At 48.1% G+C, this 65524-nt stretch overlaps 1 protein-coding gene and 2 pseudogenes across 2 annotated transcripts; 2 read left to right on the top strand and 1 right to left on the bottom strand.

Moving 5' to 3' along the window:
- The first annotated feature begins 2908 nt into the window (after window positions 1-2908).
- On the top strand, window positions 2909-18427 carry LOC146345421 (protein CFDP2 pseudogene; annotated as a pseudogene). Its single transcript, XR_014792497.1, has 5 exons — window positions 2909-3497; window positions 4181-5115; window positions 6379-8043; window positions 17689-17848; window positions 18189-18427. The product of XR_014792497.1 is annotated as a protein CFDP2 pseudogene (transcript).
- A 1793-nt stretch (window positions 18428-20220) lies between these two features.
- Window positions 20221-37005, bottom strand: CIB3 (calcium and integrin binding family member 3). The gene is made up of 6 exons (XM_084859739.1): window positions 36955-37005; window positions 36481-36515; window positions 31535-31646; window positions 21920-22067; window positions 20717-20912; window positions 20221-20242 (listed from the first exon to the last, which is right to left on the bottom strand). The coding sequence occupies exons 1-6, from the start codon at window positions 37003-37005 to the stop codon at window positions 20221-20223; spliced, it is 564 nt and encodes a 187-aa protein (XP_084715865.1).
- Window positions 37006-58016: 21011 nt separating this feature from the next.
- Window positions 58017-63975, top strand: LOC146345423 (protein CFDP2 pseudogene; annotated as a pseudogene).
- Window positions 63976-65524: the final 1549 nt, after the last annotated feature.

Genomic DNA, 65524 nt, shown 5'->3' on the forward strand with positions numbered 1-65524 from the left:
TTCTGAGTTTGCTTTGAGTTTCATGCAAAACTGAAATTTCACCTGCACCTAGCACACAAGCCAGTGGGCCGAACTGCCTGGTCTTTGGGGGAGCGATGCCCTGGAGGGGTGCTGGGAGGGGCCCAGGTGTCACGCATGTGCATGGAAACAGGGAGAAGTTACAGCTCTTGGCTTTGGGAGATTTCCTGGAAAAACCCAAATTTCATCTGTGCCTGGAACACAAGCCAGTGGGCCAAAGTGCTTGGAATTTGGCAAGCGGGATGCCCTCGAGGGGGGCTGGGAGGGGCCCAGGTATCACACACGTCCATGGAAACAGGGAGAAGATACGGCTCTTTGCTTTCTAAGTTTCTTTGGAAAACCTCAGATTTCACCTTCGCCTAGCACAAAACCCACTGGACCAAAGTTTCTAAACATTTGCAGGTGGCCTCCTCTCCAGTAGGGTGGAGAGGTCCCCCAATTTCATGCCTGTATCCTAAACACTGAAAAAGTTAGGACCATTTGTGTTTTCCCATGCATGTCAATGGGAAAACGCCAAAACTGCGCAATCCGGATATCGAAATCTTGCTTTGGATTTGGATCCAAGTCAGATCAGAGGGGGTCTGAATTGGTCTGAGGTGGATTGGGGTTGCTTCAGATGATCCAAAGCAGCATCCGAAGTGGATTAGGGTGTCCATGCACAGCCCTACTTTTAAGAACCTAGCAATGCCCCTGGCTCCAGGAATTTGTCCAAGCCCTTTTTGAAGCCATCCAAATTGGTGGCCATCACTACATCTTGTGGTAGTGAACTCCATAGTTTGACTATGTGCTGTGTGAAGAAGTACTTCCTTTTACCTATCCTGAATCTCCCACCAATCAGTTTCATAGGATGACCCCATTGGGTTCTAGTATTACTTTCTCCACACTGTCCAGTTCTCCAGAACTGTCCAGAGTATTCTAAGTGTGGTTGCACCATAGATTTGTATACGGGCAGGAAGATATTGGCAGTTTTATTCTCAATTCCTTTTCTAATAATGCCTCACAATGAGTTTGCCTTTTTGACAGCAGCCGTACACTGGGTTGACATCTTCATCGAGCTGTCCACCACAGCCCCAAGATCTCTTTCTTGGTTGGTCACTGCTAGCTCAGATCCCATCAGGCTATACTTGGAGTTGGGATTTTTTGTCCCAACATGCATCACTTTACATTTGCTTACATTGAACTGCATTTGCGAATTGGAGACCCATTCTCCTTTGTCTCCCTTTACTCGCCTCTTTTCTAAGCTAAACAGTCCCATATGTTGCAACCTTTGAACTGTGTACAGTTCTGGCCTTCGCAAGTAAAAAAGGATATTGTACAGTTGGGAAAAGGTGCAGGAAAGGGCAGCCAAAATGATCAAGGGGCTGGACCAACTTCCCATAAGGAAAAGTCGCAATGTTTGGGGCTGCTTAGTTTAGAAAAAAGGTGAGTATGGGGAGAAAGTACAGAGGTGTACAAAGTTAGCCATGGTGTGGAGAAAGTGGGTGGAGAGATGTTTTCCTCCTTTTCCCATAATACTGGGACCCAGTGGGCTCATCCTAGGGAGCTGATTGGTGGGAGATTCAGGAAAGATAAAAGGAAGGGCTTAGAATAATAGAATCATAGAATAGTAGGGTTGGAAGGGGCCTACGAGGCCATCGAGTCCAACCCCCTGCTCAGTGCAGGAATCCAAGTCAGAGCATCCCTGACAGATGGCTGTCCAGCCCCGTCTTGAACGCCTCCAGTGTGGGAGAGCCCACCACCTCCCTAGGTGACTGGTTCCATTGTCATATTGCTCTAACAGTCTGGAAGTTTTTCCTGATGTTCAGCCGGAACCTGGCTTCCTGTCACTTGAGCCCATTCTTCCATGTCCTGCACTCTGGGATGATTGAGAAGAGATCCTGGCCTTCTTCTCTGTGACAACCTTTCAAGGACTTGAAGAGTGCTATCATATCTCCCCTCAGTCTTCTCAAGGCTAAACATGCCCAGTTCTTTCAGTCTCTCTTCATAGGGCTTTGTTTCCAGTCCTCTGACCATCTTTGTTGCCCTCCTCTGAACCCTCTCCAGTTTGTCTGCATCCTTCTTAAAGTGTGGTGCCCAGAACTGGACACAGTACTGCAGATGAGGCCTAACCAGTGCTGAGTAGAGGGGAACTAGTACTTCCCCGGATTTGGAAGCGATGCTTCTATGAATGCAGCCCAAAAGAGCATTGGCCTTTTTTGCAGCCACATCACATGGTTGGCTCATATTCAGCTTGTGATGGACAACAATTCCAAGATCCTTCCCGCTTGTAGTGTTGTTGAGCCACGTATCCCCCATCTTGTAGCTGTGCATTTGGTTTCTTTTTCCTTGGTGCAGAACTGGGCATTTATCCCTATTAAATGTCATTCTGTTGTTTTCTGCCCGGCGCTCCAGTCTATCCAGATCACTTTGAATTTTGTTTCTGTCTTCCAAAGTCGTAGCTATCCCGCCCAATTTTGTGTCATCTGCAAATTTGATCAGCATTCCCTGCACCTCCTCCTCCAAGTCATTCATACAAATGTGGAAGAGCGCTGGGCCTAGGACTGAGCCCTGCGGTACCCCGCTCGGGACCTCTCCCCAGTTGGAGAAGGTCCCAGTGATAAGCTTCTTCAAAGGGCACATATTTAGACTATGGAATTCGCTACCATGGGATGTAGCGAAGGTCACCAATTTATTTTGTTTCCCTTATTTGGCAAATTCCAGTTTCTTGCCTCCATCGTTCTCTGACTGTATCATTGCATTCGGAAATTGTGTGCCAATCTATTGCTCGGGCAGAGGTGCAGAACTGGTTTGGGGTGGGGGGACAGATTGCCCCCCACGCCCCACATCGGGGCCAGGTGACATCAGGGAGCGTGGTCCCGCCCCTGGCCTTACGTCAGGCATGTGGCCCCACCCCCGAGCTCCCCCTCCCCTTTTCGTCGTTCCGGAGGCAGGGGCGGTGCTGTGCCTCCTCCCGGCACAGAGGCAGTCCAAGCGGCCCGGCCCGCGGTCTCTGTTCCGACGAAGGGTGGCGGGGGGAGGCGGGGTGGCCCGGCCGCGAGACCGGCCCGTGTGCGGGAGGGCGCTGGCAACGGCGAGCTTCTGGGCGAACGTCCACGCCGGACTCCCCCACTCTTCCTTGTTTTGCTTCACCTCCACCCTGGAGAAAGCGCCCTCGTCCGCGAAGACTTGCCAACTCTGCTTCTCTGCGGCAGCTTTTGGAGAGTATATATATTAGATAATCTCCCCACTGACGCAGCAGGGCCACCTACACTTTCAGTCCTGCGCAGTTGTGTGGAAACCTGGCAGGTAGCCTATTTTAACACTGCAACAGCGGCATCTAGCGTCCAGAAAGATTGCTGCGGAACTATTCCAGGTGTCCCGCAAGACTGTAATGAAAGAAATAGGTAATCTTTTCTGGAGCAGAGAATTAAAACAAGATCTAACGCCTCAGTTTTCACCTGGCACCTGTTTCCTGCTAAAGGAGGAAGCAAGCCCACTCAGTAAGTTACGCGGAAATAATTTCATTGATAGGAGAGCTTTTGCACAGGGCTCAGTAACAGACTGAAAAGCTGTAGTTCTGTTGTTCAGACCTGCAAAGACATCCCTCCCCATCCCAACGGCATGCGAGGGGGAGCAGCAGTAGGCTTTTCCCAAGGCCGTGGCGACAGTGCAGCACACGGTCTCCCCAGCTACCAACCATAGCCCCAGACGCATCGGGAAAAGACCAGCAGCAAGAGTGCTGCATTTATGGTGCCATAGAACAACCCCTCACGACGGCACCTGAACAGTGGAGCCACCCCCAGTGATGCCAGTGCAGTGGAGCCGCGCCCTGGCAGCTGCTCCAAGGCAGGACCAGCCCCTAAGCCTCCATGGCATAGCAGCAGCCATGGCACGTTAATGGCATGGAAACACCCACCCAGTCCAGCCACAGAGCAGGAAAGCTCTCCTTCCCGGCAGCATGAACAGGGACTGGCAGGCACAGGCCTTAACTGCCTCTGAAATGTGATGCTGTTTCTGGGGGAGGAGATGCTTCTTCTACAGCAGGCAGGTCAGCATAATAGATTTGCATCACGGGGCCCCTTTATTCATACAAAGGAATTTTTTAACATAGTAATCTTGGTGTTTGGCTTCTGGATTCTGCCAATGAATTGTAGAACAAAATATTTCCATTTTTGATTTCCAGATTCCATCATGTTTCCTTGAGTTCTTGAGAAATTATGCTCCAGTCGTTTGATTCTTACCTGGCAGGTCAGTTCTAGAAGTTGGTGCTGGGGGACTATTGCTCTGTGCCCTTGTGCAATTATGGCCTGGGGTTCTGCAAGACTCCATTTTCTTTCTCCATGCTGTTCAACATCTACATGAAACTGCTGAGTGAAGTAATCAAAGAGGCTCTTGTTGAGGGTGAAAGTGGAGAGTGCAAAAGCTGGTTTGAAACTCAACATTAAAAAAACTAAGATCATGGCATCTGGCCCCATCACTTCCTGGCACATGGAAGGGGAAGAAATGGAAGCAGTGACAGATTTTATTTTCTTGGGCTCCAAGGTCACCACAGACGGTGACTGTAGCCATGAAATTAAAAGACACTTGCTCCTTGGGAGGAAAGCTATGGCAAACCTAGACAGCATAGTAAGAAGCAGAGACATCAGCTTGCCGACAAAGATTTGTATAATCAAAGCTATGGACTATAAGGAAGGCTGAGCGCCGAAGAATTGATGCTTTCGAACTGTGGTGCTGGAGAAGACTCTTACGAGTCCCCTGGACTGCAAGGAGGTCAAATCACTCCATCCTAAAGGAAATCAACCCTGAGTGCTCATTGGAAGGACAGATACTGAAGTTGAAGCTCAAATATTTTGGCCACCCTATGCAAAGAAAAAATTCCCTGGAAAAGACCCTGATGCCAGGAAAGACTGAAGGCAAAAGGAGAAGGGGACGGCAGAGGATGAGATGGCTAGATAGCATCACCGATGCAATGAATATGAGCTTGAGCACACTCCGGGAGAGAGCGGAGGACAGGAAGGCCTGACATGCTATGGTCCATGGGGTCACGAAGAGTCGGACACGACTTAATGACTGAACAACAATTATCGATATGCTGATGACACCCAGACAGATTAACAGGTGTGCTCACCAGTGCAATGATGTCTGTGTTTTCACCGCACAAGGTTTTGTGAATAGCAACTCTGACCATTAATTATCACTGTCTGTACTTTTCGCATTTCAATTCCCTCTGACCACACTGTTTACAATCCCCCACCCTCACCCCCAACCATGAGTATATAAATCTGCCACCTTGAGGTTAACACTTCATGCACCTGATAAAGTGGACAGTGGCCATGAAAGTTTATTCCACAAGACTCTAAGTTGTTTTTCCAGGCCTTTGCTCTGTTTCAGCATGGCTCTTCTTATGGTCTTAGAAGCCTGTGTTGAACAATTACAAAATGATGGCCAATTGAAATTCATTTTGGGCAACAACACAAAATTTGTACCACACTGATGCTGAGAAAATGAAATTTTAAAAATTGAAAATGGCTGCCAGAACCACTACATTTCAATTAAAACTGAAATGTATGCATCATTTTGTAATCAAAACAACAATGTAAAGATTACAACTCCAAAAATAGCACCTGGTATTATTGTAGAACAACTCTTTACAACTTCAAGTTGTGAAGGTAGGCCTTGTAAGTAGTTTGGTTCAGGCGAGGTGCCTGATGGGATTGAGAGAGAGAGAGAGAGAGAGTGTGTGTGTGTGTGGCCATGAGAAGGTAATTGTAACTTGCTCATAAGCAAGAAATTCCTATCCACCAAAGTAACTCATCCCTAAAAATAAGAAGGCCGCTGTGCTGATAAGGCTGTGCTGAATATGCTCTGACACAGCATAGACTGTGTTCCTCAGTGCAGGAAGCCTGATTCCCAGGCAGTCTCCCATCCAAGTACCAACCAGAGCTGACCCTGCTTCGCTTCCGAGATCAGACAAGATCAGGCACATCCAGCCCTTTGCTCAGATGAGTCATTCAATAAAAAAGAAAGAAAGAAAAGGGTGTGTGTTTGTGTGTGTGGCAGGGAGGGAGGATTTGCTCTTCAAGTACTTGAAAGGTTGTCACAGAGAGGAAGGCCAGGATCTCTTCTTGATCATCCCAGAGTGCAGGACACGAAATCATGGGCTCAAGTGACAGGAAGCCAGATTCCAGCTGAACAGCAGGAAAACTTCCAGACTGTTAGAGCAATATGACAATGGAACCAGTCACCTAGGGAGGTGGTGGGCTCTCCAACCCTACTATTCTATGATTCTATAAACACTAATTGGTTTCTGAGCATGCACAGTGTGTTTTTCTTTGTTCTCCAACTTTCAGTCTGTATAAACACATCCTGTTTTCTTTTTAGGGAAGAGAGATAGTTTCATCTGTCTCTCCCACGGCCGTGATGTGCTGTAATAAATTTCTGACTGTTCAACCTAACCTGCCTTGGATATTTCTGTAAAAATTTGGTGCCATGACTCAGATCCCAAATGCTGAGGAGAATCGAACCAATTTGGACTGCCATTCACTGAACATCCCAGAAGCACACACCAAGGTAAGAGACCTTTTGAAATCTCGAAGTCTGGGACTCAGTGTGAGGCTGTCCATGGAACTATTCTGCCTTGGCTGATGGGATACCACCATTAAAGAGAGTCAGTAATTTAAGCACTTGGTAAGTTTTTGTTCCCCTTCATGGATCACTGCCTTGTTGTGGCGAAGGGGCTTGCGTAACTCAGTGAAGCCATAAGCTACGCCGTGCAGGGCCACCCAAGACGGACAGGTCATGGCAGAGAGTTCTGACAAAATGTGGTCCACTGGAGAAGGAAATGGCAACCCACTCCAGTATTCTTGCCAAGAAAACCCCATGGAATGTATCACAAGGCTAAAAGAGATGACGCCGGAAGATGAGCCCCTCAGGTCGGAAGGTGTCCAATATGCTACTGGGGAAGAGCAGAGGGTATTTCCAAGTAGCGCCAGAAAGAGTGAAGTGGCTGGGCCAAACCCGAAAGGACACTCAGCTGTGGATGTGTCTGGTGGTGAAAAGAAAATCCGATGCTGTAAAGAACAATATTGTTTAGGAACCTGGAATGTCAGATCAATGAATCAAGGTAAGCTGGAGGTGGTCAAACATGAGATGGCAAGATTGAACGTCGACATCTTGGGAATCAGCGAACTAAAATGGACAGGCATGGGCGAATTTAATTCAGGTGACCATCATATCTACTATTGTGGGCAAGAATCCCTTAGAAGAAATGGAGTAGCACTCATAGTCAACAAAAGGGTGGGAAAAGCAGTACTGGGGTACAATCTTAAAAAGGATAGAATGATCTCAGTACGAATCCAAGGCAAACCATTCAACATCACAGTAATTCAAGTCTATGCCCCAACCACTGAGGCCGAAGAAGCTGAGGTTGATCGGTTCTATGAAGACCTACAACACCTTCTAGAATTAACACCAAAAAAAGATGTCCTCTTCATCATAGGGGATTGGAATGCTAAAGTAGGAAGTCAAGAAATCACGGGGATAACAGGCAGGCATGGCCTTGGTGTACAAAATGAAGCAGGACAAAAGCTAATAGAGTTTTGCCAAGAGAACATGCTGATCATAGCAAACACTCTTTTCCAACGGCACAAGAGGCGACTCTACACATGGACATCACCAGATGGTCAATATCGAAATCAGATTGATTATGTCCTTTGCAGCCAAAGATGGAGAAGCTCTATACAGTCAGTAAAAACAAGACCTGGAGCTGACTGTGGCTCAGATCATGAGCTGCTTCTTGCAAAATTTCGGCTTAAATTGAAGAACGTAGGGAAAACCACTAAACCGTTCAGGTATGACCTAAATCATATCCCTGATGAATATACAGTGGAGGTGAGGAATAGATTTCAGGGATTAGACCTGATAGACAGAGTGCCTGAGGAACTATGGACGGAGGTCCGTAACAATGTTCAGGAGGCAGCAACTCAATCCATCCCAAAGAAAAAGAAATGCAAAAAAGCCAAGTGGCTGTCTGATGAGGCTTTACAAGTAGCTGAGGAAAGAAGGGAAGCGAAAAGCAAGAGAGAAAGGGGAAGATATTTCCAATGAATGCAGAGTTCCAGAGAATAGCAAGGAGAGACAAGAAGGCCTTCTTAAATGAACAATGCAAAGAAATCGAGGAAAACAACAGAATGGGAAAGACTAGAGATCTTTTCAAGAAAATCGGAGATATCCAGGGAACGTTTTGTGCAAAGACGGGCATGATAAAGGACAAAGAAGGCAGGGACCTAACAGAAGCAGATGAGATTAAGAAGAGGTGGAAAGAATACACAGAAGAACTATACAGGAAAGATCTTAAAGTCCCTGATAACCATGATAGTGCGGTCACTGAACTTGAGCCGGACATCCCAGAGAGTGAAATCAAGTGGGCCTTAGGAAGCATTAGTAACACCAAAGCTAGCGGAGATGACAGTATTCCAGCTGAGCTATTTAAAATCCTAAAACATGATGCTGTTAAAGTGCTGCATTCAATATGCCAACAAATTTGGAACACTCGACAGTGGCCACAAGACTGGAAAAGGTCAGTTTACATCCCAATTCCAAAGAAGGGCAATGCCAAAGAGTGTTCAAACTACCGTACAATTGCACTTATTTCAAATGCCAGCAAGGTGATGCTCAAAATCCTACAAGCTAGGCTTCAGCAGCATGTGAACCGAGAACTACCAGAAGTACAAGCTGGGTTTCGAAGAGGCAGAGGAACTAGAGATCAAATTGCCAACGTTCGCTGGATCATGGAGAAAGCAAGAGAATTCCAGAAAAACGTCTATTTCTGCTTCATTGACTACGCTAAAGCCTTTGATTGTGTGGATCACAACAAACTGTGGCAAATTCCGGAAGAGATGGGAGTACCAGACCACCTTACCTGTCTCCTGAGAAACCTGTACGAGGGCCAAGAAGCAACAGTAAGAAGCAGACATGGAACAACCGATTGGTTCAAAATTGGGAAATGAGTACAACAAGGCTGTATATTGTTGCCCCGCTTATTTAATTTATATGCAGAGTACATCTTGAGAAACGCTGGGTTGGATGAATCACAGGTCAGAATTAAGATTGCTGGGAGAATTATCAACAACCTCAGATACGCAGACGATACCACCCTAATGGCAGAAAGCGAAGAGGATCTCAAGAGCCTCTTGTTGAGGGTGAAAGTGGAGAGTGCAGAAGCTGGTTTGAAACTCAACATTAAAAAAACTAAGATCATGGCATCTGGCCCCATCACTTCCTGGCATATAGAAGGGGAAGAAATGGAAGCAGTGACAGAGTTTATTTTTTGGGGCTCCAAGATCACCGCAGATGGTAACTGTAGCCATGAAATTAAAAGACGCTTGCTCCTTGGGAGGAAAGCTGTGGCAAACCTAGACAGCATAGTAAGAAGCAGAGACATCACCTTGGCTCAGTCTTCTCCCAAAAGACGGTATATGACCCCCCTGGCAAAGGCGAAGTACAGGCTGAAGGGGTAGGATTGCAGCTTGAGATCGATAAGCATACGTTCAAGGAACACCTAATTACTTTGAATGAGTTCAAATCTCCAGGGCCAGATGAACTGCATCCTAGAGTAATAAAGGAACTGGCGGAAGAACTCTCAGAACCGCTGTCTATTCTCTTTGAGAAATCATGGAGGATGGGGGAAGTGCCAGATGACTGGAGGAGGGCTAACGTTGTCCCTATCTTCAAAAAGGGTAAAAAGGAGGAACCTGGGAACTACAGACCAGTCATTCTGACATCAATCCCTGGGAAAATTCTGGAGCAGATGATAAAGCAATCCATCTGGAAGCACCTTGAAAACAATGCCGTGATTTCAGACAAATCTGATCTCATTTTTTGATCAAGTCACCTCCCTTGTAGACCGTGGGAATGCTGTAGACATCAGATCACTATCTGGTGACGTTGGACTTCTTGGTTCCACAACCCCTCCGCAGGGGTGGAGGACCCATTAAAATGGTCCGCCCCAGGCGTCTTATGGATCCAAATGGATTCCTGAACGCGCTTGGGGATTCTCTGGGGCATGCCAACGGCCACTCGGTGGGTGGCTGGAATGCCGCAATCACTGGGGCATTAGATCGGGTGGCTCCGAAACACCCTCTCCCCCTGAACAGGGCTCGGACTGCACCATGGTTCAATCCGCAGTTACCAGCTCTGAAACAGGAGGTGAGACGGCTAGAGCGCCGGTGGCGGAAGTCTCGCTCCAAAGACGATCAGACACGGGCTAGAGCTGTATCTTCAGCCTATCACGTGGCGGTGAAGGCAGCAAAAAAGGAATATTATGCTGCCTCCATCGCGTCTGCAGAGCGCTGCCCCAGGAGGCTGTTCCAAGTGGTCCGGAGCCTGGTCGGTCCTGTGGCTCCGAAACCACTGGAGCATTCTAAGGCCTCCTGTGAGGCTTTGGCAAGGCACTTTGCAGATAAAATTGATGAGATTAGGTGTGTTACTCTGCACACTGCGGATACAGTTAGTGAGCAAGAGGCGGCCTGTGGCAAACCAGTTTTGTGGGATCAGTTCCAGCTTCTTCCTCCTGATGAAGTGGACAAGGTGCTTTCATCTGTAAGGCCGACCACCTGCTTACTTGATCCTTGCCCATCTTGGCTCATTATGAGCTGCAGAGAGAGACTGGGTGAGGGGATCAAGGCGGTGGTGAACGCCTCCCTTGAGGAGGGAGTGATGCCATCAGCCCTCAAGGAGGCAGTGATAAGACCGCTCTTAAAGAAGCCCTCCTTGGATCCTCAAGTTCTGAACAACTTTCGCCCAGTCTCAAATCTGCCATTTTTGGGCAAGGTGATTGAGCGGGTGGTGGCGGTGCAGTTGAAGGCACACTTGGAAGAAACTGATTATCTAGACCCATTTCAGTCGGGCTTCAGGCCTGGGCATGGGACAGAAACGGCCTTGGTCGCCTTGGTGGATGATATGAGGAGGGCTCTGGATAGGGGTGAATGCTCCATCCTTGTTCTCCTCGACCTCTCAGCAGCTTTTGATACCGTTGACCACGGTATCCTCCTGGACCGCCTGGAGGGGTTGGGCATTGGAGACACTGTATTGCGGTGGTTCCGGTCCTTCCTCTCCGGCAGGTACCAGAGGGTAGCACTGGGAGAGGAGGTTTCGGAGCCATGGCCACTTACTTGTGGGGTGCCACAGGGTTCCATCCTCTCCCCGATGCTATTTAACATCTATGTGAAGCCACTGGGGGCTATCACCAGGAGGTTTGGGGTGCAGTGTCATCAATATGCGGATGAGACGCAGCTCTACCTCTCATTCAAATCTTCACCAAGGTTGGCTGTAGAATCCCTGTCCAAATGTCTGGAGACGGTGAGTGGCTGGATGGGGAGGAATAAGCTGAAGCTGAACCCTGACAAGACCGAGGTACTTTTGGTGGGAGACAAGAGGAGGCTGGGGGACGTTGACCTGGTGTTGAATGGGGTACGGCTACCCTTGAAAGACCAGGTCCGCAGCCTGGGGGTCATTTTGGACTCCCAGCTGTCCATGGAGGCTCAGGTGTCAGCTGTGAGCCAGACAGCGCTGTATCACCTCCATCTGATACGGCGGCTGCGCCCCTTCCTTCCCGACCATCTGCTCCCATCGGTAGTACATGCCCTGGTCTCCTCTCGTTTAGACTACTGTCATGCGCTCTACGTGGGGTTACCCTTGAAGACGGTTCGGAAGCTGCAGCTGGTACAGAACGCGGCGGCTCGCCTGATTAAAGGCAGCCGCCGGCGAGATCACATCACTCCAGTGCTGAAGGAGTTGCACTGGTTACCAGTTGTTTTCCTGGCCAAATTCAAGGTGTTGGTTTTGACCTTTAAAACCTTATATGGTTCCGGCCCAGCCTATCTTAAGGAGCGCCTCCAGCAGCACCGGACAGGCCGCTTAACAAGATCAGCCTCGGATGGCCTTCTCTCTGTCCCATCAGCCAGGACAGCTAGACTGGTGGGGATGAGGGAGAGGGCCTTTTCTGTGGTGGCCCCCACTCTGTGGAACTCCCTCCCTAGGGAACTCCGTCATGCCCCCTCTTTAATGAGCTTCCGTCGTGCATTAAAAACGTGGTTGTTCAGGCAGGCATTTGGGGTGGGTTAGGGTATTTTAAAAAAAATGTTTATGGTAAAATTTTATTGTTTTAAATTGTTTTATGGTGGGTTGTACATCGCCCAGAGTGGCTGGGTGACCAGTCAGATGGGCGATTAATAAATTTAATAAATAAAATAAAATAAATAAATATACCTCGACTTCAGCAAAGCTTTCGACAAAGTGCCCCATGATATCCTTATGAGCAAACTAGCTCCAAGTGGGCTAGATGAAACAGCGATCCGGTGGGTCCCCAGTTGGCTACAGAATCGGACTCCAAGAGTGCTTCTCAATGGGACCTTCTCAAGCTGGGGAGAGGTAACGAGTGGGGTACCGCAGGGCTCAGTCCTGGGCCCAGCACTCTTCCACATTTTTATTAATGACTTGGAGGAGGAGGTGCAGGGAATGCTGATCAGATTTGCAGATGACACCAAATTGGGAGGGATAGCTAATACTTTGGAAGACAGAAACAAAATTCAAAGTGATCTGGATAGACTGGAGCGCTGGGCAGAAAACAACAGAATGACATTTAATAGGGACAAATGCCAAGTTCTGCACCTAGGAAAAAGAAACCAAATGCACAGTTACAAGATGGGGGATACGTGGCTCAACAACACTACAAGTGAGAAAGATCTTGGAATTGTTGTCGATCACAAGCTGAATATGAGCCAACAATGTGATGTGGCTGCAAAAAAGGCAAATGCTCTTTTGGGCTGCATTAATAGAAGCATAGCTTCCAAATCCGGGGAAGTACTAGTTCCCCTCTACTCAGCACTGGTTAGGCCTCATCTGGAGTACTGTGTCCAGTTCTGGGCACCACACTTTAAGAAGGATGCAGACAAACTGGAGACGGTTCGGAGGAGGGCAACAAAGATGATCAGAGGACTGGAAACAAAGCCTTATGAAGGCCTATGAAGCCCTATTATTATTCAATAATAGTCTTCAGACACATGTAGGAAGAAAGCCAGACTATGAAGCACATGGTCTTCAATGTCTATATACTAATGCCCAGAGTATGGGAAACAAACAGAAGGAACTTGAACTCTTAATACAAGAGGGAAATTATGACCTGATAGGTATAACTGAGACTTGGTGGGATGACTCTCATGACTGGAATACAGCAATTGAAGGATATAACTTGTTCAAAAAGAACAGGAGGAACAGAAAGGGAGGTGGGATTGCACTGTATGTGAAAAATACATATCTCTGCACAGAAATACAGGAGGAGGAGCTTGGTAGCCCCATCGAGAGCATCTGGGTTGAAATAAATGGAGCAAAGAATAAAAGCAACCTGGTGGTCGGAGTCTACTACCGGCCACCCAATCAAGGAGAAGACGAGGATGAAACTTTTGAAAAGCAAATAGCCAGTGTTTTAAGGAAGCATGATGTAGTAGTAATGGGGGACTTCAATTTCCCCGATATTTGTTGGGAGACAAATTCTGCAAAACATGGCCCCTCCAGGAAATTCCTGACTTGTGTGGCGGATAACTTCCTCCTACAGAAAGTAGAGGAAGGAACTAGAGGATCGGCTATCCTTGACTTGATCCTAACCAACAGAGATGACTTAGTGGATAAAGTAGCAGTTACAGGAACTCTGGGGGAAAGCGACCATGTTGCACTTGAGTTCTTGGTTCTAAGGGAAGCAAAAGCCGAGTGTAGTCAAACGCGTACCCTGGATTTTAGGAAAGCTGATTTTCATAAACTCAGAACAATGATCAGTAAGGTCCCATGGCAAGCGATGCTAGCGAGAAAAGGAGTCCAAGATGGGTGGGAGCTTTTAAAAAAGGAAATTCTCAAGGCACAATCGCAAGCAATTCCAACAAGAAGAAAAGGTGGAAGACAACAGAAGAAGCCAATGTGGCTTCACAAAAAGCTTAGGGATGACCGGAAAACAAAAAAGGACACATATAAGAAGTGGAAAGAAGGCCAAGTAACAAAGGAAGAGTACAGGCAGGTAGCACAGAATTGCAGGGATGGCGTCAGGAAGGCTAAAGCTGAGAATGAGCTGAGGTTAGCAAGGGATGTTAAAAACAACAAAAAGGCTTTCTTCAGCTACGTGCATAGTAAAAGGCAGAGGAAAGAAATGGTGGTTCAGCTATTAAATAAGGATGGCAAAACGATAACAGATGACAAAGAAAAGGCAGAGGTGCTCAATTCCTACTTTGGCTCAGTCTTCTCCCAAAAGAGGGTCTATGACCCCCCTGGCAAAGGCGAAGTACTGGCTGAAGGGGCAGGATTGCAGCTTGAGATCGACAGGCATATGGTCAAGGAACACCTAATTACTTTGAATGAGTTCAAATCTGCAGGGCCAGATGAACTGCATCCTAGAGTCATAAAGGAACTGGCAGAAGAACTCTCAGAACCGCTGTCTATTCTCTTTGAGAAAACATGGAGGACGGGGGAAGTGCCAGATGACTGGAGGAGGGCTAACGTTGTCCCTATCTTCAAAAAGGGTAAAAAGGAGGAACCTGGGAACTACAGACCAGTCAGTCTGACATCAATCCCTGGGAACATTCTGGAGCAGATGATAAAGCAATCCATCTGGAAGCACCTTGACAACAATGCCGTGATTACTCGAAGCCAACATAGATTTGTCAAAAACAAGTCCTGCCAGACAAATCTGATCTCATTTTTTGATCAAGTAACCTCTCTTGTAGACCGTGGGAATGCTGTAGACATCATATACCTCGACTTCAGCAAAGCTTTCGACAAAGTGCCCCATGTTATCCTGATGAGCAAACTAGCTCAAAGTGGGCTAGATGAAACAACGATCCGGTGGATCCACAGTTGGCTACAGAATCGGACTCAAAGAGTGCTTCTCAATGGGAACTTCTCAAACTGGGGAGAGGTCACAAGTGGGGTACCGCAGGGCTCAGTCCTGGGCCCAGTGCTCTTCAACATTTTTATGAATGACTTGGAGGATGAGGTGCAGGGAATGCTGATCAAATTTGCAGATGACACAAAATTGGGAGGGATAGCTAATACTTTGGAAGATAGAAACAAAATTCAAAGTGATCTGGATAGACTGGAGCGCTGGGCAGAAAACAACAGAATGACATTGAATAGGGATAAATGCCAAGTTTTGCACCTAGGAAAAAGAAACCAAATGCACAGTTACAAGATGGGGGATACGTGGCTCAACCACACTACAAGCGAGAAGGATCTTGGAATTGTTGTCCATCACAAGCTGAATATGAGCCAACAATGTGATGCGGCTGCAAAAAAGGCAAATGCTATTTTGGGCTGCATTCATAGAAGCATCGCTTCCAAATCCCGGGAAGTCCTAGTTCCCCTCTACTCAGCACTGGTTAGGCCTCATCTGGAGTACTGTGTCCAGTTCTAGGCACCACACTAAGAAGGATGCAGACAAGCTGGAGAGGGTTCAGAGGAGGGCAACAAAGATGATCAGGGGACTGGAAACAAAGCCCTATGAAGAGAGACTGAAAGAACTGGGCATGTTTAGCCTTGAGAAGAGAAGACTGAGGGGAGATATGATAGCGCTCTTCAAGTACTTGAACGGTTGTCACAGAGAAGGCCAGGATCTCTTCTTGATCATCCCAGAGTGCAGGACACGGAATAATGGGCTCAAGTGACAGGAAGCCAGATTCAGGTTGAACATCAGGAAAAACTTCCTGACTGTTAGAGCAATACGACAGTGGAAACAATTCCCTAGGGAGGTGGTGGGCTCTCCGACACTGGAGGCGTTCAAGACAAGGCTGGACAGCCATCTGTCAGGTCTGCTCTGACTTGGATTCCTGCATTGAGCAGGGGGTTTGACTCGATGGCCTTGTAGGCCCCTTCCAACCCTACTATTCTATGATTCTATGACAAAGATTCATATAATCAAAGCTATGGTTTTCCCAGTAGCAACGTATGGCTGTGAGAACTGGAGTATAAGGAAGGCTGAGCGCCGAATAATTGATGCTTTCGAACTGTGGTGCTGGAGAAGACTCTTACGAGTCCCCTGGACTGCAAGGAGGTCAAATCAATCAATCCTAAAGGAAATCAACCCTGAGTGCTCATTGGAAGGACAGATACTGAAGCTGAAGCTCAAATATTTTGGCCACCTAATGCGGAGAGAAAACTCCCTGGAAAAGACCCTGATGCTGGGAAAGATTGAAGGCAAAAGGAGAAGGGGACGGCAGAGGATGAGATGGCTAGATAGCATCACTGATGCAATGAATATGAATTTGAGCACACTCCGAGAAAGAGCGGAGGACAGGAAGGCCTGGCATGCTATGGTCCATGGGGTCATGAAGAGTTGGACACGACTTAACGACTGAACAACAACAACAACAAAATGGAAAATGGAAGAACTGGAGGTATATTATGGGTGCACAAAAGATGCACACAAACAAGTGTAAACTGCACCAAGGGAAAATCTTGGGCAGTGCAATCCTAGTGCCTGATGAGGAGAGTGCTGACACTGGAGCCTCTGAGATATCCAAACTCTGCCGAAAGAAGCCTGGCAGGTCAGAAGGGAGGAAGGAGCAGGGATTTTGTTTTCTGTCTTCCATTGTTGTGAGCAGCGGGAGGAAAATTAGTGATGACGGTTCCAGAGCTGACGTAAATCCCCCACCCCCAGGTTGGGGTTGCACGTAGGGCTGGGAGGGACCTCTTCCGGCATGCCCAGGGACAGCCCAGCGATTCACCCCCTTTTCCTGCTCTCTGACTTCAGAGCTGTGATTCAAGAGAGCAGTGGCTAAGGATGTTTCTGCAGGGACTAGGAAGGGGTCCTGGGCTCAGATCTCCCCTTCCAAGGTTGGACATCTCTCTACGGCCTTGAAGGGGTGGTGGTGGTCTAATCTATTCTATGGTCCCTCAAGCAGCCTCAGTACTTGGGAACTCTCCCTGACTATTTTCTTGGTTCACAGCTTTTCATAAAAATAAGTTAAGTTCTGTTCATCTCCGCTGGCTGTTTTAGTGTTCCACTGGCTTCTTGTTGCTTCCTGTATTTTTCTAAAAGTTAAGTGTATTTTGTTTCATTAGCATGTAAAGGGCTTAATTTATATTACTGTTTTTGTGACCCACCTCAACAATATTTTTATTAAAATGTAGGGTGACATATTTTAAAATAATAACTAGCATAGAAGTCACCTTTTCTGCAAATACTGTACACTGTGGGTTGACATCTTCATTGGTTATTCATCAGACCCCATCAATGTATATGTGAAATTAGAATGTTTTGCCCTGATGGTCATCACTTTGCACTTGGGGCCAAACTGATCTTGACACCATTCATGCAATTAGCAACTATCTGAATGGTTTTTAAAGTGTAAATAGTAGCTGCAGGGGCCCGATTCAGACTGTGACCGGGGAGGCGGGCGGGAGACGCTGGACTTGAACTGTTTGGCCCCTGCTGCAGTTCTGATCTGTAACAGGCCCCAACCCCTGCTCTTTGTACTGGATGGAAGCCTTCATCACTACACAATCCAAGGAGGATTTCTTTAGGAGTGATCTCACAACCACCTAAGGCAGCTGGGACCACTCCCACTCTAGCCAGGTGGCTTGTGAGCTGCAGGTTCACCTTGGCATTGCTTGCCTTGCGTGACAACTTTTGTGGTATGTGGACTGGTGTAGTCTCCACCTCTGCACAGCACCTACAGGAAGGGCTGCTGGCAGGCTGGACACACCTGGACGTACTGCCTTTGCCCCTGCCATGTTCACTTTTGCCTGCCAATGGCCAACACCTTGGGCTATTGCTTTGGCATTAAACTCTTGCTTGGCTTTGACTGGTCTGGTTAGTGGCTTCTTTGGGGGAGTTGCTTGTGGTGATCAGCCCCATCCTTCACATCTCCAGGCAAAACCTGAAGCTTCTTCTTGTTTGATGCTGACCTTGTACTCCTACCCCCCACCTCTGTTGGAGAACTCTGGATCATGGAGCCCAATTCAGGAATCATTGAGGCCAATTCAGTGCCTTCGGTATGGTGTAGATTCCACAGTGGCATCATCTTGCACTGAGCCCACAGTTTCTAATTGCAATCTACACCTGTCCTTATTTATATGAAAGCAGTTATTTAACCCAATCGACCAATGCTAACATGGCTTTGAAAGCTGTCTTCCATGCATGAAACTTCCAGTGAAGCCTCAACAGGCCCCTGAGCAGGGAGGGCAAGCCAGACTCCAGGGGTGGGGCAAGATCTCTGTCCCCACAGGCATCACCCAACTCAGACACAACACCAGGAGCAGTGTCAAGGTGAGGCTGAGCATGGCTGAGGGGGCAGCAACAGAGAAAGGGGGTGCTGAAGTGACTGCTCATTCACCCTTGGAACAGCTGGAAGGGAGTGGGGGTCTCCATGGTTTATCTCCCCTCTTCTGACCATGGACAGTTTTTTTTATTATTTCTAATGGGAAAGCAGTGCCTTAATCTGTTTGGCAGTTTGGTGCTTGAGTTCAACATGCTTCAAGGGTCAGTAGGTTTTGGATTGTGCAGGATTGTGCAGCTTGCAAAGAAGTCAGGGCTTGCTTAACTGGAAGAGCAGTGAAGATGCAGCTGCCTGCATGTGCATCAGCCTCTTTCTGGAAGGGAATAGTTAGGATCTAGACTTAGAATTAAGGAACCCCAAAAGGTCATTCTGTCCAGATACTTCTGGAAGATGGCTGTTGCTCAGGAAGTATTATAGACAAACATGTTAAACAGATGAGGGGGTGTCTCTAATTGGTCTTGCTTCTGTTGGTGAAGAGTGTGGGATGCTTCAAAGAGCACCCTCAGCCTGAGAAGATGTTCTGATGAACCTGGGCAGTTGCCTCACAACAGGCTGCCAGTTTTGAGACTTAGAGCATTTCTACATGAGGTTTTTATTGCATGCTCTTGACTACTCACTCACGGAGGTTTGTGGTTCCTTTACACGACCTCCAGGACATCTCTCATGCTTTCTGCCCTTTATCCCACTTTTAAAAAGATGAGATAACTTGATAAGGAACACTAATTCAATGTATCAGCAGTAATGATGGAGTTGTGCCAAAAACACAGCATCATCTAGTGGCTGTAAAATGAAACATATAGAACTTGCCCAGAAAGGCAGCCCCCTGCCCCGCTGCCTGTGTCAGGAGACGATCTTAATCCCGCAAAGAATCCAGAAGCAGAAGCCTCAGTAAGTTGTAGGATAAATAGCCTAGTGTGGTGTAGCCCTTAAGTACTTTCCCAGCTGCACTGGCTGCCAGTCCCTGTCCAGGTCCAATTCCAAGTGTTGGTATTAACATTCAAAGCCCTAAATGGCTTGGGGCCAGGTTACATGAAGGATTGTCTCCTCACGTAGGTACCTGCCAGACCCTAAGACCATCTTCAGGGGTCCTTCTCCAGGAGCCCCTGCCAAAGAAAGTGGGGCAGTTGGCTACCAAGAAGAGGACCTTTTCTGCTGTGGCACCCAGGTTGTGGAATAAGCTTCCCAGAGAGACTCGCCTGGCACCTACATTGTACTCTTTCAGGTGCCAGGTGAAGATCTTCCCCCCCGCCCTGAATTTTAGCATTTTAGTCTTTTAACTTTGCTGTTGTAAATCTGTTACTGTATTTTAAATCTCTGTATTGCTGCTAGGTTTTATTCTGGTTGTATTTTTATACTGTAGTTTTCAGCTTTTTGATTTTATACTGTTTTAATCTGTACTTTGTTGTTTTAATTTTTGTGAACTGCCCAGAGAGCTTCGGCTATTGGGTGGTATAGAAATGTAATAAATAAATAAGTAGGCAAAAGGAGTTTTTAAAATGTATGTCCAGTGCTTAGAATTCTCTGAACCACCCAATAGCTACAATTAAAGGCTTTCCTCCTGTCTATTCTTCAGATAAGAGTTCTTTATCTTCAACAAAAAATAAATACAAATGAAGATGCATTGTTGTATCAAGTTAGAAAAAATATATTGTTCTACCAAGTTTATTCCCATGTCTAATCATTTTACAACAAGACCCAAAATATGTTTTGCTTGCCCCCATCCCCTTCAGAGCCTGGGAGAGCATTTATTTCTCCTTTGCAATGAATGATGCCTCCAGCTGCGTGGAATTCGGGGTGGGGCTCCAGGCAGCATCTGCTCCGGCTTCAATCCCAGCACGGGAAGGAGTAGGGTTAGGCATGATATGCAGGGACTTCCATCTCCTGGACGGTCTGTGGGGTTTTTGGGTCAGATTCTAATATGAAAAGTGCTGTTAAAAAATTGCAATAATACTTAAGCATTTGTGGCCCATGGTCAGAAAAGCATTCGGTAATAAGTACAAGGAGGCTGTCAAAGACAAAACATCAGGCTGAAGCTAAATTCTAGGCCTCAGTCTCATGATTGTTCAGAGAGACTCCCAACTTGTTTTAGCTCAGGAAAAATGCTGCTGCTTTTGCTGATAGAACAAGACAGTAGTCATTGCAGGCTGTGTGATTAGGGCTGTATCTGTGCGTCCTGAGAAGAGAAGGAGGCACAGGTTGTGCTCAGTGGAATAGCTAAGGCTGTTTCAGGGGCCCACAGCAACTATTTTTCATGAGCTGTCTGCTTCCCTGGCCCATGTGGGGTGAGACGGGGCTAGTCTCATGGGCACCCTCGGAGTGTTCTCATCTTGTGTGATTTTCCTGGCACTGTCTGACTTGTGATAAAGGCCTCCACAAGACTAGTACAGGACGGGTTCTATTACCTGAGGAAGTCGGGTGCTCGCACGATCATGTGCTGGAAATCTTCAAAGGACAGCTTGCCATCATTGTCCAAGTCAGCCTCGTCAATCACCTTGTTACACACCAGACACACTTCCTCTGGAGTCAGTTCTTTGCGGGTCAGTTTGTTGACAGTCTTCTCCAAATCAGATTTGCAGATATAGTCATCGTTGTTAAAGTCTGCTGAAAGGAGCACTTGGAACTCTCAGAGTTGGCAGAGGGGAGAGCATCCCCCCATCGGCTCTAAGCTTCTCGCTCTGTGAGTCCAGTGCAAGCTTGCCCAGCATGTCTCCCTTTGGCCTGCATGGGCATCCAAACCCATAGATGGGGCTGGCCCAAGACATCTGGCTGCCTGAGGCAAAGGCTGTGATGCTCCCCTGCCCACATTCCATGTGCAGAGGTCCACTGGTCTGGCAACTGAGTCTTAGTTCAGCACTGGTGATGGGTCAGCACCCCGATGCACCTGAGGGCAGCAGGATAGCGTTGGAGGTGCCAGGCAGCCTTGCAACACCTCCCCACCCATAGCATCTGCTGCCTGGGGCACTGGCCTCACTCTGCCTAGTGGCAGTGCTGATCCCTGGAAGCATCCCTGGGGGGAGTACTGCTTATGGAAATGCCAGCATTGCTTTAAAGCATATACGTGCACGCGCACATATGCATATGCATGTGCACGCGCACACACACAGAGCCCCTCTGCAAATGTGTGGATGCTTGGCTCAAAAAAGAAAAACTTCAACGGAGCATTCAGTTTTCAGTGAGGCTCCCGTTGACTACAAGCTGGTTCCAGGGTCCCCTTTGTGCTTTAATCGCTCAGGACAGGAAGAAATCCAGGAGGTGCAGCTTTTCCTATCACTTGACCTTGCTGCCTGGAAAAACTGTACCTACTGAATATTCTACTGTCTTGCAGCTGTTTCATGGAGCCTCTGTCATGCTTTCCTGAGAGCTGCCTTCCCTTCCCATTGCTGGGTGATCACCAGCAGCACAGGTGAATTGCAGGCCTCACTGGTTCCAGCTCAGTAATGCACTCTGCCTTGCTGCGGACAGAGTCCTCGGAGGCCCCATAAAGAAAGGTTGTCTGGTACTATCAGCCTGAGAAGACTGTGGGAGCAGCACGCAGCACTTCCCTGCACAAAGGACCCCCCCCCCTCCAGCCACAGCCAGCTCCAGGGCTCCCGAGGACCACTCACCATAGATTTTGAAGGCGTAGTAAGCCTTCAGGTCACGAGGTGCCATTTCACTCATCACTGAGAACATATCCAAGAAGTCGTCTAAAGCCATGTTGCCTTCGCCATCCTCAGAGAAGACCTCAGCTATCCGTTGTCGGAAGGGGTTGTCCTGGGAGAGGAGACAGGGTGGAAAGTGCAATAGAGCGGATTCTTTTCAGACCAGTTCCTTACTCCCCCTTTGGCCCTATAGCCATCCTCCTCCTGGACGACCAAAGAGAACACTCTTCCTCTTAGGCAGCTGGACCCCTTCCCCTCACTGTTTCCCCCAGGAACTGACATGTGTTTTTTTCTTGGTGGTGGCAGTGGTGGTTGCTGCAAAAGATCCAGTGCGGCCTGCCTGTGGCAGCCTCCCTTGGCACGGGTGGCAGCAGCAGAACTGTCGACACCTGCCGTGGTCACCTTTCTCTGGAGCTGAGAGGCTTTTCTCAGCTTTTAAAAATGTGCAAGCGCAAGTACTGGTGGCGTCTACCTGCACTGAGCTCATCTTCCAACCTGTGGCGGCAGCAGGACGAGAAATATTGGCAGTCCCCAAGATCCGTTTTGGTGCTCGCATGATGCCCCCAGCCCCAGCAGGGTCATCTCCAACCTGGTGGACAAAAGATGCCAGCCCCTTGTGTGGTGCCACCACCAGAGGCGTTGTTGTTGTTGTTCAGTCGTTCAGTCGTGTCCGACTCTTCGTGACCCCATGGACCATAGCACGCCAGGCCTTCCTGTCCTGCGCTGTCTCCCGGAGCGTGCTCAAGTTCATATTCATTGCATCCGTGATGCTATCTAGCCATCTCATCCTCTGCCGTCCCCTTCTCCTTTTGCCTTCAGTCTTTCCCAGCATCAGGGTCTTTTCCAGGGAGTTTTCTCTTCGCATTAGGTGGCCAAAATATTGGAGCTTCAGCTTCATTATCTGTCCTTCCAATGAGCACTCAGGGTTGATTTCCTTTAGGATGGACTGATTTGACCTCCTTGCAGTCCAGGGGACTCGTAAGAGTCTTCTCTAGCACCACAGTTCGAAAGCATCAATTCTTCGGCGCTCAGCCTTCCTTATAGTCCAGCTCTCACAGCCATACATTACTACTGGGAAAACCATAGCTTTGATTAGACGGACCTTTGTCGGCAAGGTGATGTCTCTGCTTCTTACTATGCTGTCTAGGTTTGCCATAGCTTTCCTCCCAAGGAGCAAGCGTCTTTTAATTTCATGGCTACAGTCACCGTCTGCGGTGATCTTGGAGCCCAAGAAAGTAACATCTGTCACTGCTTCCATTTCTTCCCCTTCTATATGCCAGGAAGTGATAGGGCCAGATGCCATGATCTTAGTTTTTTTAATGTTGAGTTTCAAACCAGCTTTTGCACTCTCCTCTTTCACCCTCAACAAGAGGCTCTTGAGATCCTCTTTGCTTTCTGCCATTAGGGTGGTATCGTCTGCATATCGGAGGTTGTTGATAATTCTCCCGGCAATCTTAATTCCGACCTGTGATTCATCCAACCCGGCATTTCTCATGATGTACTCTGCATATAAGTTAAATAAGCAGGGTGACAATATGCAGCCTTGTCGTACTCCTTTCCCGATTTTGAACCAATCGGTTGTTCCATGTCTGGTTCTTACTGTTGCTTCTTGACCCTCGTACAGGTTTCTCAGGAGACGGGTAAGGTGGTCTGGTATTCCCATCACTTTCAGAATTTGCCACAGTTTGTTGTGATCCACACAATCAAAGGCTTTAGGCGTTACAAGAGGTTAAAAGAGGCCCGTGGCGTGGCAGAGGCTGCCTGCACTTGGGGCTGTGCTGCTGCCACAGGTGCCATGGAGAAGCTTAAGGAAAGGGCCCGGGCCCCCGAATGGAAACCGTCTGGGGTGAGGAGGAGCCAAGAGAGGCAGCTGGTTTCTCAGCTGAGCCGACAGAGCATCTGAGTGTTGTGGTCTCGTCTTCCCTCCCTCAGCTGCAGCCAAATGACAGGAAAAAAGGGAAACCAATACTCTTTACTGTTCCATTAGATTTCACATCTTTTAATTGCAGCTGGCACATCTGAACATCCTTCTTGTTTGCTTGCTGAAATTTTGTACAACTCCAGTAACAAACTTCTCAAATAGATTGTGTTCATTTTCAGTCACTTCTTGTGCATTCAGTAGTTATAACCCTTCAGCTTATTAGTTTATTGCCATGATCAGGCAGGAGGCATAACACTTTCAGAATAATAAAGTCTATTCAGTGATGAGAAAGTGTTGCACAAAATGCTAGTTTCGCCCCCTGGAGGCTGGTCCAATTTGCCCCAAAGAGGAGAGTCAACTGCAGGCTGGGTCCAACTCAATTTTATTGTTTGCAAACCGTTCGACAAAGGAGCTCACGCTCAAAAGCAGAGTCGACCCCTGGCAACCCCCGCGCTACAGTTTTATCACTTAGCCTGCATTCCTCAGCCAGCGTGTTACTTTTGATGGGTTGCCAGCGGTTTGCTTAGCAACCTTATCTTTGGGTTACTGTCTGCTCATTCCAGGCATGCGCAGCTCTTACAGTACTACGTGCTGCTTAAGACACGTACAATGGCTTTTAGGTTACATTTTCGATGGTGTTATAGGCCCCTTCCAACCCTACTATTCTATGATTCTATAAATACTAATTGGTTTCTGAGCATGCATAGTGTGTTTTTCTTTGTTCTCCAACTTTCAGTCTGTATAAATGCATCCTGTTTTCTTTTTAGGGGAGAGAGACAGTTTCGTCTGTCTCTCCCACGGCCGTGATGTGCTTTAATAAATTTCTGACTGTTCAACCTAACCTGCCTTGGATATTTCCATAACTATTTGGTGCCACGACTCAGATCCCAAATGCTGAGGAGAATCGAACCAATTTGGACTGCCATTCACTGAACATCCCAGAAGCACACACCAAGGTAAGAGATCTTTTGAAATCTCGAAGTCTGGGACTCAGTGTGAGGCTGTCCATGGAACGATTCTGCCTTGGCTAACAGGATACCACCATTAAAGAGAGTCAGTAATTTAAGCACTTGGTAAGTTTTTGTTTGTTGGGTGGGGTGGGGTTACAGAGGTCCATGGGATATGGCATCAGGTGAATGGGAGTTGCCTTGTATGAATTGAGGAAAAGAGTAGAACAAGAGTTGCCTGGTATGAATTGAGGTAAAAAGGAACAGGGCAAATTATAGTCACCGGAGCGTTGTGTGAGCGAGTTTTCCTTCTTCCCTCCATGGTATGAGCTGGCCGACAAGGCACGGACCTCCTGAATAAATCATTCCTGAATGAACAGAGATTGCAGTGAGTGACCCGAACTTTCCTTCACTCCCTGCCATGGTATGAGCTCCTTTGACCACAAGTGACTAATTGTGCCTCCAATTCAGTGAGAATCGGTCTCTGTACCTTGGAATTTGGCAGTGCCTTTCATTTCTCGCAACCTGTGGAGACCTCCTGATTGTTTTCCTGTGTGCTCCTGTATGAATTAAGGACGGGGTCGGATTCTTCCAAAGAAATTCCATAGCCCCCAAAGGGATGCCTTCAGTGTACATGTACAGGAAGTACAGACTTAAGACTTGCAAGTTTTGGACAAATAGAACTTGACCCTTCCAATTTCCCTTGATTGGGACCTTTGATTTGGACAGAATTGTGCATTTAAAGGGAGTCTTGGAATCTCGGAATCCAAGGTGGCACAGGGTCAATAGGAATGCATTCTTTGATTGGTATGTTGAGACATCAAAGAAGTCAGCCAAGTCCCGGGGAGCAGAGTCTTAAGGACTCCCAAGACAAACTGAAAGGCCAAGCGCACATTAGAATAATGTTCTACCATTGCTGCCACTTTATTTATTTTATTTATTTATTTCATTTCTATACCGTCAAATAGCCGAAGCTCTCTGGGCGGTTCCGAAGCTCTCTGGGCGGTTTTTGGTAACCCACTGAGCATTAGAAAAATCAGTGTCTCCACTGGCCTGGCCAGCCGATGGCAACACTTCACACCTCCGAGCTGCTTCATAGAATCATAGAATAGTAGGGTTGGAAAGGGCCTACAAGGCCATTGAGTCCAACCCCCTGCTCAATGCAGGAATCCAGGTCAGAGAATCCCTGACAGATGGCTGTCCAGCCTCGTCTTGAATGCCTCCAGTGTGGGAGAGCCCACCACCTCCCTAGGGAATTGGTTCCATTGTCATATTGCTCTAACAGTCAGGAAGGTTTTCCTGATGTTCAGCCGGAATCTGGCTTCCTGTCACTTGAGCCCATTATTCCGTGTCCTGCACTCTGGGATGATCAAGAAGAGATGCTGGCCTTCCTCTCTGTGACAACCTTTCAAGTACTTGAAGAGCACTATCCTATCTCCCCTCAGTCTTTTCTTCTCAAGGCTAAACATGACCAGTTCTTTCAGTCTCTCTTCATAGGGCTTTGTTTCCAGTCCCCTGATCATCTTGGCTGCCTTCCTCTGAACCCTCTCCAGTTTGTCTGCATCCTTCTTAAAATGTGGTGCCCAGAACTGGACACAGTACTGCAGATGAGGCCTAACCAGTGCTGAGTAGAGGGGAACTAGTACTTCCCGGGATTTGGAAGCTGTGCTTCTATGAATGCAGCCTAAAAGAGCATTGGCCTTTTTTGCAGCCACATCACATTGTTGGCTCATATTCAGCTTGTGATCGACAACAATTCGATCACAAGCTGGATACATGGTTCAACAACACTACAAGCGAGAAGGATCTTGGAATTTTTTGAGTAATCACGGCATTGTTTTCAAGGTGCTTCCAGATGGATTGCTTTATCATCTGCTCCAGAATTTTCCCTGGGATTGATGTCAGACTGACTGGTCTGTAGTTCCCAGGCTCCTCCTTTTTACCCTTTTTGAAGATAGGGACAACATTAGCCCTCCTCCAGTCATCTGGCACTTCCCCCGTCCTCCATGATTTCTCAAAGAGAATAGACAGCAGTTCTGAGAGTTCTTCTGCCAGTTCCTTTATGACTCTAGGATGCAGTTCATCTGGCCCTGCAGATTTGAACTCATTCCAAGTAATTAGGTGTTCCTTGACCATATACCTATTGATCTCAAGCTGCAATCCTGCCCCTTCAGCCTGCATTTCGCCTTTGCCAGAGGGGACATAGACCCTCTTTTGGGAGAAGACTGAGCCAAAGTAGGAATTGAGCACCTCTGCCTTTTCTTTGTCATCTGTTATCATTTTGCTATCCTTATTTAATAGCTGAACAACCATTTCTTTCCTCTGCCGTTTACTATGCATGTAGCTGAAGAAAGCCTTTTTGTTGGTTTTAGCATCCCTCGCTAACCTCAGCTCATTCTCAGCTTTACCTTCCTGACGCCATCCCTGCAATTCTGTGCTATCTGCCTGTACTCTTCCTTTGTTACTTGGCCTTCTTTCCACTTCCTATATGTGTCCTTTTTTGTTTTCCGGTCATCCCTAAGCTTTTTGTGAAGCCACATTGGCTTCTTCTGTTGTCTTCCACCTTTTCTTCTTGTTGGAATTGCTTGTGATTGTGCCTAGAGAATTTCCTTTTTTAAAAGCTCCCACCCATCTTGGACTCCTTTTCTCGCTAGCATGGCTTGCCATGGGACCTTACTGATCATTGTTCTGAGTTTATGAAAATCAGCTTTCCTAAAATCCAGGGTACGCGTTTGACTACACTCGGCTTTTGCTTCCCTTAGAACCAAGAACTCAAGTGCAACATGGTCGCTTTCCCCCAGAGTTCCTGTAACTGCTACTTTATCCACTAAGTCATCTCTGTTGGTTAGGATCAAGTCAAGGATAGCCAATCCTCTAGTTCCTTCCTCTACTTACTGTAGGAGGAAGTTATCCGCCACACAAGTCAGGAATTTCCTGGAGGGGCCCTGTTTTGCAGAATTTGTCTCCCAACAAATACTGGGGAAATTGAAGTCCCCCATTACTACTACATCATGCTTCCTTAAAACATTGGCTAGTGGCTGTTCAAAAGTTTCATCCTCGTCTTCTCCTTGATTGGGTGGCCGGTAGTAGACTCCGACCACCAGGTTGCTTTTATTTTTTGCTCCATTTATTTTGATCCAGATGCTCTCGATGGGGCTACCAAGCTCCTCCTCCTGTATTTCTGTGCAGAGATATGTATTTTTCACATACAGTGCAATCCCACCTCCCTTTCTGTTCCTCCTGTTCTTTTTGAACAAGTTATATCCTTCAGTTGCTGTATTCCAGTCATGAGAGTCATCCCACCAAGTCTCAGTTATACCTATCAGGTCATAATTTACCTCTTGTATTAAGAGTTCAAGTTCGTTCTGTTTGTTTCCCATACTCTGGGCATTAGTATGTAGACATCGAAGACCATGTGCTTCATAGTCTGGCTTTCTTCCTACATGTGTCTGAAGACTATTATTGGGCGCTATCAGAGCTGTTCTCTCCATTACAGTTCATGCACCTATGTCCATTGTTACCCCCAACATTACATCTCCCTTCCCCGTAGGATTCAGTTTAAAGCCCTCCTGATGAAGTTCTTCATGCTGTGGCCAAACATATTCTTCCCAGCCTTTGTGAGGTGCAACCCATCCCTAGCCAACAGCCCATCTTCCCGGAAGTATAGCCCGTGGTCCCAGAATCCAAATCTCTCTCGTCGGCACCACCTTCGTAGCCAGTCATTCACCCGGAGTATTTTCCGTTCCCTTTCTATCCCTCTTCTAACTACTGGAAGGATGGATGAGAAAACTATCTGGGCCCCAAAGTTCTTGAGTTTCCTTCCCAGAGCTTCAAAGTCTGACGTGATCTCTTCGTAGCTCCGCTTGGCGGTATCATTTGTTCCCACATGGATGAGAAGAAAGGGATCCCTGTCAGTGGGCTTTATGAGTGCAGGCAACCTTTCAGTCACGTCTCTAATTCGTTCTCCCGGGAGACAACATACCTGGCAAGTCCACGGGACTTCGTGACATACTTGGGTCTCGATCCCATGCAGCAAGGAGTCTCCCACTACTACCACTCTTCTCTTCTTGTTGTTGTAGGCCTGGGTTTCATCGCCTCTGTTTGACTGACCTTCAGCCTCTTGCTCATTCTCATGCAGGTTCCCCTGTGATTCTTCCTCTGCAGGCTGTCCTCCAGTCTCATCCGCAAGTACGTGGAATCGGTTCCACAGCTCCACTGCTTCCACTGGTGCAGAGTGGCGTCTAGTTCTTCTTCTCCTAACTGTCACCCTTTTCCAAGGAGTATCTTCTACTCCATATTTCTTCACCTCAGCATTTCCCACTGCCTCATCTTGCTGTTGCTCTTCAAGCTTCTGGTCTTCCCTTTGCTGCTGTAGTTCCCCCATTCTGTCCAAGAACTCTTCGTGTTCTCTTATTCCCCGGAGGGTCGACAGTCGCCGCTCCAGTCCATTTACTTTTTCTTCCAGCAGCGTGATCAACTTGCACTTGTTGCAGGTGTAGGCCATGTTGTTCTCAGGCAAGAAAACAAACATTGCACACACCTTGCAGGTCACCACCACTGGAGAGTCTTGTCCTTCCATAGCCTCTTTTCCTTTTTTGTGTCTAGCTTTGTGATTGTTCTAGACTAGCCTGTGCCTGTTCCTCTACTCAGTAGAAGTTAAAAGCAGAGTCCCACTGGTGTGGAAGTGTGTGTTTCAAGACAAATAAATGGAAAAACGTTAGTTAAAAAATAAAATAAAATAAAAATGGAAAAAAATGTTAGGGGCCTCCCCCTTGACCTCCCCTGCCGAACTCCCCTGGCCAACTCCTGTTTGCTCCCCCTGTTCACTCGCTCTGGTCGCTCGCTCTCTGGAAGCTTGCTTGCTTCTGTAGTCCCTGGACCAGCTGGAGGAGCTTGCTCTGCTCTGCTCTGTTCAGCTGGGAGGCGGGAAACAGGATGACAACATAGCATCTGACAAGTTGATCTCTGGAGGGATGTTCAACTGATTTGGGTGTGTACACATAGGGAATTCTTTGCTCCCCTTTCTCCAGTGGTTAAGAGAACCACCCTGATGGAATATTTTCCATCTTGGCTGGTAAACTCTTATAAGGTATCATTTCCCCCTGTGAAGGTTTGAGGCCTACAGAGGCAAGGGAAGGTAAAAAGATCAGGGCTAGAGGCCTGGGTTTTTCTGTTGGGAGGGGGTATCCCTGAAAGGAGTAGTTTAATTTCCCTGTTCAGTTTCATTTTCATTTCCCCAGTTAAGTTCCATTTCTTCAGGTTTGAAGCAGTACTTTCGGTTCTGTGGGAGGAGGGTATATAAAGAGAGCCAGTAAGAGCAGAATCAGGGGAGGGAGCAGGAAGAAGCAGCCTGGAGAAGTCTAAATGCAGATAGGGTAAAGGAACTTGCATTTTGCAACTTTTGTTTCTCTTAATGCCTTTTGTATCACTCAGCTATATCGTGTAAATACCTTTAGTTGTAATTTGCTTGCTTTAATTTACCAGTAAACTGTTGTGGTTAAACCCTATGTCTAGAGTTTCAGTCACCCCACGTCTACAACCTAAACCCTACATTATTGGGACAGGGATGTTTAAAAGAAGTGGGGCTCTTAAGGAGGCAAGAGATCCTTAAGGAGTTGCTCAGGGGGTCCAGGTCAAAAGAGAAACCCTGACACCCCCGCTTCCCATAGAGGAAACTCTGGAATTAATTCCAGTTGTGGCTAACAAGAAGCATGGCTCGGTATTGGCTGTGCAATGCCTGGGCACAGAGCCAGCCAGAGAGGGCCAGCAGGCCATCAAGTCCAACTCCCCCTGCAAGGCAGGGCCAGCAACCCTCTTTCTACCCCCACTGCCTATGAGCAAACCCACGCAAGCCAAAGGCAGCAGGTCGGTGCCTGCAGAGCAGCTGTCGAGCCCCATGCAGAGACGGGGTGCCCTCTGTCCTGGAGAAGGCGATCAGCTCTGATCCCTGGGCTCAGCAAAGAGGTTTCTGTTGGCTTCCATGAACTGTGGCAACTCCATCGCACTCTCCCCCGTGGAAGAGGCTTCTGGAATGGGCTTCTGTGTTCAAGATGCTAGGTGGCTGGTTGGATCCAAATTTAGTCATACTTAGACAGCATCTCTACACCAGCCTAGAGCCCCACATTTAAAATGGGGTGTTCTGCTTCCGTTTTAACTGCAGGATCACAATGGACTCCCTTGACATGTGCTTCCTCCCCCACTCCTTTCCCCTCCTTCTCCCTCTTGTCTGAGTCTTCCATGTGTATTATTGGTCTAGCTCCTCTTCTTGCAGCTTTTCCTTTTTCATGGAGGGAACTCAAGTGGAACACAAGCGGGGTGATTTGATAGCTCATTATCAGATCAGAGATAATAGATTGATTTAAAAATGGAATAAAGGTCGTTTGTGCAGGAGATGCCCTGGAGGTTAAAAACATCATTTAAAAGGCCCAACAAACTTCCATGAACAATCTCAATAGCAAGATAAAAGCTCAGTGTGAAGGAGCCCACAGTAGACCCACTGAAATCAATGGGGCATACGTTAGCCTTGACTAACCTAAGTTCGATTTATTAGAAGTATAATAAATACTTATAATTTATAAGTGTATAACTTGTAACTAAGTCTGGGTCCAACCCATATGATTTCCTGGCCATGGGCCATTAGTATACGAAGCACCAGGGGATTGGGAGGATGTGGCCGGGGCTTGTCCCCCGGTGGGGCTTGCTGGCCAGTACCTTTAGCTCCGGCATGCTGCCAATGAGTTCATAGGGGAGCTTCACGCTGGGTCTGTTGGTGTAATCGAGCGGGACCAGCTGAGGGGCCAGGTCACGGTACCTGTCAAACAATCTGCAAGCAAGGAAAGGAAAGGTGTCTTTCTCACCTGTCTGATTCAGGACCAGGGGTGGCCTGGGCTCATCACTGGGCTGGCAACAGTCAGACATCAGTGAGTAACACACAGGATGTGACATGAGACGGGGATGTTTTCTGGATTTCAGATATCAAGAAAGCTGGGGCCCCCAGCACAGCCTCAGCAGGGGAGGGACCCTTGGATGCCTGGCTGTGCAGAGGCCATCCTTGGCTGCTCTTTTGTTAACCTAACTCCGCTTGCCAGCCAAATGTAATTTTCTTTGGCAGCAAGGAGGGCTCAGCACTCTACTGTGCAGAGGAAGCAGGTGGGAGCGAAGGAGGGTGTCTTCCCACTCCCCAAAGGCTGAAGGGGAAAATTAGAAGCAAGTCAATGCTTCTATCATCTCAAAGATGTTAGACAGGCTCAGGATGCAGCAAGGGGAAAAGATGGTTGGATGGCTACCTGAGGCTGCCTTTACATTAAAGAAAACCGCCACAGTCCTCCTGTTCTGGAGCCTTTCCGCATTTATCGTGGGCTCCCAGACAGCGACCACATGGTTGCTGAGAGGGGAAGCTTTTAATTTTCAAGGTTCCATAGAACTCAATGAAACAGCACCATCTAGTGGCTATTTTAATCGTGTTATATTCAGCATTTTAAAAAATGGTTCATTAGTTCCGGGTCTATTTGAGACGGAATAACCAGAAAATACCTCTGGATGTGCCCTGGAAGTTAACAACATCATGAAAAGGACCCACAAACTTCCATGAGTGAGCAATCTCAATAGCAGGATAAAAGCTCAGTGTGAAGCAGCCCTGAAGGACTCCTGAAAGGCCACCACTCTGTGTGTGTGCACAGATGTGTGTTTGTGTCTGCAGATAGGGGGTTGCTGGCTTTGCTTTGGGTTGGTTGTGGTTTTGAGCTTTCTTTGATTTTTTTGCTAGTTCTGTGAACTATAAAAAAAAATATCCTTCCATATATCCTCTCACCCATTCACAACAGTGTTCCCTGGAATCCTATGAACATTTACTTGGGAATAAGTCCCAGATACCTTAGGAATACCTAAATATGAGTAAATATGCATAACACCAGGCTGCTCAAGTCTCTTCTTGCTCTGCCCACTTTAAAGGGTATTTAATAATTTATGTTTCCCTTTTAAAGTTGTTGGGTTGGATCCAGATTTAGTCATGCTTAGAGTAGACCCACTGAAATCACTGGGACAAGTTAGTGATAAAATTAAGTCCTATTGCTTTCAATAGATCTACTCTAAGCATGCCTATATCTGTATCCAACCCTTTGTTTAAATTTGCTGCTTATTTCTACTTTATTATGCTCAGGTTTGTTTGTTTTTTACTAAGTTGTTGTATTATTCTTGGGATAGGTCCAGATTTAATCATACTTAGGGTAGACCCACTGAAATTAACAGGATGTCCAACTTAAGTCCCATTGATTTGAACAGATCTGCTCTAATTATGACTGAATCTGGATCCAAAGCCTTATTGTGTAGCCAGCCAATTTGAGACACATGTAGAAAGTTGGGCCACACATCCTCGACGAGCTAACTAAGAAATAAGGGCAGCAGCACTGAGAACTTTGCAAAAGTGGAGGCAGTGAGGGTGTGTGTGTGTCTTTTTTGCCTTTCTTTGCCCCTTGTTACTGCAATGGGTCTGAGGAGTCTTTGACGTCCACAGCTGTCATCAGGGGAAGTGGGAGAGAACAATGAGGCAGAAGTTTCAAAAGGGTTCCCTATCAATAATAGATGCCTTATTCATTATACAATTATGGTCTTGGCTTCCATTCCTCACATGAAAACATACCCATACTTAGGTTTCATGAACTACAGCCTTTTGCTCCATTTGTTTTTCTTGCTATACAGCACACAACATATTACAGAGGAAGGGCACATTTCTCCTGGCCTGGACCCTTCTCAATCCCATCTTGTCCCAAGATCTCAGCCCACAAGTCTTGTGTCATAGCTCTCTCTGGTGGGTGTTCACTTATTCATTTATGCATTAATTTATATCCCACCTTTCCTTCAAGGAGCTCAAAGCAGTGTACAGTGTTCTCACACACCCCGCATCCCCAGCAATCATTTTATCCTCACAATAACACTATGTGGTTAGGCCTTTTCTGTGGTGGCTCTCTGATTGCAATGCTCTTTCCAGTGAGGCCCACCTGGTGCCAACATTCTCATCTTTTCTGCACCAGGTTAAGACTTTCCTTGCTTTTTTTTTTTTAATTAAAGAGGAAGGAGACTAAGAAATCCAATAAATAACGATAACAATAGTCTTAGATGAGCTGACTTCATAGCTGAGTGGGGTTTTGAACCCAGGTCATAGAATAGTAGGGCTGGAAGGGGCCTACAAGACCATGACGTCCAACCCCCTGCTCAATGCAGGTCTCCCAAGGTCTTAGGCCAAACCTCTAGCCACTGTACTTATTTATTTATTTATTTATTTATTATTTCATTTATATCCCACTTTTCTTCCATCGTGGAACTCAACGTGCCTACATGTAGTTCCGATGTGGTCTCCCCTCCAAGCACGGGCCAGACCCAGACCTGCTTAGTTTTAGCAACGTAGCTGTCTCATACGCCTTCAGACCATGCCTGGGACCACATTATCTCTTAATTTCTGCAGAGCCATAACTTCCTCAGCTGGGGGATGGGATGGGTCAGGGGAGCTATAAGACACAACAATAAAATGGTTGTAAATATTTTGGTTTCATTTCTTTTTTTTCCTTGGAAAACTCAAGATTCAGAAAAGAAATAATTTGCTAAGATGGAAAATATGAATTATAAGTTGGAAGATCTGTAGTCCCTCATCAAGTCACTCACATCAGCCTGCCATGGGGCTCACCTTCTCCTTTATGGAAGGAGTCTAGGGTGCTTCCAGATGGGCAGCTCCTAGTGCTACCAATCAGATAGTGTGCAACAATTCCATCTCTTACGCCTTAACAGTGTGTGTGTGTGTGGAAAGAAAAGAGAGGGAAGAACCTGCATGGGAGGGTTACAAGTGGAAAACGTCATCTGGACCACTAGTAAAATTCCATGAGCAAGGACTACATGATAGAAACCTCATCTGGAACCACACTTTAAAAAACCACACTTAAAAAAAACTTGAGCAGAGGCAGGAGTCACCCTCCAACCATGCACCCTCCCCTCCATGCAAGGAAGGGAACAAGCACAATTGGCGGGCAATTCTTACCCTTGCACCTGTCAAATCTGCTTGGTCTCCTTCCGTACAATCCAGCTCAGGATCTCTTGAGTGCAACATGCCCTGCAGCCCATCCTCAATGCCTTCCTCATCCTGATCACACCCCCAACAACGGAAAACTTGGGGTACCGCAGGGCTCAGTCCTGGGCCCAGTGCTCCGCAACATTTGTATTAATGACTTGGAGGCGGAGGTGCAGGGAATGCTGATCAGATTTGCAGATGACACAAAATTGGGCGGGATAGCTAATACTTTGGAAGACAGAAACAAAATTCAAAGTGATCTGGATAGACTGGAGCGCTGGGCAGAAAACAACAGAATGACATTTAATAGGGATAAATGCCAAGTTCTGCACCTAGGAAAAAGAAACCCAATGCACAGTTACAAGATGGGGGATACGTGGCTCAACCACACTACAAGCGAGAAGGATCTTGGAATTGTTGTCAATCAAAAGCTGAATATGAGCGAACAAGGTGATGTGGCTGCAAAAAAGGCCAATGCTATTTTGGGCTGCATTCATAGAAGTATAGCTTCCAAATCCCGGGAAGTCCTAGTTCCCCTCTACTCAGCACTGGTTGGGCCTCATCTGGAGTACTGTGTCCAGTTTTGGGCACCGCACTTTAAGAAGGATGCAGACAAACTGGAGAGGGTTCAGAGGAGGGCAACAAAGATGATCAGGGGACTGGAAACAAAGCCCTATGAGGAGAGACTGAAAGAAATGGGCATGTTTAGCCTTGAGAAGAGAAGACTGAGGGGAGATATGATAATGCTCTTCAAGTACTTGAAAGGTTGTCACAGAGAGGAAGGCTAGGATCTCTTCTCGATCATCCCAGAGTGCAGGACACGGAAGAACGGGCTCAAGTTACAGGAAGCCAGATTCCAGCTGAACATCAGGAAAAACTTCCTGACTGTAAGAGCAATACGACAATGAAACCAATTCCCTAGGGAGGTGGTGGGCTCTCCCACACTGGAGGCGTTCAAGACGAGGCTGGACAGCCATCTGTCAGGGATTCTCTGACTTGGATTCCTGCATTGAGCAGGGGGTTGGACTCGATAGCCTTGTAGGCCCCCTTCCAACCCTACTTCTATTCTATTCTATTCTATTCTATTCTATTCTATTCTATTCTATTCTATTCTATTCTATTCTATTCCATTCCATTCCATTCCATTCCATTCTAAAACAAACGCACACAGCTGGCAGACACAGCAGTTTCTCCCACTACTGGCGATTTTCATGGGGAGGTCATGGCACTCCTGTTCCATGGGATGGAAAAAATACCTCTTTTTTTGCGTTTGCGGAAAATACAGGATAGGCTGGGGAAAATGGCAGGAGACGCCCTGGAGGTTAATGGCATCATCTAGAGAGCCTGCAAACTTCTGTGACAGAGCCATCTCAATAGCAGGATAAAAACTCCGTGTGAAGAGAGCCCAAGTTAAAGAGCACATATGGCTAAACACATTTGATCCAATATGTGTTCGGCATCTCTAAAAAGCCAGAGCACCAAGCTCCATTTCCCTCAGCATGGAAAAGGGTAGAAGCTGTGCTTCTTCCATCCCTAATCTTTTAAAAACTCATATTCCTGATATAAGCATTTGGATCTTACATGTTTGTAGTTTTCTCACCTCAGAATTTCTTTCCTTGTGAAAAATGTTGTATCCTGAAAGGCAAAAGAAATACAAAATCCAGCACTGGAGAGGATGTAAATGGAGAAGACCCCCCACCCTGGCGTAATTTCTGATTCTCTAATGGGAACTGTTGGTTCCTTGCCCCACCCCCCAGTGCTGTAGATGCCCCCCAACTGCCGAGGCAAACTGTCCCACTGCTGGACTTACCAGAAAGGGACACAATAAGCTCCTTGAATCTACAAAAAGGCAGCAGGTCATTGCTCTGACTCGGCCATGGTCACTGCACCGTCATCGTCTCCCCCAGGGCTGCTTTCACACATGGCATTTGCAGTCTCTCCCCATTTCACACCCTCATGGGCTCCTTTGCACACTTGAGCTAAGAAGTAGCAGCTGTCTTCCACAGTCTGCCCTGCATTAGCATTGTCCAGTTGTCTGCACAAATAATGCAGGTGATGAAATCTCTTTTCCTACCTGATATGCATCCAGCTGTTCCGGAGTGAAGATGGTCTGCTTGTTACCCATTTCTGAGCCCCAGGACTTGTCCCATGCCTCCTGCCCCAGGCTTGCCTTAGGGAGGCTGAATATCGAGATTATGAACAGCAACAACAACGGGACTCTCTGAGGCTGGAGGGGATCAGGTGTCGCTTGCTCCGCTCTGTGGATCCCGCCTGGATCATAATAGGGGCATTTCATCAAATCTTTGGTCCAGCGGTGGCGGTATGAGGCGCTTGTCCAGCACCACTCCCCTGCCCCTGGAGCACCCAGGCAGCTTCAGATTACGCCCAAGGCCAACACCAGTCTCGCTTGCAGGGCGACCAAAGGAGTGGGTGGGTGGAACTGTACACAGAGGAGCTGGACCACTGCTCAGGGGTGTTGTCTGCCTGCATCCCACTGTTAGGAGTCCCTGCTCTCCCTTCAACATCCCCCCAAGTGGACTCAAGCAGAACTTGTTCTGAACGGCCCACAAGCTCGCCCGCCCTCCCTCCCTCCCTCCCTCCCTCCCTCCCTCCCTCCCTCCCTCCCTCCCTCCCTCCCACACACACCCAGTGCACACTTTCCAGTGCCTTCACAGCTCAGCAGTCGCACAACTTGTTCCTTGAAATGGGAAGGTGATTTTTCTCTCTGTGTGTCCTGGACCTTGTAGATTTAAAAGTCTCTGAACACGTGAACAAACTCACATTGCAAGATGACCAGGGCCAAGGCTGGCCTCTTGTCATGCCTTGGCCAGCCTTTCTTCCACACACTCAGACTTTTTCAAGCAGTAGGGTGAGTGACACACAGAAACATGGCAAGGGCACAAGGGCGAGGGGCCTCATGAAGGTACAGTGGAGGGCCCAGAAAGAGAGTTCCTTGTGGGTGGCGTGATTCTGGGCAGGGATGTTAGAGAATTCCGCCACAGATCCCAGGGAGGCCAAATTCCAGTGAATTTGCCCCCCTGAAATCTGTGGTGGAATGGAGCAACCCGCCCCACCACCCCACGAAAGCCCCGTGAAACGGAGCCTACCTGGCTGCAGCTGCGGCGGCCACTGCCGGGCTGTGGCCGCAAATGGCGGCCACTATGCCAGCCGCTATTTGCATCCCTGGCAAGCCATGATAGGCTACATAAGTATCTATGTAGCCTATCACGGCTCAGGGCAGGGACGCAAATGGCGTAGCCGCCGCCATTTGCGTCTGTGTCTTTAGCTGTGATAGACTATGTATATATTTACGTAGCCTATCACAGCAAAAGACAGGGGCGCAAATGGCGTAGCGGCCATTTGCACCTGTCTTTTGCCATGATAGGCTATGTAAATATATACATAGCCTATCACGGCAATAGGATGGAACACAAATGGCTGCTGCTGTAGCTGCTGCCATTTGCGTCCGTGTTTTTAGCTGTGATAGGCTACGCATATATTTATGCCATTTGCATCCCTGTGCAGCCCAGCAGCCGGATGTCTGGCTGCGGGCGGCCCCGGCTGGCAGCTCTGCGAAGTCGCCGCGGAGCGGAGCCAGCCGGGGAGGATTCCGGGGGGAGGGACAGAGCACCTCCCCCCCCCCGCGGATTGCCTGGTGCGGAGCCAGTTAAGTTTCATACATCCCTAATTCTGGGGGAAGGGAAGCCAAGACCAAGTGTGGATGACAATCCTTCCTTTTCCAGGCTAAAGTGACCCAGCTCTTCCAGTTGTTCCTCATAGGATTTGGTTTCCAGACCCCTCACGATCCTGGTCACTTTTCTCTGGATATGCTCCAATTTGTCAATGCCCTTCTTAAAATGGGCCTCCCAGAACAGGACACAGTACTCCAAATGCAGCCTAACACAGAATAGAGTGGAACTATTACTTCCTGTGATTTGGACACTCTGCTTCTCTTAGAATCATAGAATCATAGAATAGTAGGGTTGGAAGGGGCCTACAAGGCCATCGAGTCCAACCCCCTGCTCAATGCAGGAATCCAAGTCAGAGCATCCCTGACAAATGGCTGTCCAGCCTCGTCTTGAAGGCCTCCAGTGTGGGAGAGCCCACCACCTCCCCAGGTAATTGGTTCCATTGCCGTATTGCTCTGACACTCAGGAAGTTTTTCCTGATGTTCAGTCGGAATCTGGCTTCCTGTAACTTGAGCCCATTATTCCGTGTCCTGCACTCTGGGATGATCAAGAAGAGATCCTGGCCTTCTTCTCTGTGACAACCTTTCAAGTACTTGAAGAGTGCTATCATATCTCCCCTCAGTCTTCTCTTCTCAAGGCTAAACATGCCCAGTTCTTTCAGTCTCTCTTCATAGGGCTTTGTTTCCAGTCCCCTGATCATCTTTGTTGCCCTCCTTTGAACCCTCTCCAGCTTGTCTGCATCCTTCTTAAAGTGTGGTGCCCAGAACTGGACACAGTACTCCAGATGAGGCCTAACCAGTGCTGAGTAGAGGGGAACTAGTACTTCCCGGGATTTGGAAGCGATGCTTCTATGAATGCAGCCCAAAATAGCATTTGCCTTTTTTGCAGCCACATCACATTGTTGGCTCATATTCAGCTTGTGATCGACGACAATTCCAAGATCCTTCTTGCTCGTAGTGTGGTTGAGCCACGTATCCCCCATCTTGTAACTGTGCATTTGGTTTCTTTTTCCTAGGTGCAGAACTTGGCATTTGTCCCTATTAAATGCCATTCTGTTGTTTTCTGCCCAGCACTCCAGTCTATCCAGATCACTTTGAATTTTGTTTCTGTCTTCCAAAGTATTAGCTATCCCTCCCAATTTTGTGTCATCTGCAAATTTGATCAGCATTCCCTGCACCTCCTCCTCCAAGTCATTAATAAAAATGTTGAAGAGCACTGGGCCCAGGACTGAGCCCTGCGGTACCCCACTCGTTACCTCTCCCCAGCTTGAGAAGGTCCCATTGATAAGCACTCTTTGAGTCCGATTCTGTAGCCAACTGTGGATCCACTGGATCGTTGTTTCATCTAGCCCACTTCGAACTAGTTTGCTCATCAGGATATCATGGGGCACTTTGTCGAAAGCTTTGCTGAAGTCGAGGTATATGATGTCTACAGCATTCCCACGGTCTACAAGGGAGGTGACTTGATCAAAAAATGAGATCAGATTTGTCTGGCAGGACTTGTTTTTGACAAATCCATGTTGGCTTCGAGTAATCACGGCATTGTTGTCAAGGTGCTTCCAGATGGATTGCTTTATGATCTGCTCCAGAATTTTCCCAGGGATTGATGTCAGACTGACTGGTCTGTAGTTCCCAGGTTCCTCCCTTTTTACCCTTTTTGAAGATAGGGACAACGTTAGCCCTCCTCCAGTCATCTGGCACTTCCCCGGTCCTCCATGATTTCTCAAAGAGAATAGACAGCGGTTCTGAGAGTTCTTCTGCCAGTTCCTTTATGACTCTAGGATGCAGTTCATCTGGCCCTGGAGATTTGAACTCATTCAAAGTAATGAGGTGTTCCTTGACCATATGCCTGTCGATCTCAAGCTGCAATCCTGCCCCTTCAGCCTGTACTTCGCCTTTGCCAGGGGGGTCATAGACCCTCTTTTGGGAGAAGACTGAGCCAAAGTAGGAATTGAGCACCTCTGCCTTTTCTTTGTCCTCTGTTATCATTTTGCCATCCTTATTTAATAGCTGAACAACCATTTCTTTCCTCTCCCTTTTACTATGCACGTAGCTGAAGAAAGCCTTTTTGTTGTTTTTAGCATCCCTCGCTAACCTCACCTCGTTCTCCGGTTTAGCCTTCCTGACGCCATCCCTGCAATTCTGTGCTACCTGCCTGTACTCTTCCTTTGTTACTTGGCCTTCTTTCCACTTCCTGTATGTGTCCTTTTTTGTTTTCAGGTCATCCCTAAGCTTTTTGTGAAGCCACATTGGCTTCTTCTGTTGTCTTCCACCTTTTCTTCTTGTTGGAATTGTTTGTGATTGTGCCTTGAGAATTTCCTTTTTTAAAAGTTCCCACCCATCTTGGACTCCTTTTCTCGCTAGCATTGCTTGCCATGGGACCTTACTGATCATTGTTCTGAGTTTATGAAAATCAGCTTTCCTAAAATCCAGGGTACGCGTTTGAGTACACTCGGCTTTTGCTTCCCTTAGAACCAAGAACTCAAGTGCAACATGGTCGCTTTCCCCCAGAGTTCCTGTAACTGCTACTTTATCCACTAAGTCATCTCTGTTGGTTAGGATCAAGTCAAGGATAGCCGATCCTCTAGTTCCTTCCTCTACTTTCTGTAGGAGGAAGTTATCCACCACACAAGTCAGGAATTTCCTGGAGGGGCCATGTTTTGCAGAATTTGTCTCCCAACAAATATCGGGGAAATTGAAGTCCCCCATTACTACTACATCATGCTTCCTTAAAACATTGGCTATTTGCTTTTCAAAAGTTTCATCCTTGGCTTCTCCTTGATTGGGTGGCCGGTAGTAGACTCCGACCACCAGGTTCCTTTTATTCTTTGCTCCATTTATTTTGATCCAGATGCTCTCGATGGGGCTACCAAGCTCCTCCTCCTGTATTTCTGTGCAGAGATATGTATTTTTCACATACAGTGCAACCCCGCCTCCCTTTCTGTTCCTCCTGTTCTTTTTGAACAAGTTATATCCTTCAACTGCTGTATTCCAGTCATGAGAGTCATCCCACCAAGTCTCAGTTATACCTATCAAGTCATAATTTCCCTCCTGTATTAAGAGTTCAAGTTCGTTCTGTTTGTTTCCCATACTCTGGGCATTAGTATATAGACATCGAAGACCATGTGCTTCATAGTCTGGCTTTCTTCCTACCTGTGTCTGAAGACTATTATTGGGCGCTATCAGCGCTGTTCTCTCCATTGCAGTGCATGCGCCTACGTCCATTGTTACCCCCAACATTACATCTCTCTTCCCCGTAGGATTCAGTTTAAAGCCCTCCTGATGAAGTTCTTCATGCTGTGGCCAAACACATTCTTCCCAGCCTTTGTGAGGTGCAACCCATCCCTAGCCAACAGCCCATCTTCCAGGAAGTATAGCCCGTGGTCCCAGAATCCAAATCTCTCTCGTCGGCACCACCTTTGTAGCCAGTCATTCACCCGGAGTATTTTTCGTTCCCTTTCTATCCCTCTTCTAACTACTGGAAGGATGGATGAGAAAACTATCTGGGCCCCAAAGTTCTTGAGTTTCCTTCCCAAAGCTTCAAAGTCTGACGTGATCTCTTCGTAGCTCCGCTTGGCGGTATCATTTGTTCCCACATGGATGAGAAGAAAGGGATACCTGTCAGTGGGCTTTATGAGTGCAGGCAACCTTTCAGTCACGTCTCTAATCTGTCCTCCCGGGAGACAACATACCTGGCGAGTCCACGGGTCTTCGCGACATACTTGGGTCTCGATCCCACGCAGCAAGGAGTCTCCCACTACTACCACTCTTCTCTTCTTCTTCTTGTAGGCCTGGGTTTCATCGCCTCTGTTTGACTGACCTTCAGCCTCTTGCTCACTCTCATGCAGGTTCCCCTGTGATTCTTCCTCTGCAGGCTGTCCTCCAGTCTCATCTGCAAGTACCTGGAATCGGTTCCACAGCTCCACCGCTTCCACTGGTGCAGAGTGGCGTCTAGTTCTTCTTCTCCTAACTGTCACCGTTTTCCAAGGAGTATCCTCTACTCCATTTTTCTTCTCCTCAGCATTTCCCACTTCTGCCTCATCTTGCTGTTGCTCTTCAAGCTTCTGGTCTTCCCTTTGCTGCTGTAGTTCCCCCATTCTGTCCAAGAACTCTTCGTGTTCTCTTATTCCCCGGAGGGTTGACAGTCGCCGCTCCAGTCCACTTACTTTTTCCTCCAGCAGCGTGATCAACTTGCACTTGTTGCAGGTGTAGGCCATGTTGTTCTCAGGCAAGAAAACAAACATGGCACACACCTTGCAGGTCACCACCACTGGAGAGTCTTGTCCTTCCATAGCCCCTTTTCCCTTTTTGTGTCTAGCTTTGTGATTGTTCTAGACTAGCCTGTGCCTGCTCCTCTACTCAGTAGAGGTTAAAAGCAGAGTCCCACTGGTGTGGAAGTGTGTGTTACAAGACAAATAAATGGGAAAAAGTTAGTTAAAAAAAAATGTTAGGGGCCTCCCCCTTGACCTCCCCTGCCGAACTCCCCTGGCCAACTCCTGTTTGCTCCCCCTGTTCGCTCGCTCTCTGGGAGCTTGCTTGCTTCTGTAGTCCCTGGACCAGCTGGAGCAGCTTGCTCTGCTCTGCTCTGCTCAGCTGGGAGGCGGGAAACAGACTGAAGCTTCCCGCCCAGTCAGCTGCTGGGAGTACTCAGGCCACACACCCCCAATTCAGTTGGAGCTCTCAGAAGCTCCTGGTGAGCTCACAGCCAGTCAGAAGGATAAAGGGCAGCGCCCTGGGCTTCCTGCAACCCACTTACCTCTTAGCCTCTGTCTCCTTTGTCTCCTTTGTCTCTTCAATCACTGCAACTCCCCTGGCCAACTCCTGTTTGCTCCCCCTGTTCGCTCGCTCTGTTCGCTCGCTCTCTGGGAGCTTGCCTGCTTCTGTAGTCCCTGGACCAGCTGGAGCAGCTTGCTCTGCTCTGCTCTGCTCAGCTGGGAGGCGGGAAACAGACTGAATCTTCATGCAGCCTAAGATTGCATTCGCTGGGGTGTTTCCACCAGTGATTTACTCTGAGTCGGCTGTGTGTTGAGGTCGTTAGGGACAGATGACGTTGTGGTCATCCAGCAGCCACCTCAGAGCTTGTCAGGGAAAACCTGGATTTCCTGAGACTGCTTACTGATTCTTTTCCTTAAGTTGGGTTCTCCCTGGTGTAGTTGTTATATGCCCCAACCCCGGCATTTAGCTCGGGTATGCTAGCCCTGCCCAGGGGTGTGCCTTTCACTGTGACCCCAGTCAAGGGGTGTTTCCTCCCGTTGTGCTGAATGAGGCTTGCCCTCTGAATGCCCACAGAAATGACAGAGAACCCCCTCAACTGACATGGTACAGCAAGATCTTGGGGCTCCTATTCTCCTTTGTTTGGTTTATTGCCTTAGGAAGACACTACTTCAACCCTTCTTTATAGAGATCCCATGGGTTAAAATGGGGTCTGGTTTCCGTCTTTGTGTTGACTGCTGTCTTTCCCACAACAAACCCATTAGTGTCTCCTCAGAAGTAACTCCCATTGTTGTCCATGAGATCCTGCAAGTTAAAATGGGGGCTGGTTTCTGTCTTTGTGTTCTTCCCTCGCTTTCCCAGCACAAACATATGCATGTCTATTCAGAAGTAATTCCCACTGCGCTCAATGATGCTTGCTCCTGAAATGTGTGGCCAACCAGGATTTCCTGGGAAACCTTGTGAAAGGCTTTATTGAAATCAAGACATACCAGGCCCACAGCATTCACATGTTATACCGAACTAGTAACTCTATCAAAAAAGGTCTGGCATGACTTATAGAATAGTAGGGTTGGAATCACAGAATCATGACAATTCTATTATTCCTGATAGAAAGATGGTAGACATGGTGGGAAAAAGCAGGAGTTTCCCGCCTCCCAGCTGAGCAGAGCAGAGCAGAGCAGAGCAAGCTGCTCCAGCTGGTCCAGGGACTACAGAAGCAGGCAAGCTCCCAGAGAGCGAGTGAACAGAGCAAGTGGACAGGGGGAGCAGACAGGAGTTGGCCAGGGGAGGTCAAGGGGGAGGTCAAGGGGGAGGCCCCTAACATTATTTTTTTTAACAAACTTTTTCCCATTTATTTGTCTTGTAACACACACTTTCACACCAGTGGGACTCTGCTTTTAACCTCTACTGAGTAGAGGAACAGGCACAGGCTAGTCTAGAACAATCACAAAGCTAGACACAAAAAGGGAAAAGAGGCTATGGAAGGACAAGACTCTCCAGTGGTGGTGACCTGCAAGGTGTGTGCAATGTTTGTTTTCTTGCCTGAGAACAACATGGCCTACACCTGCAACAAGTGCAAGTTGATCACGCTGCTGGAAGAAAAAGTAAGTGGACTGGAGCGGCGACTGTCGACCCTCCAGGGAATAAGAGAACACGAAAAGTTCTTGGACAGAATGGGGGAACTACAGCAGCAAAGGGAAGACCAGAAGCTTGAAGAGCAACAGCAAGATGAGGCAGTGGGAAATGCTGAGGTGAAGAAAATGGAGTAGAGGACACTCCTTGGAAAAGGGTGACAGTTAGGAGGAGAAGAACTAGACGCCACTCTGCACCAGTGGAAGCAGTGGAGCTGTGGAACTGATTCCACGTACTTGCGGATGACACTGGAGGACAGCCTGCAGAGGAAGAATCACAGGGGAACCTGCATGAGAGTGAGCAAGAGGCTAAAGGTCAGTCAAACAGAGGCGATGAAACCCAGGCCTACAAGAAGAAGAAGAAGAGTGGTAGTAGTGGGAGACTCCTTGCTGCGTGGGATCGAGACCCAAGTATGTCGCGAAGACCCGTGGACTCGCCAGGTATGTTGTCTCCCGGGAGGACGAATTAGAGACGTGACTGAACGGTTGCCTGCACTCATAAAGCCCACTGACAGGGATCCCTTTCTTCTCATCCATGTGGGAACAAATGATACCGCCAAGCGGAGCTACGAAGAGATCACGTCAGACTTCGAAGCTTTGGGAAGGAAATTCAAGAACTTTGGGGCCCAGATAGTTTTCTCATCCATCCTTCCAGTAGTTAGAAGAGGGATAGAAAGGGAATGAAAAATACTCGGGGTGAATGACTGGCTACGAAGGTGGCGCCGATGAGAGAGATTTGGATTCTGGGACCACGGGCTATACTTCCTGGAAGATGGGCTGTTGGCTAGGGATGGGTTGCACCTCACAAAGGATGGGAAGAATGTGTTTGGCCACAGCATGAAGAACTTCATCAGGAGGGCTTTAAACTGAATCCTACGGGGAAGGGAGATGTAATGTTGGGGGTAACAATGGACGTAGGCGCATGCACTGCAACGGAGAGAACAGCTCTGATAGCGCCCAATAGTAGTCTTCAGACACATGTAGGAAGAAAGCCAGACTATGAAGCACATGGTCTTCAATGTCTATATATTAATGCCCAGAGTATGGGAAACAAACAGGACGAACTTGAACTCTTAATACAAGAGGGAAATTATGACCTGATAGGTATAACTGAGACTTGGTGGGATGACTCTCATGACTGGAATACAGCAATTGAAGGATATAACTTGTTCAAAAAGAACAGGAGGAACAGAAAGGGAGGTGGGGTTGCACTGTATGTGAAAAATACATATCTCTGCACAGAAATACAGGAGGAGGAGCTTGGTAGCCCCATCGAGAGCATCTGGGTTGAAATAAATGGAGCAAAGAATAAAAGCAACCTGGTGGTCGGAGTCTACTACCGGCCACCCAATCAAGGAGAAGACAAGGATGAAACTTTTGAAAAGCAAATAGCCAGTGTTTTAAGGAAGCATGATGTAGTAGTAATGGGGGACTTCAATTTCCTGGATATTTGTTGGGAGACAAATTCTGCAAAACATGGCCCCTCCAGGAAATTCCTGACTTGTGTGGTGGATAACTTCCTCCTACAGAAAGTAGAGGAAGGAACTAGAGGATCGGCTATCCTTGACTTGATCCTAACCAACAGAGATGACTTAGTGGATAAAGTAGCAGTTACAGGAACTCTGGGGGAAAGCGACCATGTTGCACTTGAGTTCTTGGTTCTAAAGGAAGCAAAAGCCGAGTGTAGTCAAACGCGTACCCTGGATTTTAGGAAAGCTGATTTTCATAAACTCAGAACAATGATGTCAGGTCCCATGGCAAGCGACGCTAACGAGAAAAGGAGTCCAAGGTGGGTGGGAGCTTTTAAAAAAGGAAATTTTCAATCCATCTGGAAGCACCTTGACAACAATGCCCTGATTACTTGAAGCCAACATGGATTTGTCAAAAACAAGTCCTGCCAGACAAATCTGATCTCATTTTTTGATCAAGTCACCTCCCTTGTAGACCGTGGGAATGCTGTAGACATCATATACCTCGACTTCAGCAAAGCTTTTGACAAAGTGCCCCATGATATCCTGATGAGCAAACTAGCTCAAAGTGGGCTAGATGAAACAATAATCCGGTGGATCCACAGTTGGCTACAGAATCGGACTCAAAGAGTGCTTCTCAATGGGAACTTCTCAAACTGGGGAGAGGTCACAAGTGGGGTACCGCAGGGCTCAGTCCTGGGCCCAGTGCTCTTCAACATTTTTATGAATGACTTGGAGGAGGAGGTGCAGGGAATGCTGAACAAATTTGCAGATGACACCAAATTGGGCGGGATAGCTAATACTTTGGAAGACAGAAACAAAATTCAAAGTGATCTGGATAGACTGGAGCCTTGGGCAGAAAACAACAGAATGACATTTCATAGGGATAAATGCCAAGTTCTGCACCTAGGAAAAAGAAACCAAATGCACAGTTACAAGATGGGGGATACGTGGCTCAACCACACTACAAGCGAGAAGGATCTTGGAATTGTTGTCGATCAAAAGCTGAATATGAGCCAACAATGTGATGCGGCTGCAAAAAAGGCAAATGCTATTTTGGGCTGCATTCATAGAAGCATAGCTTCCAGATCCCAGGAAGTGCTAGTTCCTCTCTATTCAGCACTGGTTAGGCCTCATCTGGAGTACTGTGTCCAGTTCTGGGCACCACACTTTAAGAAGGATGCAGACAAACTGGAGAGGGTTCAGAGGAGGGCAACAAAGCTGATCAGGGGACTGGAAACAAAGCCCTATGAAGAGAGACTGAAAGAACTGGGCATGTTTAGCCTTGAGAAGAGAAGACTGAGGGGAGATATGATAGCACTCTTCAAGTACTTGAAAGGTTGTCACAGAGAAGAAGGCCAGGATCTCTTCTTGATCATCCCAGAGTGCAGGACACGGAATAATGGGCTCAAGTTACAGGAAGCCAGGTTCCGGCTGAACATCAGGAAAAACTTCCTGACTGTAAGAGCAATACGACAATGGAACCAGTTCCCTAGGGAGGTGGTGGGCTCTCCCACACTGGAGGCGTTCAAGGCGAGGCTGGAGAGCCATCTGTCAGGGATGCTCTGACTTGGATTCCTGCATTGAGCAGGGGGTTGGACTCGATGGCCTTGTAGGCCCCTTCCAACCCTACTATTCTATGATTCTTTGAATAGCGTCGCTAAGAAGCTAGTACAAGGCAGAGATGGGGGCTGAGCCCCAGATGTCAAATCACTTATTTGCCCCCACAAAGCACAACAAAATAACCATTTCACAGCAGGCAAACTGGTGATGCTCAGAGAAACACATACAGACAGGCAGACACCCCTGCCCCCCACCCAAACTGGGAGAACACACATCCTGTGTGCCGAAACCAACCAACCACTCTTTCTCACATCTTCATATGGGGAAAATATTGTTTTTAAAAGTGATTTGCTTTCTTGTAAACTTTACAAGCCATAATTCCTAATTAAAATGCATATATTGGAGTTTATTTTTGTCATTATTAGCCATCAAACTTTCCCTCCAGAAACCTGTTTTATAGGGACCTTCACAACTCTCCTGCCTCCCCAACGTGTGTGTGTCGTTGCCCCACTGAGCCGCCCTCTGACCCGCAAAACAAAAGGTAGCAGCAAAACGTGAGTCCTTGGCCCTTTTCTAACTCAGGTGTTATTTCGTGCGAAAACTGGATTTAATTGTTAGCTTTCCAACAGTTAAAAGCGTCCTGCGTCTGCATTACATTGACAGGGCAATCCTATACAGCTGTCCTTGGATGCCAGATCCATTGAGTTTCTTATGCCCAGGTAACTGGGCACAGGATCACAGCCTGCGTGTTGGATTAGTGCTGGGAAGGGCTCCGCGGGACATCTCCACCAGACCGGCCTTGGCCGCAACCCGCGAGGCTTCGTTTGGGGTATTTCTGGCCGCCGAGCCGCCGACAGAAACCGCCTCCTGGGGCAGCCGGGTGGGGCAATGGCTTCCAGGACGGCACTGTGGAACACCGCAATCGCGTTAGTCGTGGCACGAAGTAGGAGCGGGAGGCCCAGGCTGCGGAGGGGGGACGCGCCTCTCTTCTTCTGCCCTGGGCTGGGGCGGCCGCGGTGTGGCTGCCCGCTGGCCCGGCGAGGGCCTGCCGCCCGAGGTGAGGCGCGCAGCAGCAGCCCCCGCCCGGCGCTGTCGCCTCGCGAGGGATGTTCTGACTTGGATTCCTGCACTGAACAGGGGGTTGGACTCGATGACCTTGTAGGCCCCTTGCAGCCCTACTATTGTATGATTCTATGAAGGTAGGTGGGATATAAATGTAGAATTTAAATACATATGTTGCTAGAGGCATGAGGTAAAGACTGGGTTCGGACAGCATGATAACCCACTATGAATTAAAGAAGCCACGATGGCTTACTTAACCCATTGTGGGTTATCATCCCACCTGTCGGGAATTTTTTAACCCACGATGCCTTATTTGGCTGAAATTACTTACTCTCCTAACCCACAATCTGCATTAGGGATTGTTTAACCCATCGTGGGGTATCATGTCATCTGATGGTCATGGTGGATTATTTTGGTCACCTACAGAGTTGGGACGCAGAGCACTTGAGATAGCTGCCACTCTGCTCCTGGCAGGTGTCCTCCATTTGTTGCACCTGGGATTTTCCCTCCTCTGGGGTAATTGCGCAGGGCTTTGATGGTGCAAGAGGTGCCTCCTGACTAGGAGAGGCTGCGTATGAAGTGTGGTCCCAATCCTGCAAACTTCCAAGGATTTGTTTGTGCAACTCCCTTTTTGCGAGAGTTTTTTTATAGTTTGTGCAACTCTACCGAGAGTCCTTGGTCTTCACCAGACCCCCTCTCCGGGAGACCAAGGTTGCTGAGTGCATGTACTGGAGGTTGGGCCCAAAGGGCAGTCTGGGGATTCTGCTCGTGTACCGTCCACCCCGCTGCACAACTGACTCCCTGGCCGAGGTGCTTGAGGTGGTCTCTGATGTGCGTGTACAGTCCCCTAACTTACTGGTGTTGGGGGACTTCAACGTACATTCGGAAGCCATCCTCACAGGAGCACCTCGGGACTATGGCCTCCTGGGAGCTGCACCATATTCTAACTGGGCCCACCCATGTAGCCGGTCATGCACTAGACCTTGTGTTTGTTTCTGGAGAAGTGGGGAGTGATCTGGAAGTTGGGGGTATATCCACCACCCCCTTGTCATGGTCAGATCACTGTCTGGTGACGTTGGACTTCTCGGTTCCACAACCCCTCCGCAGGGGTGGAGGACCCATTAAAATGGTCCGCCCCAGGCGTCTTATGGATCCAAATGGATTCCTGAACGCGCTTGGGGATTCTCTGGGGCACGCCAACGGCCACTCGGTCGAGACCCTGGTGGGTGGCTGGAATGCCACAATCACTGGGGCATTAGATCGGGTGGCTCCGAAATGCCCTCTCCCCCTGAACAGGGCTTGGACTGCACCATGGTTCAATCCGCGGTTACGAGCTATGAAACAGGAGGTGAGACGGCTAGAGCGCCGGTGGCGGAAGTCTCGCTCCAAAGACGATCAGACACGGGCTAGAGCTGTATCTTCAGCCTATCACGTGGCGGTGAAGGCAGCAAGAAAGGAATATTATGCTGCCTCCATCGCGTCTGCAGAGTGCTGTCCCAGGAGGCTGTTCCAAGTGGTCCAGAGCCTGGTCGGTCCTGTGGCTCCGGAACCACTGGAGCATTCGAAGGCCTCCTGTTAGGCCTTGGCAAGGCACTTTGCAGGTAAAATTGATCAGATTAGGTGTGTTACTCTGCACACTGTGGATACAGTTAGTGAGCAAGAGGCGGCCTGTGGCAAACCGGTTTTGTGGGATCGGTTCCAGCTTCTTCCTCCTGATGAAGTGGACAAGGTGCTTTCATCGGTACAGCCGACCACCTGCTTACTTAATCCTTGCCCATCTTGGCTCATTATGAGCTACAGAGAGAGACTGGGTGAGGGGATCAAGGCGGTGGTGAACGCCTCCCTTAAGGAGGGAGTGATGCCATCAGCCCTCAAGGAGGCAGTGATAAGACCGCTCTTAAAGAAGCCCTCCTTGGATCCCCAAGTTCTGAACAACTTTCGCCCAGTCTCAAATCTGCCATTTTTGGGCAAGGTGATTGAGCGGGTGGTGGCGGTGCAGTTGAAGGCACACTTGGAAGAAACTGATTATCTAGACCCATTTCAATCGGGCTTCAGGCCTGGGCATGGGACAGAAACGGCCTTGGTCGCCTTGGTAGATGATATGAGGAGGGCTCTGGATAGGGGTGAATGCTCCTTCCTTGTTCTCCTCGACCTCTCAGCGGCTTTCGATACCGTTGACCATGGTATCCTCCTGGACCGCCTGGGGGGGTTGGGCATTGGGGACACCGTATTGCGGTGGTTCCGGTCCTTCCTCTCCGGCAGGTACCAGAGGGTAGCACTGGGAGAGGAGGTTTCGGACCCATGGCCACTTACTTGTGGGGTGCCACAGGGTTCCATCCTCTCCCCGATGCTATTTAACATCTATGTGAAGCCGCTGGGGGTTATCATCAGGAGGTCTGGGGTGCAGTGTCATCAATATGTGGATGACACGCAGCTCTACCTCTCATTTAAATCTTCACCAAGGTTGGCCGTAGAATCCCTGTCCAAATGTTTGGAGACGGTGAGTGGCTGGATGGGGAGGAATAGGCTGAAGCTGAACCCTGACAAGACCGAGGTACTTTTGGTGGGAGACAAGAGGAGGCTGGGGGATGTTGACCTGGTGTTGAATGGGGTACGGCTACCCTTGAAAGACCAGGTCCGCAGCCTGGGGGTCATTTTGGAGGCTCAGGTGTCAGCTGTGAGCCGGACAGCGCTGTATCACCTCCATCTGATACGGCGGCTGCGCCCCTTCCTTCCCGACCATCTGCTCCCATCGGTAGTACATGCCCTGGTCTCCTCTCGTTTAGACTACTGTCATGCGCTCTGCGTGGGGTTATTCTTGAAGACGGTTCGGAAACTGCAGCTGGTACAGAACGCGGCGGCTCGCCTGATTAAAGGCAGCCGCCGGCGAGATCACATCACTCCAGTGCTGAAGGAGTTGCACTGGTTACCAGTTGTTTTCCGGGCCAAATTCAAGGTGTTGGTTTTGACCTTTAAAACCCTATATGGTTCCGGCCCAGCCTATCTTAAGGAGCACCTCCAGCAGCACCAGACAGGCCGCTTAACAAGATCAGCCTCGGATGGCCTTCTCTCTGTCCCATCAGCCAGGACAGCTAGACTGGTGGGGACGAGGGAGAGGGCCTTCTCTGTGGTGGCCCCCACTCTGTGGAACTCCCTCCCTAGGGAACTCCATCATGCCCCCTCTTTAATGAGCTTCTGTCATGCATTAAAAACATGGTTGTTCAGGCAAGCATTTGGGGTGGGTTAGGGTATTTTAGAAAAGGTTTTTATTGTAGAATTTTATTGTTTTAAACTGTTTTTATTGTATGTTGTACATCACCCAGAGTGGCTGGGTGACCAGCCAGATGGGCGATTAATAAATTTAATAATAAATAAATAAATAAATAAATAATTTTTTGGTGCACACCAGGGTTTCGCTCCTTGTAGCCCCTGCTGTGATGTGATGAATGAGCATTGAGTTTCTGGGGTATCTCTTACAAGCAAATGAACAAGGCACATAATATTATAATCCTACATGGGGAAAGAAGCAAGCTAGCCTAGTCCAAAATTATGCAGTCATAATCAAATTAGTCTTTGTTCAGTCGTTCAGTCGTGTCCGACTCTTCGTGACCCCATGGACCATAGCAGCATGTCACCTTAATCTTTCCCTGTGTGTGTAAGTCGGATAGTGGAAAGTTAAATTGTTTGGGAATGTGAACTGTGGCATGGAGCGGGTATTGAAATGTGGTTTCCGTGGACATTATAGAGCTTATTACAACGGTCCCATCCAGTAATGTGGGGCTGGTGAGTCTGGTTGGTTTGGCTCACTCAGAAGATGCTATTCCAGCCTATTTGTTTGGAATGTGGAATGTGGCCCTGGACGGCTGCTGAAATATGGTTTCTGTGGAGGTTTTGAAGCTTATATCAATCCCATCTAGTCCAGTGTGACTGGTGAATTTGGTTGATTTGGCTCACTTGGAAGTTGCTGTTCCAGCCTGTTTTGCACAATATGGGCTATGGCTCAGAACAGCTTGTGAAATGTGGTTTCTGTAGAAGTGTTGGAGCTTATTAAATCTGCCCCATCTATTACTGTGTGACTGGTGAGTTTGGTTGATTTGGATCACTCAGAAGTTGCCAGTCTGGCCTCCAGAATATAGACTATGGCCCAGAACAGCTATTGAAACATGGTTTCTGTGTATTTTAAGTATTGGTACAAATCCATGTATCAATCTTCATACTTGTATCCTTGGCAATCAGATTTTCAAATAAGTTTTGTATAATATAAAGCCTTGGAGAAAATCCATTGGACATTTATGCTTGCCACATTGAGTAATTTTGTTTTTCTGGTAGAATTTTTGAAATGGGTTAAAATTTTATATTCAGCCCCAAGGGCGAAAGTTATGACTAATGGTTTGGTTTCTGGCTTTTTTCCTGCTTGGGCGAGGCACTAGACAAGGATGTCCACTTTCCCCAGTGATATTTGATTTATGTTTAGAACTCCTGGCATGTGCGATTAGACAGAGTAGTAATTGTGCATGCTGGTTTAGAATTTAAAATTATTCTTTGTGCTAATGACCTTTTATGGTTTCTTTCAAAACTCCAGTCATCTATTCCACCTTTGATGAAATTAATACTTTCGGTGATCTTACATGGGAATACATATTCCCAGAGATATATCCCAATTGATTAAACTAAATTTGAACAAGTTGATTAATAGAGTCGGACACGACTGAACGACTGAACAACAACAACAACGAGATATAGATAGAATGGGCATAGTGAAAGTTGAGTCTGTGGGGTAAAGTTAACACACTAAAGATTAATATTATACTCAGATTGTTTATGTTATACATGGGATTCCCCTTATGCCAGGCAAATATTTCCAAAAACTCAATGCTTTGTTTAGTGAATTTTTCAGGGTTCCTTTCCATCAAAAATATCTCTGAAATGGATGCAACTTCCAATTAAAGAAGAGGTGTTTGGCTTTCCGGACCTTGCTTTATACCATTGGGCCTATTTGTTGACCTGTACTAAATTTTGGTCTTTTCCAGTCTGATTAGATTTTCCACCCTGGTCAGTTCTGGAATCCTTCTGTTTGGACCCTCTTTCAAAATTGATGGCATTAGCTTCTCGGCATATTATAGACAAACCCCCTCTCACAATTCTGGCTTTTAGAGAGGTGTGGCGTATAATATCATTACAATTAGAGTTTGATCTATTTTCTCACACTCAATTGACTTTATGGGCAAATCCAGATTTAAAAATTGGAAAGAAAATATTTTTGTGGTGGACATGGACAGATAATTTGATTTTTTCAGTCGGGCTTCAGGCCTGGGCATGGGACAGAAATGGCCTTGGTCGCCTTGGTGGATGATATGAGGAGGGCTCTGGATAGGGGTGAATGCTCCTTCCTTGTTCTCCTCGACGTCTCAGCGACTTTTGATACCGTTGACCACGGTATCCTCCTGGACCGCCTGGAGGGGTTGGGCATTGGAGACACTGTATTGCGGTGGTTCCAGTCCTTCCTCTCCGGCAGGTACCAGAGGGTAGCACTGGGAGAGGAGGTTTCGGACCCATGGCCACTTACTTGTGGGGTGCCACAGGGTTCCATCCTCTCCCCAATGCTATTTAACATCTATGTGAAGCCACTGGGGGCTATCATCAGGAGGTTTGGGGTGCAGTGTCATCAATATGCAGATGACACGCAGCTCTACCTCTCATTCAAATCTTCACCAAGGTTGGCTGTAGAATCCCTGTCCAAATGTCTGGAGACGGTGAGTGGCTGGATGGGGAGGAATAAGCTGAAGCTGAACCCTGACAAGACCGAGGTACTTTTGGTGGGAGACAAGAGGAGGCTGGGGGATGTTGACCTGGTGTTGAATGGGGTACGGATACCCTTGAAAGACCAGGTCCGCAGCCTGGGGGTCATTTTGGAGGCTCAGGTGTCAGCTGTGAGCCGGACAGCGCTGTATCAACTCCATCTGATACGGTGGCTGCGCCCCTTTCTTCCCGACCATCTGCTCCCATTGGTAGTACATGCCCTGGTCTCCTCTCGTTTAGACTACTGTAATGTGCTCTACGTGGGGTTACCCTTGAAGACGGTTCGGAAACTGCAGCTGGTACAGAACGCGGCGGCTCGCCTGATTAAAGGCAGCCGCCGGCGAGATCACATCACTCCAGTGCTGAAGGAGTTGCACTGGTTACCAGTTGTTTTCCGGGCCAAATTCAAGGTGTTGGTTTTGACCTTTAAAACCCTATATGGTTCCGGCCCAGCCTATCTTAAGGAGCGCCTCCAGCAACACCAGACAGGCCGCTTAACAAGATCAGCCTCAGATGGCCTTCTCTCTGTCCCATCAGCCAGGACAGCTAGACTGGTGGGGACGAGGGAGAGGGCCTTCTCTGTGGTGGCCCCCACTCTGTGGAACTCTCTCCCTAGGGAACTCCGTCATGCCCCCTCTTTAATGAGCTTCCATCGTGCATTAAAAACGTGGTTGTTCAGGCAGGCATTTGGGGTGGGTTAGGGTATTTTTTTTAAAACAATGTTTATGGTAAAATTTTATTGTTTTAAATTGTTTTATGGTGGGTTGTACATCGCCCAGAGTGGCTGGGTGACCAGTCAGATGGGTGATTAATAAATGTAATAAAATAAATAAATAAATAAATAAATAAATAAATTTTATCCTGGATCAATTATTGTGTCCAGAAAATGAGTTCCTGTCATTTTCTGATTTGTGCACTAAATACAATTTACCTGCTACAGCTGAATGGCAATACTTGCAACTGCAACACTTAGAATCATAGAATAGTAGGGTTGGAAGGGGCCTATACGACGTTCGAGTCCAACCCCCTGCTCAATGCAGGAATCTAAGTCAGAGCATCCCTGACAGATGGCTGTCCAGCTTCATCTTGAATGCTTCCAGTGCGGGAGAGCCCACTGCCTCTCTAGGTAATTGGCTCCATTGTCGTATTGCTCTAATAGTCAGGAAGTTTCATAGTTTTATAGAATCATAGAATAGTAGGGTTGGAAGGGGCCTACAAGGCCATCGAGTCCAACCCCCTAGCCATGTGGGTAGCTTTATCAAACCTCTGTGCATCCAAAATGTTATAAAGCGATATGGGGCAGCAAAAGTATGTATTCCCGACTGCATCATAGAGATTACAGCGTATGTTTGTTGTTTATTCATTCAGTCACTTCCAACTCTTCGTGACTTCATGGACCAGCCCACACCAGAGCTTCCTGTCGGCCGTCACCACCCCCAGCTCCCCCAAGGTCGTGTCCATCACCTCCAGAATATCATCCATCCATCTTGCCCTTGGTTGGCCCCTCTTCCTTTCGCCTTCCACTTTCCTTAGCATCAGCATCTTCTCCAGGGTATCCTGTCTTCTCATTAAATGGCCAAAGTACTTCAGTTTTGCCTTTAATATCATTCCCTCAAGTGAGCGGTCTAGCTGTATTTCCTGGAGTATGGTTTGATCTCCTTGCAGTCCAAGGCACTCTCAGAATTTTCCTCCAACACCACAGTTCAAACGCATCTATCTTCCTTCACTCAGCCTTCCTTATGGTCCAGCTCTCGCATCCATAGGTTACTATGGAGAATACCATTGCTTTCACTATGCGGACCTTTGTTGTCAGTGTGAAGTCTCTGCTCTTAACTATTTAATCAAGGTTTGTCATTGCTCTTCTCCCAAGAAGTAAACGTCTTCTGATTTCCTGGCTGCAGTCAGCGTCTGCAGTAATCTTTGTGCCTACAAAGACAAAGTTTGTCACTGCCTCCACATTTTCTCCCTCTCTTTGCCAGTGATCAATCAAGCTGGTTGCCATAATCTTGGTCTTTTTGAGGTTTAACTGCAACCCAGCTTTTGCACTTTCTTCTTTCACCGACATAAGGTTCCTCAGCTCCTCCTCGCTTTCAGCCATCAAAGTGGTATCATCTGCATATCGGAGATTGTTAATGTTTCTTCCAGTGATTTTAACTCCATCCTTGGATTCATCAAGCCCAGCACGTCGCATGATGTGTTCTGCGTACAGGTTGTATAGGTAGGGTGAGAGTATACAGCCCTGCCGTACTTCTTTCCCAATCATAAACCAGTCCGTTGTTCCGTGGTCTGTTATTACTGTTGCTACTTGGTCGTTATACAGATTCCTTATGAGGCAGACAAGATGATTTGGTATCCCCATACCACCAAGAATTTGCCACAATTTGTGATGATCCACACAGTCAAAGGCTTTAGAATAGTCAATAAAACAGAAATAGATGTGTTTCTGAAACTCCTGGCTTTCTCCATTATCCAGCGGATATTGGCAATTTGGTCTCTAGTTCCTCTGCCTTTTCTAAACCCAGCTTGCACATCTGGCAATTCTCGTTCTATGAATTGCTGGAACCCTTGCAAGATCTTGAGCATTACCTTACCGGCATGTGAAATAAGTGCCACTGTCCGACAGTTTGAACATTCTTTAGTGTTTCCCTTTTTTGCTATAGGGATATGTTGATTTTTTCCAATCTGTTGGCCATTCTTGTGTTTTCCAAATTTGCTGGCAAATGGTATGCATCACCTTGACAGCATAATCTTGCAAGATTTTAAACAGTTCAGCTGGGATCCCGTCGTCTCCTGCTGCCTTGTTATTAGCAATGCTTCTTAAGGCCCATTCAACCTCACTCTTCAGGATGTCTGACTCTAACTCACCGACCACACCATCAAATCTCTCCTCAATATTATTATCCACCTATACAGATCTTCCATATATTCTAGCCACCTTTTCTTGCTCTCTTCTGCTTCTGTTAGGTCCTTGCCATCTTTGTTTTTGATCATACCCATTTTTGCCTCCTCTTCATGGATCACTGTCTTGCTGTGGCGAAGGGGCTTGCGTAACTCCATGAAGCCATAAGCTACGCCGTGCAGGGCCACCCAAGACGGACAGGTCATGGCAGAGAGTTCTGACAAAATATGGTCCCCTGGAGAAGGAAATGGCAACCCACTCCAGTATCCTTGCCAAGAAAACCCCATGGAACGTATCACAAGGCTAAAAGATATGACGCCGGAAGATGAGCCCCTCAGGTCGGAAGGTGTCCAATATACTACTGGGGAAGAGCAGAGGGTATTTCCAAGTAGCGCCAGAAAGAGTGAAGCGGCTGGGCCAAAGCTGAAAGGACATTCAGCTGTGGATGTGTCTGGTGGTGAAAAGAAAATCCGATGCTGTCAAGAACAATATTGTTTAGGAACCTGGAATGTCAGATCAATGAATCAAGGTAAGCTAGAGGTGGTCAAACATGAGATGGCAAGATTGAACATCAACATCCTGGGAATCAGCGAACTAAAATGGACAGGCATGGGTGAATTTAATTCAGGTGACCATCATATCTACTACTGTGGGCAAGAATCCCTTAGAAGAAATGGAGTAGCACTCATAGTCAACAAAAGGGTGGGAAAAGCAGTACTGGGGTACAATCTCAAAAATGATAGAATGATCTCAGTACGAATCCAAGGCAAACCATTCACCATCACAGTAATTCAAGTCTATGCCCCAACCACTGAGGCCCAAGAAGCTGAGGTTGATCGGTTCTATGAAGACCTACAACACCTTCTAGAACTAACACCAAACAAAGATGTCCTCTTCATCATAGGGGATTGGAATGCAAAAGTAGGAAGTCAAGAAATCACCGGGATAACAGGCAGGCATGGCCTTGGTGCACAAAATGAAGCAGGACAAAAGCTAATAGAGTTTTGCCAAGAGAACACGCTGATCATAGCAAACACTCTTTTCCAACAGCACAAGAGGCGACTCTACACATGGACATCACCAGATGGTCAATATCGAAATCAGATTGATTATGTCCTTTGCAGTCAAAGATGGAGAAGCTCCATACAGTCAGTCAAAACAAGACCTGGAGCTGACTGTGGCTCAGATCATGAGCTTCTTGTTGCAAAATTTCGGCTTAAATTGAAGAACGTAGGGAAAACCACTAAACCATTCAGGTATGACCTAAATCATATCCCTGATGAATATACAGTGGAGGTGAGGAATAGATTTCAGGGATTAGACCTGATAGACAGAGTGCCTGAGGAACTATGGATGGAGGTCCGTAACATTGTTCAGGAGGCAGCAACTCAATCCATCCCAAAGAAAAAGAAATGCAAGAAAGCCAAGTGGCTGTCTGATGAGGCTTTACAAGTAGCTGAGGAAAGAAGGGAAGCGAAAAGCAAGGGAGAAAGGGGAAGATCTATCCAACTGAATGCAGAGTTCCAGAGAATAGCAAGGAGAGACAAGAAGGCCTTCTTAAATGAACAGTGCAAAGAAATCGAGGAAAACAACAGAATGGGAAAGACTAGAGATCTCTTCAAGAAAATTGGAGATCTCAAGGGAACGTTTTGTGCAAAGACGGGCATGATAAAGGACAAAGAAGGCAGGGACCTAACAGAAGCAGATGAGATTAAGAAGAGGTGGAAAGAATATACAGAAGAACTATACAGGAAAGATCTGAATGTCCCTGATAGCCATGATAGTGCGGCCACTGAACTTGAGCCGGACATCCTCAAGAGTGAAGTCAAGTGGGCCTTAAGAAGCATTACTAACAACAGAGCTAGCGGAGATGACAGTATTCCAGCTGAGCTATTTAAAATCCTAAAAGGTGATGCTGTTAAAGTGCTGCATTCAATATGCCAACAAATTTGGAACACTCAACAATGGCCGCAAGACTGGAAAAGATCAGTTTACATTCCAATTCCAAAGAAGGGCAACGCCAAAGAGTGTTCAAACTACCGCACAATTGCGCTCATTTCACATGCCAGCAAGGTGATGCTCAAAATCCTACAAGCTAGGCTTCAGCAGTATGCGAACTGAGAACTACCAGAAGTACAAGCTGGGTTTTGAAGAGGCAGAGGAACTAGAGATCAAATCGCCAACATTCACTGGATCATGGAGAAAGCAAGAGAATTCCAGAAAAACGTCTATTTCTGCTTCATTGACTACGCTAAAGCCTTTGATTGTGTGGATCACAACAAACTGTGGCAAATTCTTAAAGTGATGGGAGTACCAGACCACCTTACCTGTCTCCTGAGAAACCTGTATGAGGGTCAAGAAGCAACAGTAAGAACCAGACATGGAACAACCGAGTGGTTCAAAATTGGGAAAGGAGTACGACAAGGCTGTATATTGTCTAGGGATGCACGAAAGTCACTTACCTGGTCTCGCAGCTTGCTTCGCGGTGGGGGGGAGGCGCTTCGCTGCTCCCCCCGAAGTTCAGGCCGGGGGGGGAGACTTCCCGCCTCGCCCTGCCGAAATTCAGGCGGGGTGGGAGGCTTCCTGCCTCGCCCAGCCGAAATTCAGGCTGGGGGGGAGGCTTCCCGCCTCGCCCGGCCGAAATTCAGGCCGGGGGAGAGGCTTCCCGCCTCGCCCGGCCACGAACTTCAAAAGAAAAAAAAAACAAAAACGCCCCTGTGATAGGCTACGTAACGATTTACGTAGCCTATCACGGCTAGATCTGCAAAGTCAGCCATGATAGGCTACATTAATCGTCACGTAGCCTATCACGGGTGACTTTGGAAAAAAAAAAAAAGCGCGTACGCAAATGGCGGCCCCCATAGGGAGCCGGCATTCGCGTTCCTTATTTGGTCCCTGTAGTCTACATAAAGATTTACGTAGACTACGGTGAAAATAAGGACAACGCAAATAGCGTTGCCCTTATTTTCGCCGTAGTCTACGTAAATCTTTACGTAGACTACAGGGACCAAATAAGGAACGCGAATGGCGGCTCCCTATGGGGGCCGCCATTAGCCATACGTGCTTTTTTTTTTTTTCAAAGTCACCCGTGATAGGTTACGTGACGATTAACGTAGCCTATCACAGCTGACTTTGCAAATCTAGCTGTGATAGGCTACGTAAATCATTACGTAGCCTATCACAGGGGCGTTTTTTTTTACTTTTCTTGTAATGGCGGCAGCGGCTGCCGCCCCCGCCCATGACGAAGACTTGCCGAACCGCCGCTGGGACCCGCCGCCGGGAGGGACATTCGTGAAAGGTAAGTCCCATCCCGGGGGGGGGGGCGGGGGGGCAGAGAATTTCTCCCCAAACAACCTTCGGAGGACCGAATGCGTTGGCACTCGGCCCTCCGAAGTTTCGGGGAGAAATTCTCCCCCATCCCTAATATTGTCACCCTGCTTATTTAACTTATATGCAGAGTACATCATGAGAAATGCCGGGTTGGATGAATCACAGGTCGGAATTAAGATTGCTGGGAGAATTATCAACAACCTCTGATATGCAGATGATACCACCCTAATGGCAGAAAGCGAAGAGGATCTCAAGAGCCTCTTGTTGAGGGTGAAAGAGGAGAGTGCAAAAGCTGGTTTGAAACTCAACATTCAAAAAACGAAGATCATGGCATCTGGCCCCATCACTTCCTGGCATATAGAAGGGGAAGAAATGGAAGCAGTGACAGATTTTACTTTCTTGGGCTCCAAGATCACCGCAGACGGTGACTGTAGCCATGAAATTAAAAGACACTTGCTCCTTGGGAGGAAAGCTATGGCAAACCTAGACAGCATAGTAAGAAGCAGAGACATCACCTTGCCAACAAAGGTCCGTCTAATTAAAGCTATGGTTTTCCCAGTAGTAACATACGGCTGTGAGAGCTGGACTATAAGGAAGGCTGAGCGCCGAAGAATCAATGCTTTTGAACTGTGGTGCTGGAGAAGACTCTTACGAGTCCCCTGGACTGCAAGGAGGTCAAATCAGTCCATCCTAAAGGAAATCAACCCTGAGTGCTCATTGGAAGGACAGATACTGAAGCTGAAGCTCAAATATTTTGGCCACCTGATGCGAAGAGAAAACTCTCTGGAAAAGACCCTGATGCTGGGAAAGACTGAAGGCAAAAGGAGAAGGGGACGACAGAGGATGAGATGGCTAGATAGCATCACCGATGCAATGAATATGAACTTGAGCACACTCCGGGAGAGAGCGCAGGACAGGAAGGCCTGGCGTGCTATGGTCCATGGGGTCACGAAGAGTCGGACACGACTGAACGACTGAACAACAACAACAACAACAATTACTACTACATCATGCTTTCTTAAAACATTGGCTATTTGCTTTTCAAAAGTTTCATCCTCGACTTTTCTTTGATTGGGTGGCCGGTAGTAGACTCCGACCACCGGGTTGCTTTTATTCCTTGCTCCATTTATTTTGATCCAGAAGCTCTTGATGGGGCTACCAAGCTCCTCCTCCTTTATTTCTGTGCAGAGATATGTATTTTTCACATATAGTGCAACCCCCCCTCCCTTTCTGTTCCTCCTGTTATCATAGAATCATAGAATAGTAGGGTTGGAAGGGGCCTACAAGGCCATCGAGTCCAACCCCCTGCTCAATGCAGGAATCCAAGTCAGAGCATCCCTGACAGATGGCTGCCCAGCCTCGTCTTGAACGCCTCCAGCGTGGGAGAGCCCACCACCTCCCTAAGGAATTGGTTCCATTGTCGTATTGCTCTAACTGTCAGGAAGTTTTTCCTGATGTTCAGCCGGAATCTGGCTTCCTGTAAGTTTTCCTGTAAGTTGAGCCCATTATTCCGTGTCCTGCACTCTGGGATGATCAAGAAGATATCCTGGCCTCCTTGTCTGTGACAACCTTTCAAGTACTTGAAGAGTGCTCTCATATCTCCCCTCAGTCTTCTCTTCTCAAGGCTAAACATGCCCATTTCTTTCAGTCTCTCCTCATAGAGCTTTGTTTCCAGTCCCCTGATCATCTTGGTTGCCCTCCTCTGAACCCTCTCCAGTCTGTCTGCATCCTTCTTAAAATGTGGTGCCCAGAACTGGACACAGTACTCCAGATGAGGCCTAACCAGTGCAGAGTAGAGGGGAACTAGTACTTCCCAGGATTTGGAAGCTATACTTCTATGAATGCAGCCCAAAATAGCATTGGCCTTTTTTGCAGCCACATCACATTGTTGGCTCATATTCAGCTTGTGATCGACAACAATTCCAAGATCATTCTCGCTTGTAGTGTTGTTGAGCCACATATCCCCCATCTTGTAAGCGTGCATTTGGTTTCCAGTCTATCCAGATCACTTTGAATTTTGTTTCTGTCTTCCAAAGTATTAGCTATCCCACCCAATTTTGTGTCATCTGCAAATCTGATCAGCATTCCATGCACCTCCTCCTCCAAGTCATTCATAAAAATGTGGAAGAGCACTGGGCCCAGGACTGAGCCCTGCGGTACCCCACTCATGACCTCTCCCCAGTTTGAGAAGGTCCCATTGAGAAGCACTCTTTGAGTCCGATTCTGTAGCCAATTGTGGATCCACCGGATCATTGTTTCATCAAGCCCACTTTGAGCTTCTTTGCTCATCAGGAGATCATGGGTACTTTGTCGAAAGCTTTGCTGAAGTCAAGGTATATGATGTCTACAGCATTCCCACGGTCTACAAGGGAAGTTACTTGATCAAAAAATGAGATCAGATTCGTCTGTTAGGACTTGTTTTTGACAAATCCATGTTGGCTTCGAGTAATCACTGCATTGTTTTCAAGGTGCTTCCAGATGGATTTCTTTATCATCTGCTCCAGAATTTTCCCTGGGATTGATGTCAGACTGACTGGTCTGTAGTTCCCAGGTTCCTCCTTTTTACCCTTTTTGAAGATAGGGACCACATTAGCCCTCCTCCAGTCATCTGGCACTTCCCCCATCCTCCATGATTTCTCAAAGAGAATAGACAGTGGTTCTGAGAGTTCTTCTGCCAGTTCCTTTATGACTCTAGGATGCAGTTCATCCGGCCCTGGAGATTTGAACTCATTCAAAGTAATTAAGTGTTCCTTGACCATGTGCCTATCGATATCAAGCTGCAATCCTGCCCCTTCAGCCTGCAGTTTGGCCTGCAAAAAGAATGCACTTCTTTCTGAACAAGTTATATCCTTCAATTGTTGTATTCCAGTCATGAGAGTCATCCCACCAAGTCTCAGTTATAGCTATCAAGTCATAATTTCCCTCCTGTATTAAGAGTTGAAGTTTTGTAACACCCCGTAACAAAAAGTGGCTGTCCCTAATACACCTAATACAAAGAAAAACTAACTCGCCTGGTGACTAGTACATTGTGGTGGCTGTGCTACCCCATCAGCCCCGCCCCCCCAACACGTTCCGCTCACATGATGGGTGGCATCGGCGCAGCCTCCGCGGCGCTGGCCCGCCCCGGTCAGAGCTGCCGCCAGTGCTTGGCCGGCAGGCGCCCCCGCTGGGCCCGGCTCAGGGCCGCCAGCTGGCCCAGCACCATCCTTGCCGAGCCTGCAGCGTCGCTCTCCCTCCGCGTCTTCAGCTCACGGTCGTGCTGGTAGACCAGCACGAGCAGCATGAAGAGGTTGACGAGCTGGGCTGTGGACCAGGGCACGTCCCAGCACTCCCCCACCCTCGCGGCGTCCTTCCTTGGCCCGTGCAGGCCGCCGGGCCGCGGCTTTCGCCCCACCACCACGTCCTCCCACTGCTGCGTGAGCAACGCCAGCCAGTCCAGCGACTGCGTGACCTCCTCCCACAGCCTCCGCGCCGCTGGGCACATCCACATGGCGTGCTCGGCCAACTCGCACTGCGTCACGCCCGACTGCATGGTGTGGCGCTGGCAAGCGAGGTGCACACATGCCTGCGCAGCCTCGTTGCCCCGCAGCCAGGGCTTGCAGCCCTGCAAAGCGAGCACGCTGTGGTACACCCGCCAGCGCACCTCCCACAGGGAATATGGGTTAGGGGTAGGGTGAGGGTAGGGGTTACGGGTTTGGGCTAGGGCTAACGACTGCACGGTGTGGTGCTGGCAAGCGAGGTGTACGCACGCCTGTGCGGCCTCGTCGACCTGCAGCCAGGGCTTGCAGCCCTGCAAAGCGAGCACGCCGTGGTATGCCCGCCAGGGCGCCTCCCACAGTGAGTACGGCATGCGCCGGTCCCAGAAGTTCTCCAGCGGGTACTCCGGTTTGCGCAGGTACTGCAGCTGGCCCCCCCGTGTCTGCCCCCCCTCTGCGTGCGGTGCGAACACGCACGCGTCGAGCATGTCCCAGTAAAGGCAGTGCTTGAGCTGCACCAGCGGGTCGCTGGTACCCTGCAGCGCCCCCACCACGCTCGCGCCCTCATCCGACCCTCGAAAGGCCACGCCAGAACCCGCCACTGCCACAGCACCCCGTAGACCTCGGCGAGGTAGTCAGGCCCCATGGCCTTGGCGGCCTGTGTGACGCGGTAGTCCCAGGAGCCCTCATCCCACCAGCAGCGCACCCACACGCTGCTGCACCAGCCACACTCGAAGCCCTCCATCCAGAAGTGCTCCGCGACACGCAGGTGGCCCTCCGCTGCAGCTGCCCTTGCTGACTCTGCGCACGCGAGTGCCCACTTCCTGAAGTTGTAGGCCAGGAAGGAGGCCAACAGTGCCGGCCCGACCGCTGGGAAGGCCAGCCTCGCCTATGCGAAGGGCTGGTGCACCACCGCGCGGGCCAGCGGCAACATGCGCATGCCCCACAGAAAGGGTTAGGGTCTGCGTCGGGTAGGGACAGGGATAGGGATAGGGTTAGGGGTGGGGTTGTGGG

This window comes from Heloderma suspectum, chromosome 5, assembly GCF_057233095.1.
Source record: "Heloderma suspectum isolate Gila_16-S chromosome 5, 16-S_ref, whole genome shotgun sequence".
In the NCBI taxonomy this organism is placed as follows: Eukaryota; Metazoa; Chordata; class Lepidosauria; order Squamata; family Helodermatidae; genus Heloderma; species Heloderma suspectum.

Bases quoted from the DNA above. Each gene is read 5' to 3' on its own strand.
- CIB3 (XM_084859739.1), bottom strand. From the start codon at position 37,005: ATGGGTAACAAGCAGACCATCTTCACTCCGGAACAGCTGGATGCATAT. The intron at 22,068-31,534 runs GTACTGGCCAGC...CTCCTCTCCCAG, and splicing joins GCAGCATGCCGGAGCTAAAG to GACAACCCCTTCCGACAACG. The intron at 20,913-21,919 runs GTGAGTGGTCCT...TCCTTTCAGCAG, and splicing joins CTACGCCTTCAAAATCTATG to ACTTTAACAACGATGACTAT.